General features: G+C 35.4%; 3 protein-coding genes across 9 annotated transcripts; all 3 read left to right on the top strand.

Annotated features, from left to right (window-relative positions):
• Nucleotides 1-10,016: 10,016 nt before the first annotated feature.
• LOC18443498 (serine/threonine-protein kinase Aurora-1) lies at nt 10,017-17,232 on the top strand. 2 transcript variants are annotated; one of them, XM_006853687.4, is made up of 9 exons: nt 10,017-10,179; nt 10,615-10,731; nt 12,022-12,168; nt 13,764-13,859; nt 14,023-14,118; nt 15,306-15,402; nt 15,916-16,033; nt 16,744-16,816; nt 16,915-17,232. In XM_006853687.4, the coding sequence occupies exons 1-9, from the start codon at nt 10,144-10,146 to the stop codon at nt 17,014-17,016; spliced, it is 882 nt and encodes a 293-aa protein (XP_006853749.1). In that variant the 5' UTR covers nt 10,017-10,143; the 3' UTR covers nt 17,017-17,232. The 2 variants fall into 2 exon arrangements, with proteins under 2 accessions (XP_006853749.1, XP_088723210.1); XM_088867084.1 differs by having other exon boundaries at nt 10,017-10,415.
• A 2,399-nt stretch (nt 17,233-19,631) lies between these two features.
• Nucleotides 19,632-25,569, top strand: LOC18443497 (pentatricopeptide repeat-containing protein At1g15510, chloroplastic). 2 transcript variants are annotated; one of them, XM_020673098.2, is made up of 4 exons: nt 19,632-23,850; nt 24,373-24,490; nt 25,047-25,120; nt 25,251-25,569. In XM_020673098.2, exon 1 carries the CDS (start codon nt 20,603-20,605, stop codon nt 23,261-23,263), a length of 2,661 nt encoding a protein of 886 aa, XP_020528757.1. In that variant the 5' UTR covers nt 19,632-20,602; the 3' UTR covers nt 23,264-23,850; nt 24,373-24,490; nt 25,047-25,120; nt 25,251-25,569. The 2 variants fall into 2 exon arrangements, with proteins under 2 accessions (XP_020528757.1, XP_020528758.1); XM_020673099.2 differs by lacking the exon at nt 25,047-25,120.
• A 2,931-nt stretch (nt 25,570-28,500) lies between these two features.
• Nucleotides 28,501-56,236, top strand: LOC18443496 (DNA repair protein RadA-like protein). Of its 5 annotated transcripts, none has more exons than XR_016055739.1 (15): nt 28,501-29,398; nt 30,076-30,131; nt 30,498-30,556; nt 30,982-31,053; nt 32,316-32,399; nt 32,708-32,815; nt 36,070-36,132; nt 41,837-41,917; nt 46,347-46,412; nt 50,533-50,579; nt 53,209-53,286; nt 53,764-53,802; nt 54,322-54,404; nt 54,544-54,616; nt 55,713-56,236. XR_016055739.1 is itself a non-coding variant. In XM_006853685.4 (15 exons), the coding sequence occupies exons 1-15, from the start codon at nt 28,848-28,850 to the stop codon at nt 55,881-55,883; spliced, it is 1,740 nt and encodes a 579-aa protein (XP_006853747.2). In that variant the 5' UTR covers nt 28,501-28,847; the 3' UTR covers nt 55,884-56,236. The 5 variants fall into 5 exon arrangements, 2 of the variants coding, with proteins under 2 accessions (XP_006853747.2, XP_088723209.1); XR_016055740.1 differs by having other exon boundaries at nt 46,334-46,412; XR_016055738.1 differs by having other exon boundaries at nt 46,334-46,412; nt 50,424-50,579.
• Nucleotides 56,237-61,138: the final 4,902 nt, after the last annotated feature.

Below are 61,138 nucleotides of genomic sequence, written 5' to 3'. Positions count from 1 at the left end.
AGCTCCACATCGAAGCTTTTATTAATTGGTTAAGTCCAGTTAAGAATTATTTTGAATGGAATGAATGGCCAGAGGAACGTAAGGTTAAGCTTGTTATTACCAATCTCCGCGGGTTCCGACTTCATAGTGGGAAGAAAAATTAATGATAGCCAAAAGAGAAAAATAAATTTAAAGAAAATTTTCTTCTTGTGGATCATGAACAAATTTTCTTTCAAGAACTCCAAATTCTTCGACAGAGTGAGAAAAAAAGTGAAAGATTATACTAGAGAGTTTTATCGATTAGTTGCTCAAAATAACGTCCAAGAAACGGAAGAACAAAAGGTTGCTCGACCTATAAATAGCCTTCAACCTACCATTAGAGATGGCGTTTTTCTACATCAACTATGGACTTTAATTGAAGCTTTTCAATTTGCTTTACAAGTAGAAATTAAATATCATTGAAACAAAAAATTTACACCTAGAAGGAGGTTTCACGCCAACCAAAGTTTAATGAAGAAAAAAAAAGATACAGCGAAGTTTACATGTTATCAATGCCACGAACCAGGACATCGTGCATATGAACATGCAAAAAGGAAGATAAAGATAGACTTGGTTAAGGAAGAGGATGAGGTTCTTCATGAATGTGCAAAAAAGAAGATAGAGGTACAATTGGCTAAGGAAGATGATGAGGTTCCATAAGAAGATCAAGTCCAAGAAATAGTCATAGATGGTGATGAAGGAGATCCACTTTGAATCAAGCTTAAGGCCAAACTTCTCCCAACCCCAGAAGAATGATACAAAAAACTTTAACAACTCAAATTTCTATTTTTTCTTTATTTTTATTGGTTATGAATTTTTATGGGCTACATAGTAGGGCGTAAAGCCTTTTTCTCATATTGGGTGAGAGGTGGGGAAGATTAGGGTTGACTAAGCCATTGGTCTTAGATAGGGTAAAAAGGATATAGATAAATTTTATTAGTGTGTTTATCTTTTAACAATGTAGTCAACGTTTGCGTTTGAGAGTTTTTTTATTAGCGAAAATCATGGTAAGAGATGGTATAGATATTTTCTAGATGATGGTTTTAGAGGGTGGTTTTAGAAGGTGGGAAGTTATTATGTTGGAACCCAAATCACTATCTTTTTGTAGTCCAAATCTTTTAAGACATGAGGAGGGAGAAAATAGGGGGATGAAGAGAGAGAATATAGGGAGAGAGGGCATGCAAATTAGAGAAAGATGTATTTTTTTAGTTATGGTTTATCTTTTTTTTTAGTCCATTTAAAGGGATATCTCCCTTTATTGTAAAATAGTAGATGAGAATTGAATAAAATTTGGTATAGAGATTGTTTTTGGAGTGGATTCCCTTGCAGACATTGAGATAATGTATATTATCTCAACAGTTTCTTTTTTTATTTTTATTGTTCCCATGTTATTTTTCTCCATGAATAATTAAGCCTTCAGGGTCCAAAGTTAGGACTTTGATTTGGACCCTGAAGGTCTAAAATCATAGTAAAAAAAATATTCTAGATGTAAAAAGTACCCACTTATGTATAAGGCATACAAGGCTCTTATTCCTAGCTTTAATTTCCTTTGAAAGGAAAGTTAGGAGAGCTTCAGGCGTAACATCACAACTTAGTTTTTTAAAAATTTGATCCAGATCAAATGACTTGGAGTTTTGGATTTTTATTTTTTCTTTAAAAGTTATTTTGTAGCGAAATTTGGGATTTGCTCACTTGTTATAGAGGCACACTTGATAAAAAGAAGAAAAAATATATTGGTGAAACAAAATGATCAAAATGCCCTAGAACTTGCTGGGTAATTTTGTCATTTTTTAGTTAGATTTTGTTTTTTTGCTAGGTGTGTGCCAATAAAGTCAGGGTACACTCCACAAATTTTAGGCAAAACTCATTTTTTTTAATATTGTTTTTTAAGCTATCATAGCTATCCAATCAGAACATATGATTGAGAATGGGTTCATATATATTTTTTTTATGTGGGTAGTGCAACATACAAAGGTTTTTGAAATGTTAAGAACTTCTCTATTTCCCATTATCAAAAGAAAGTTATATACTTTAAGAGCAATCTATAGCATACTCTCGACCATTGATGTTACTTATAATGTCTAAAAGTAATTGTGACCTTGTAATAAAAATTAATTATCTTAATTTATTCAATTTGATATTTATTAAATGTCTTTTTTTTAAGTGAAAACTTAAAAATAAGAGTTCTCCCATGTTTATTCTTATTTAGTTGTAGATTTTATGTTACATGACTGTTTACTTTTAGTACAAGAAAATCACAATCATTCTCAATTGTCATATGTCAAATCTAACAATTTGAGATATATTATGAAGTTCACGTTTGAATTTTGAGACTGGTCATTGTGACACCCCCTTATTGCCTAATACTAAATTTGATGGCCTTTGATAATTGTGAACTCCTTGTACTAGAGATAAATTATCTCATTTTTTGCTTTTTCTTACATTTAGGGACCTCTAGAGTGATTTTTTTTTAGTTTTTAGTAAAGTTTATATTACTTTTCCTTTTATGAAAAGTATTCATTAATTAATGTGAGGATAAATCACAAAGATAGTTTGTATTTCACTAGCGCATAAGATCTCATGTATTTAATAAGGAAAAAAGCTACCAATGTGTTTCACCTATAATGAATAACAAATGAGGTTATGTTCCCCATCATTAGATTTTGATTAGTTAGTTTAAAATATATGTTACTAGTTGAATTTTAATATTTTTGTACGTATCCGATTAAGATAAAATTTTGGTTGTGTACGACATATTATGTCCCACAAATCATCATTATCATCCAAGCCTTATCCCATTTTTTTGGAGTCGGCTACATGGATCTTGTTATGCTATTATGTTCTACCAAGGGTTGTAGCATCAGTCAGACCATAAGTCACTACATCTTTTCTCACATTTTCATCCATGTCTTTTCGTCATTCCCCTTGTCCTTTTAGAACTTTCTACTTGAATCAAATTACCCCTCCTACTCGGTGTTGTATTAGATCAATATTATATATGATCGACCCACTTAGGTCTATTTTTCATTATCTTATTGTTTATTGGAGCCATCCCTAAGTTTTCTCATAAGCATTCATTTCGAGTTCAATACATTTATGTCTTTCCATTCGTCCTTCTCAATATCATCATCTTAGCTATATGCATCTTATATTTGCTCGATCACTCGCTGTCACAACTTCATAGTGCGGCACGTAATTTTGTTCCATCAATAGTTAGTACATAGAATTGATAATTAGTACAATTCTATATGTCTCATTTGTTCTTGTAAATAGGTATAACAATACTTTTTCTCCATTTGTCTAATATTTTCTTTTTTTCTTATCTTGTTGAACAGATTCGTATATTCTCCCATGCACTTCCAAACTTCTATTGAAGTACGATGTAGTCCTAAATCCTTTCCTATGCTCATTCTTTTCAAAGCTTCTTTCACTTAAAAGATCCTAATCCCGCGAATGTATCTGACCTCCAACATCATTTATGTTAAAAGTTTCTCCTAACATTATGCTTCCAAAGTGTTTGTCATTTAACAATTTTAAAAACTGAATTCGTCACCTTTTGTTGACCTTTTCACTAAACTAGAAAAAAGTCTATCCTGAGATAATAGATCTTGACCTAAAATGCATAGTAATTTAGGTGATACTCACAATCATTAGATCTTGATGCGATCGCTAAAAATATATGTTACCACTAGAATTTTAATCTTTTTACACACATTGATTTAATATGAAACTTTAGGTGTATATACTTGAGAGCATCACATACAATATAAAACTATTAAAATATATAAAAAATTTAAGATAACCAAATTGCCAGCATCATTTTTCAAAAGTTGTCATTCTAAATTTTGTAAATTATGTTTTATATTTTTTCTATGTACCCTATTATTTAACACGTATGTACAAAGTTTCATCTTGATTTGTTGTAGATGAAAGATTAAAATTCAAATAGTAAAATATATTTTTAACAATATGATCAAGATCTAATGATTGGAAGCATGACGTAAACTACTATTCAATTAGGTCAAGATCTATTGTTAGCTTTATTCATATATTATGGTGCAGCCCGAATCAAAGTTTTGGGCCCACACCAGACCTAAATTGAGCCCAACCTAATTGCAGCCCTATGGGTTAATACTATAATGCTCCCAAAGAAGAGTATCCTAAGATACACTTTATATTTTGATAAGGATACTATCCAAATTTTAGATAGTAACTCGATCAACCTTAACCACCATGGAAGCCACTAACTCCATATTTGGCTTTCCGATAAATATGATGAAAGCTAACCACAATGGAAGCCACTAACTCCATCAACCTTAACCAAAAGGATCTAAGTTGCCAAGGATGCATAGAGATTTTTGAACACCAATTAAGATCACTTGAAAAATATTTCCAAAAATAGTTTCTAATGAGCTTGCTCATTTTTGCTTTTTGGATCTTAAATTCGGCTGTTTACTATTTTGAGCTCAAAACATAGAGGACGCGGTTAGCATGCGACCAAGCCCGCACATGTACAAATGCAGACTTGGCAATAAATATATTTTTAAATATAATTTGATCATAATTTTTAGATAATATATAATCTTTAACATGGAGATCATGAATATGAAGCAATAAATAAATTTTGAAAACTAGAAATAATAATCATATTAAAAAACATTCGAAGCATTAATTACAATTGTTTTTAGATAGACCACCTATTTGCATCCCTCTTTAAGATCGATGATTTATACTTCTGCTGTCCAGCCTGCATAAAACAATTGTTCAAATAGAGAAATTGTTTTTTCTCCCTACAAGCTAAAAGATCAATTTCCCTGTAGGATTTTTTTATAAAGACAAACCAAAACAAAGAAAAGATGTGTGTATAGCAAGTTGGGGCCAAATAGAAAAGTGAAACCTCTTCCCATCTCTCGCCTTCACTCTCTCTCTCCTCTCCCCTAACCCAACTCTCTTTCTCTTTATATATATATATATATATATATATATATATATATATATATATATAATTTTTATATCTTTTTTTTTCTACGCTCTCTTTTTCTCTATGCTCCTAGAAATCTCTTTCTACTTCCATCTTGCTCTATCCATTTCCTTCTTTCGCTATCTGTAGTATGTTTTCCTCTTCGGAGATTCATTGTATTTAACCCCTTTTCATTGTAAATGTATCTTCCACGATGCATCTAGATGCCATCCAAACAATACAAATCTATTTTATCTGAAATATTTCTTGCAATAAATATACTTCACAGGAAATAGTTTGTTCAAACAAAATTTTTTCATAGATCCAAATGTTGAAAAGATCTCTATAGAATAAGGTAAATCAATCAAGGGATTGTACAATATGAGATAAATTAGTCAAGGGATTATCTTTGTTACAAAGAGGTCACATGTACTCATAGTCTTTAAATGTCAAATTAGATGGCTTTGGATGCATCATGAAGTTTAGGATATTTTTTTGAATTTTGAGTCATCTCAATGACACTCTTATGACCACCCGATTTGAAATTTAATGGACAAGAATGTTTATGATCTCCTTGTACCAAAAATAAATAGTTTATTTATATGTGTTTTCACTAATTAAAGGGACTGTATACTATGAGACTATTTATCTTTGTTACAAGGGTGTCACAATTACGTCTAGTCCTTAGATAGCTCGAGATGTGTTTGAAGTTCAAGAATTTTTTTTTTTAATTTTAAATCATGTCAATGACACTCTTACAACTAGCCAGATTTAAAATATGACAAACCATAACACATGCGACCTCCTTGTACAAAAAGTAGATTGTCTCTCTGTATAGTTTTCTTTTATTAAATAAAAGTTTAATCTTTTCTTAAAAAATTGGCAATCCAAAATGGGAATAGCTAATCTGGATTGATAATCGGTACATGTCGAAACTGGGAATAGGTCCAATTCATTTGGAATCTTCAAGTTTCATCAATAAATTGGGTGATTTTGTTATGGAACCAAGTGATCTGGACCCATTGGAATGACTGGTTCCCACGTATTTTATTTTTGTTTTGTATATCTTTTTTAACCGATTCTCTCACACGGGATAATCGTTTTGATACGCCGATTGAGATCAACAATTTATCAATCCATACTTGAGTTTCTAGATGGCCAATTCACTTCGATTATCTGAGCATTAAAACACAATCAAACAAATGCATGAAATAATCACTCTAACAATTAGGAAAAGTGATATGTTAGTTTGGGGATGAGACCATCGCATGTCCATACGTTAAAAACTAGGCACTCAGATAGACAAAAGTAAAAAATTTAAAGGGTTATGCTAGGGTACTCACACTATGGCGTAATTTATCATTGTCCTCAACAAATTTTAGACTCTTCTATACCATTATTTTGTACATTGAGTTTTTTTTTAGTAAGGGTATTTTTAGTTATTAGGAGGGATATAACATCTACATAGGATGTGACATCATCTATATGGAGCATTAAATGTCACTGGTGTGCTCCATGCAGGTGATGTCACATTATATATGAATGATATCACATCCCTCCTAATGACAAAAAATACGCTTATTAAAAATTGTCTCATATACAAAACCAGGGTATAAAGGTCGAAAATGCCTCATATAAAAAAAGGTGCAGACCATCAAATTAGAGCCTACCTTCAAATAGTGTCGAGAAATGTGATTTCAACAATTGAAATCTTTGTGATAGCCTTTAAATATATTTTCATCTTTATTTATAAAGTTTAAAGCTTCAAACATAGTGTAGATCAATAGATCTATAAAAACTTGAAAATCATGAAAATTGACAGTTACAAAATGCGATACAAAATTCCCTATTTCCAAAGCTTGAAATCCATTTTTTTTTCATGCCTATGCATTTTGATGTCTAAATAATCAATTTGAGGATATTTGGGCATCAAAACAACCTCTTCTAGTGAAATGTTTGAGGTAGGCTCAAATTTGATTGTTTAGAGCCTCGGCTTGTCACACCCCAAGAATTTACAATACTGATATTCTTGAGATGTGACAGTCAAAACATATATATATTTCTTGATAGGACAAATTTACTGTGGCGAATTCTTACAAGGTAACAAAAAAAAGTTAGCACAACAACAATATCTTCCAAGGTTGATCTTAGCTAGCACTCAAAATGAATCCGCATTTATCCTGAAAAAAATGTTTACCATAATCCAGATAGGTCAACTTAATCCCTGGAGGTCCACTTATAGCTCACCGGCGTACTGGATGAGTCCACTTAATCCCTATCGGCGTCCCGGATAGGTCCACTTATACCTCACCGGCGAATCGGATGAGTCCACTTGCATACTTAAAGTATTTCTAAATCTCTTTAAACATTCGAAAGCAGCAATATCATGTACTCAACATATCACTGAAATCATTAATATGAATCTCACTGAAACCATTAATAACATTCACTTTTAATAACATTTCAAAAATAACCAATCAAATATTTTGGGCTCAAATTTAGAAAGGTAGCAGTTCGTAAAGACATTCTAGCATAATTGCCAATTTAATATATATAGAAAAACTCTTATAGAAATTCAAGAATACAGAATTATCACAATTTATGGGATATCAATTGACAGATGAACATTTCACAGACAATGCTATAATCAAATGCAAAAATATCAGTTTTCAAATAATAAGGCAGTCATTTGCACATGAAATTTACAATGTCTAAATATTCAAAAACAGTAGAAAGAATTCTCACAATTTTACTAACAGCAGAAATATCACATTTATTTTTAATAATTTTACAGTATCTAAAATTTTCTAACAATAGACAAGAAAAATAAATAAATTTATTTTTCTAAGAATTTACAGCATTTAAAATTTCTAACATAGATAAAATATCACAATTTTTATGAAAAATATTATTTTTCAAGATAATGAGGTCCCGTGGGCATAAAATTTATCGCGCCTAAAATTCATGATAATAAGTAGAAATAATTATTTCATTTTATTTTTAAAAAGAATAGATTATTTTTTGAGACAATGAGGTCACTTACACACAAAGCTTATAAAATAAAGATCCTGGACGGAAATATCACTATTTATTAAAAATAGACTATTTTTCAGGAAGATGATGTCACTTACTCACAAATATTTGAGAGGGAGCTTCCAATAAAAATTCGGCTCGAGAGAGGAGTTCACTGTGTTTCGACCACAGAGAGAGAGATCTCAAAATTTTTTATGGTGGGAGTCCTCACCTCCCCTATTTAAATTCTTATAACATATTATTATATTATTTTATTAGGCTCCACCTCATACCTTAGGTGTCGCGTTAAAAGTCCGTTTTTAACATATGAAAACCACGTCCACTAAAGGACGTGGCAAAGCAGCAAGCAACAGCTTAAATCAGGTAAAAACTTTTGAAAATAGTGATGGTCCCTAAGGACCATCATGCTCATACGAACCATCACCTATTTAAAAGTATCTTTTCTCCTTTTTTTTTTTTTTTTTTTTTTTTTTTTTTTTTTTTTTTTTTTTTTTTTTTGAAATTTTAGGATTGTTACACGGCTCCATATAAACTTTTTCCTATAAAAAATGCCTCATAGGCAAAATTGTTGTGTACATTGATCAATTACTCCATAGTGTGAGCAACCTAATATAATCCAAATTTTTTAAAAAAGGTAATTTTGAACGGTAGAATTTATTATATATAGAGCTTAGGCTATAAACAATCAAATTAGAGCCTACCTCAAAACTTCTCACTAGAATATGTTATTTTGATGCGCAAATATCATCAAATTGATCATTTCCACATCAAAATGTATGGACATGATAAAAAAATGGATTTCGAGTTTTGAAAATAGTGCATCTTGTAATGCAATTTTTTACCGTGAATTTTCAAGATTTTCATAGATCTGCTCGATCTATACTATTTTTGAAGCTTTAAATTTTATAACAAAAGATGAAAATATAATTTAAGGGTATCACAAAACTTTTCAATTTGAAACCATATTTCTCAACACTACTTGAAGGTGGGCTCTAATTTGATTGTTTAGAGCCTCGGCTCTATACAAACTGCACCTTCTATTTTTTTATATTTAAGACCACTATGTTAGATCATGGATTACAAAAAAATTTGGATCACAAATCCATATTTAAGATGGACGCACAAGCACATATGAGTCGGCAGCCTCATAGAAACCCGACAAGCAATTAATTACTCTTCCAATTAAGGGGTGGTAATGGACCTGAACCCGACCCAGGACCCAACAACCAGACCTCGGTCAGGTTCGGGTATAATTAATTTAAATAAATATATTTAATTAATTTAAATAAAATATATTTATATATTTTTAATTATAATATTTAAATAATATATGTATATATTTAATATAATATTTAAATATATGATTTTTTTATTTTTGGATCGGGTCGAGTTCCATATATATATATTGAACATAATATTTAAATATAAAAAAAGTTTATATGGAGCCGATGCTCTAAAATCAAATTAGAGCCTACCTAAAAAATTTCATTAGAAGAGGCTTTTTTTATGCCCAAATATCCTCAAATTGATCATGTCGGCATCAAAATACATGGACATGAGAAAAAAATAGATTTCAAGTTTTGAAAATAGTGTATTTTGTAACGTATTTTTGGACCGTCAATTTTCAAGATTTTCAAGTTTTCATAGATATGTCTATCTGCACTATTTTGAAGTTTTAAACTTTATAAATAAAGATGAAAATATATTTTAAGACCATCATTAAGATTTCTAGTATTGAAACAGCATTTTTCGATACTATTCGAAGGTAGGTTCTAGTTTGATTGTTTAGAGCCTAGGCTCTATACAAGCCTCACCCAAATAGGTTTGAGTTTGGTTTCGTCCATCTGGACCCGGCCCGACCCGTTGCCACCCTTGTGGCAATTGCACGGATGTAGCCGTTGCAGACGCTCCACTTGCGCTCCACTTGGGCTCCACAAAAATTCAAACTGTCTCTCAACCTTCTCTGGAAGAATCATTAAGCTTGCCTATTTAAATCTCACGTGGCAAGGACCGTTGGCCGAACCTTCAAGGTTCAAAACCTAGGGTTTCCATTTCCTCACTTCATCAGTATCTCTCTGAACGAGTATCTTTCTCTCTCTAAGATCCTCCATTGTTTTCTTGCGAGAGAAAATATGACCGTGGCTACGGATATTGAACCAGAAGGGAAGGTAAATAGTGATCATAGTAAACCCTAGCCCCAAATCCCATACTGATTTTTTAGATGGTAAAACCCTAGATTGTTTCGAAATCTGCGGTATATGTTGTATAGGAATGTCATTTGGAGGTCATTTGGGGCTTTGTGTGGCGATATTGGCTTTCATCAATTTGCGGTTTACGTTTGGAAGTTAGGGGTTCCGTGTTGGTGTTTCCTGGTGAAATTTGAGGGGTTTGGGCTTATTTCGAGGTGAATTGGATCTGTTTCAGTAAAACTCTCGGGTTTTGTTTAGCTTTGGGCAATGAAATGTGCTGGATTAGGTTTTCTGAGGAGGATTAGATTTCAAAGTTTAGGGTTACGGTCAGGGTTTTCTTTTCATTTTCCATTTTCTTTTGAACTTATGGACTAGAGATTGCCATGATCAGATTGTTTTATGTGTTTTTTGCAGGGCTCATCAGAGGTTAAGATGAAGGAGGAGAGGAGATGGACTCTCAGCGATTTTGACATCGGAAAGCCTTTGGGAAGAGGAAAATTTGGAAATGTGTACTTGGCTCGGGAAAAGAAGGTCACTCATTGTTTTACATTTATGATCTCCTTTTTTTTTCTCTCAGAAATTTACATTGGAATGTTTCTTGTTAGCATGCTGAATTGGATGTGTTTAATTGTTTTTTAACAATGCCATTTTCATAAGGAATGATGTTCCTTCTTTCTTTCTTTTTGTAATATAAATTTTTTTTTAAGTACTTCTTGGTGGGGAACGCCCGGTTTTCCCCTCAACCCACGTGGGATAGGAATCGAGCCTGGGAAATTAGGCTTGCAATGATGTTCCTTCTTTCTCGGCTCCCCTTTCATTTCATGCAAATCTTCCTGGTTAGATGCGGTCATGTTTGGCTCAGTTACGTTTAATCTGTGACAGAATTAGCTGCTCTTTTTCTAGGATAGATTTACCATGTGTTCCTTCTCATTTTCTTTTAGCATCTTTTTTGTTTATATCTTGAGCTTTATTTTTTCTTAGATGGTAAAAATAGCATCCACTTATCAAAGATTCTGGTGCTTGATCTGTTCCATTAGAATAACTTCCATCTTATCACCACCATTTACCCTCACAACTGAAGCTATCTTAAACTTTTTTATCATCAATTTATCAGGAAGATACAAACTTTGACAAAGGATAAAGCTATCCACAGATTGTCGGTGTCAATTGATATCACAATAAGAGTGAAAATGAGGGTGCTATGATAGAGACCAGGGAATTTATGAACTGACTCTTGTGTAGGGACAATTTTGGCACTATAGATGAGCCATGGACAGGGGTTATAAGGTGGTTGAAGCTGCTTCTCGGATTCAGTTTCTTGGAGTTTTCAGAATAGAGCACAGATCCTTATTAACTGGTCTTAGTATCTTATATAGCAATGAAATCTGTGAATGTTAGATTTGTCTCAAAGTTGAGATGGGGTTTGGCTTACTCAATTAAAAAGGTTCCTCTGTTGATCTTAACTTGACCTCAATTCAGTGATCTGAAAAATCTGGCCTGTTGTGGATGCATCTTGAATTTTTATTATACCGTTGCTTCAAACTTTTCCCGTAATTCCCATCTTCAGGGGTAAAAGGCCAAAAGAAATATTTTCTCATATGTTTGGAGTTTAGATTTGGTTACACCAGTAATAATATGGTTCTCATGTTTACAGTGTTGTGAGATATGTTATATGGTTCATTTTGCAACTGTACATGGTTTCATAATCTAATTTTTAAACGTTTGTTTTTTAAGAAAACCCATTCTGTGTATATAGAAATCCATTGCTGGTGTTTGGTTAGCAAATTCATTTCCTTTTTCTCCTTTCTTCTGGTTGAGCAGAGCAAACACATTGTTGCCTTGAAGGTGTTGTTTAAAAGTCAGCTCAAACAATCCCAGGTTGAGCACCAGCTACGAAGAGAAGTTGAGATTCAGAGTCATCTTCGACATGCCAACATTCTTCGTTTATATGGTTACTTCTATGACCAGGTTTATGCTCCATTGACCATGCATTGGTTCAATTTCTCTTTCTTTTTTCTTTCCTTTGGATGAAAAAGAATGAAGAGAACCTTTCTGAATCTAAGGGGTTTTGGTTAGTTTTGATGACTGCCTCTGGCATATACTTGATTACTTTTATAGTCCATTTTGCTTGCACCACCCAATCAAAATACATCAGCTATTGCAATAGCAAGGGGACATGACTAAAAGAAAGATTCTCAAAATCGTTAAAAAATATGGGAAAGTTACTGAAGGGAAAAGAAGAAACATGGGAGTGATCAAGTATCTAACCCAAAGAGGGAATGGTGAAATGGGAAGATGATATATTCATCCCTAGAATCTAGCCAATTTTTGAAATGAAGTAATAAAAATAATTTATATGAGCATAAATATATGAGACCTCTCTCCTTTTTTCTGAATGTTTGTCCAGCATCATCCATGCTCCATATCACTTGAAATAAAAAGCATTGATTCAAAAGTAACCAGTCTGTTGTCAAACTACTCAACATCATGTATTTCTGCATGTATACGTCAGTCATATCTACAAGTTTCTATCAATGAGTGCACCGTGAGTTAGGGAAATTAGCATTCATCTTTCATGCATATTCTAAAGAAAGGGCACGTAATTTTATTGTCTTTCAATTTCTTTTTGAATCTTATTTGATTCTATGTTCCACAGTATTTCCTTTTCCTTAAAGGACTTTCAAAACCATGTGGGCTGCAAATTGTTCATTTCTTTGAAGCGAGAACTCTTGAAATAAAAATACTTTTTGTATGTCAAGCCCATTTTTTTTAAAATAAAAATAAAAAGTAGGGAAAATTATGGATACCTCCCCAATTCAACTTTCTAGACATCATACCCACCAAAACTTTTTGTATCCCATCCTAAACCCCAATGTTGTTTTTATATTTAACCCCCTAAGTAAAAAGTCAATGGATTTGGGACAAAAATACCCTTAACTTTCTCGCTCTTCTCTTCTATTTTGGAGTCATGTGACTCTCTCTCTTTGCCCACACTGTCTCTCCCAATGTAAAAACCCATTCTCTCTCTCTCACATTCTGTCTTTCTCTTTCTCTCTCTACCTGCCCTCTCTCTTTCTCTCTCTAGCTATGGACTAAGATTTTTGCAGTCCGGCACCCAGTGTACCGGACTGGTTAGAATGTGAGTCAAGGCTGGTAATGCGATCCGGCACAAAGTGTGTGGGCAGAGAGAGAGAGTCACGTAATCCAAAGTAGAGAAGAGAGAGAGTAAGGGCATTTTTGTCTTAAATCCATTGATTTTTTTACTTGGAGGGTAAATATAAGGAAAAACAATATTGGGGTTTAGGTTGTAGGATGTCTAGAAAGTTAAGTTTGGGGGGGGGGGGGGTTATCTATAATTTTCCCTAAAAAGCAATATAATAATATATTATGATATATTATAATATAACATCGTAATGTATATAGTAATTTTCCCTAAAAAGCAATATAATAATATATTGATATATTATAATATAACATTGTAATGTATATAGTATAAGAATCGAATATGAATTTGCAGTTTGAATGGGTATAGTGTCTTTAACGTGTGTTTATTATAATTCCAGACACGGGTTTATTTGATCCTGGAATATGCTGCAAAAGGAGAGCTATATAAAGAGCTGCAGAGATGTAAATATTTCCCTGAGAAGCGTGCTGCCACAGTAAGTTTGCATTGTTCATATTTTTGTGTTGCTGTTGACTTCTTGTCAAAGATCTGTAAATTGAAGTATTTTTCTGAAACTGTGATCGATCATTTAAGCCTGTATTCTTTATATACGTAATTTAACAAGCAATTATATGTTTTGATTTTCAATGGTTCTGCAGTTTATTGCATCTCTTGCTCAAGCATTGATTTATTGCCATGGCAAGCACGTGATACACAGAGATATCAAACCAGAGAACCTGTTAGTTGGTGCACAGGTACTTTGTTCTCTTACATAGGGATTTTCTAGCTTCCACTATTATGAACCCCGATAACGTTATCAAAATCTTTGGATATGTTGAAGTGAAAGTATTCCATGTTTATATGCAGAATAATATGTTCATAGGTAGATGTAGGTCTCCACCTTCAGTCTCTCAGTCACTGAGAAAGAGTGCTTGGCATATACTAACAGAACAATGATCTACATATAGTATGCTGTATTTGTCCTTTCATAAACTAAACTCTGTACTCTGTTGGACTTGAGGGAAACAAACCTCGCTTAAAAAGAATTCCAATACAGGGACCCGTACATATCACTATATGGTCTCTGGTTAGAGTACCATCTCCCTGCTCTGCTGCGCTTGATGGAAATGAACCCAGCTTAAAAATGACTTGCAACAGTGGGCAGGTATATGAATTACAGTAGTATGCTACCTTCCCATGAAGTACTCTATATGTTCCTCCAAGTTTCATCTGCATCTGTTCACCCAAACATTGGGTTGAAATTTAGTTTAGTAGTTAATCTCCTATGGATCCCATTAAATTTGTTCTCCAACTATCCTTCAGTTGTGGAGTTCATATATATGATGCAAACACTGACGTCTCCTATAGTTAGCATCAGACCCATCTTTCACTTTCAACAGTGGATGACTGGATTTCCTCCACTTAAAAGTCATCTGTGGTTCCTCCATTCAATGTCCATGAAATTTTTCAAAGGAATTTGAACCTACAAAAAAAATACCTTAGCCGTCCCTTTTTGACATCTTAACAGCTCGAGGTAGTGCATACACTGATGTTTCCTAAAAAATTCAGCCCAACCTTTCAATTTATGGATGGTCTGGGGTCTTTAGTTCTTTCTCTCAAATTCTATCAAAATTTTTGGACATTGATCCTCGGAACAACTCAGACATCAGCTGTTCCTTGTTGACAACTCAACAGCTCGGGTGGTGTAGGTACTGTAGGAAGCTTCCGTTTGTGCATTGAATGCCCTCCTGCATTTGTAACTGGGTTTATACCTCCCATGAGAATCCTCCTCTTGGACTCTTTGAAGAGGGAAAATTCCTTTTTGTATTTTGTATTGAATAACTGGTCTATGTGAAGTTGTAAAATGTAGTTTTATGTAGTTGTATAATACCTTGATATGTAGTAAGATTGTTGCTTATGTACTCGGCTTTTTGAATGTCAGGGTGAATTGAAAATTGCAGACTTTGGGTGGTCTGTTCATACGTTTGATAGGAGACGCACCATGTGTGGAACACTGGACTACCTCCCACCTGAAATGGGTTAGTGAGAGGTTCAGTCTTTCTTTAAGTTATCAAGATTTTAATGCCCATTGCTTCATTTGCTTGTTTCATATGTGTGTACTCCATCTTGTGCTCCATGTTCTCATTCAATGTTTCTTGAGTGTATTTGTTTTCTTGGGCATTGGCAATTTTTCCTTCATAAGAGAACTGCTATAGATTCCTTCCGGTAAAGTTCATGATGCCAAAATCTCCTTTATTTCTTCTTTTTTCTGGTAAAGCTCATGATGCCAAAATGTCCTTTAGTTTTATTTTTTTGGGTATTTTTTGCATTTATCTTCTTATAAATGGGGGGGTTGTTTTGAAGTTCGGGTCTTCAATGAAAATTGTTTTATTTGTAATGATATTTTAGAGAAATTGTCTAGTTTTCGGTGTATTTTTGTCCAATATCAATTATGGTCAAGATTCTCAATGGCTCATATGTTTCGTTTGTGTGATTTGGTAGTTTCCAGAAAATTATTAAGACAATGTGGCTCATATGTGTTTTGGTTTCAGTGGAGAGCAAAGAGCATGATGCAAGTGTTGATATTTGGAGCCTTGGGGTATTGTGCTATGAGTTTCTTTATGGGGTACCTCCTTTTGAAGCAAAGGAGCACTCTGACACATACCGAAGGTAAGCTTCCATGAGTTGTCTGTGTGTACACATGTGCATGCGCATTTGTTAGAAAAATGTGGGCAGCGCCTAGGCAGCATGGGGGATCTGGGTGACCAAGGTGGGCTCAGCTTAGGTGTGAGGCACCCGTCTCGAGTGCCCGGGGGACATGGCGCCCAGGGAGCCCCCCACCAAGGTGGGCTGTTTCTTTTTGTGCATTGCACGCCCACCTCTGTGTGTGTGTGTGTGTGTTGTGTGTGTGTGAGAGAGAGAGAGAGAGAGAGAGAGAAAGAGAGAGAGGAGTACGAGTCATTATTTCAATTCTTTTTCAAGATCTATAGTTCAAAATAACATCTTAACATGACGAGCTTTTCTTGTCAGCATCTAAACCAATAACATCTAGTGTGTTATAAAGTAATGGAAATAGTATATAAAGAGACCATTTAATTTTTAGTACAAGGATGCCATAATCAATTTTGTTCATCAAATGTAGTATGCCATTGACTAGACTCAAAAGTTAAAAAAAAAATTCTCGTACTTTGTGACATGATTTGAGACATCCAACTTGACATCTAAGGGCTAATAGTGATTGTCACCTCCTTATGTTTCTCACTTGTATGTTTCATTCACTTGTTTCACTTGTGCGTGTATTCTGTCTTGTGCTCCAAGTTCTCATGCTTGTTTTGAGAAGAAATTATAATATAATATGATTATGTCACAAACGAATGCAGGATTGTTAGAGTGGACTTAAAGTTTCCTTCAAAGCCTGTTGTTTCGGCTGCTGCAAAAGATTTGATCAGTCAAGTAAGATTTGGTTTACTCACATTTACTCTCTCTCTCTCTCATTATTTATTTAGTCTTGAATGTTATCTTTCATCTCTGTTTTGTTTTGGGCTTTGCAGTTGCTTGTAAAAGATTCTTCGCAGCGTCTTCCTCTACATAAGCTTCTTGAGCACCCATGGATTGTTCAAAATGCAGATCCATCGGGAATCTATAGGACTTGACTTGGGGGGTGGACTCTCTCTCTCTCTCTCTCTCTCTCTCTCTCTCTCTTTCTCTCTCTCTCTTGTTTCGTTGAGTTGTTTGAAATGCCATCTCCTTTGTGTGTACAGGGCTCGATCCTGCTTTCCTTGATCCCCATTCTCTCACGCAATTGAACAATATACTACATCATGATTGTTTTCTTTAAATGCATTAAATATAAGGAATCAATTTTTTCATTGGAAGAACTGATGGAGTCCAATACTAGCGGACAATCTCTCTCTCTCTCTCACTCACCCGCGCGCACATTGTGTACATGTATCCATTCGAATTTCAGATCGAGGGTCTGAGATGCATTCCTAATTGATATATTCTTATGTCATTAGAAGGCATGATAATGCTCCATGACTTAGTGTTGCTTCTTCATACTGTAAATTTTTTTGTTAGACCATGTGGTCGGCTAAAAAACTTCATCTTTGAAAGAAGTCTGGAAGCTGCATCATTTTTTTTCTTTTTTTTTTTGTTTTCCAAAATAGCCAAGGTCTGAAACAAATAGTTTCAGACGATATTATTCCTTGGACCTTGCATTGAGCACAAAACTTTTAGTTCCAGGCAGCTTTGATTTCTAAGAATGAGTAGTTCTTAAGTATAGTTAGCGACCCTGGTAAGAAAAAGTTTAGAAACTGATAGTTCCAATCCACATTGGTTCCATATGATAAATTGTTCGAAACTGTTAGCTCTAAACTTATGCAGCATGGACACTTGCATTTGAATGTCTGATCACATGTATACTCAGAGTGACATCGACATGTGCGTCGAAACCTCTAGAAACCTATACAACACAGCCAATGAGTATTCAATACGTGTCTATGTCTTGAGACAAGTTTTGACTTGACAATGTGGTGATTCTCATTTGGAAATGTTATTTTTCATGAAAATTTTCTTAATTTCATTTTTCTTACCTAGAGTTTGATCCTTTTTTCCAATAAAAGTATCTTCTTTTTTAAAAAAATTTAGTAAACCTGCTAGTTTTTACTTTCTTTCTAAGTTGTGAATCTCCATCCCGGCTTTTCTTCAACTTGTCATTCTCACCTTCATCTCATCTTGCTATGTAAGGTTCATTCACATGTTTAACTCATATTATTACTCTTTGTATTATAATATAAATCTCATTATTTTAGGAAGATTAAGTAATCAATATCTTTTTTTGCAAGCCGGTGTAAATCCCTGCAACAATTCCAGCACCGATAATAAATTTTGAAACTAAAAAAATGTAGGGACTTGCAAATTTTGAAACTAAAAAATTGTAGGGACTTGCGGATAAGTGAACACTATTTTGATAATTTGTTATAATACACACTATTTTTATAGCTTGAAGTCTTAATTTGTTTTCACAACCAGTTCAAGCCGAGATGATCGATGAAAGGCTTTCCGACGCTTGAATTATAATTTTCGAAAAGTGGATTTACTAATTTTGTTAAGTCTGCAGCCCTATCAAACTATTTTCCCTGTTTTTATCGTATGATTGTAAAGAGTCACATTATAATCTTTGGTCTTTATTGTTTTATTATGTCATTCACAAAAGGTATAGGACTTCTTTTTACACAAATGGGACGCTAGAAACTTTATTATATGCCATTTATCCGCCAATAATTGGCATGGGCCTATAATTATTATATTTACTATATATTTTTTTTCTTTTGGAAAAAATTTATATAAGGTTGACTCCTTAAATTGTAGATGGTCCACCTCAAAACTCTATTAGAAAAAACTATTTTGACATTGAAAAACCATCTAATTGATTATCTTGATATCAATATGCATGAATATTGGAAAAAATAGTACATCTTGCAACGTATTATCTGTATCGTCTGTTTACAAGATTTTCATGTGTTCATATATTTGCTTGATTTAAACCATTTTTGGATATTAAAATTAGATGACTTCACATCCCTCCTAATGACCAAAAATACTCTTACTAAAAAAAACTCTATGTACAAAACAAGAATATACAAATATCCAAAATTTGTTGAGTACAATGTTAAATTATTCTATAATGTGAGCACCCTAACATAACCCATTTTTAAATACCGAAGGTAGGTTTACATAAGGAAAAAATTTATATAAGGGCGAAGCTCTAAACTATCAAATTAAGGCATTCCTTAAAATTCACAAGACGAGGTTGTTCCCACCCTCAATTCGATCATCTCAACTTCAAGATTTATAGACATCATAAGTAGATTTCAAGTCTTAGAAATAATGCATCTTATAATGTATTATCTAGACCGTCAATTTTCAAGTGTTCATAGAATTGCACGATCTACACTATTTTTAGATATTTAAATTTTATAATTAGAGATAAAAATAAATTTTTAGGTCATTTCAATATGGGTGCGGTTTGTATAGTGCTTAGGCTCTAAACAATCAAATTAGACCCTACCTTAAAATAGTATCGAGAAATGTGGTTTCAATATTAGAAATCTTTGTGATAGCCTTAAACTTGATTTTCATCTTCATTTATAAAGTTTAACGCTTAAAAAATAGTGTAGATCGAGCAAATCTATGAAAACCTTGAAAATTGACGGTCAAAAAATACATTATAAGATACACTATTTTCAAAACTTGAAATCTATTTTTTTCTTATGTCTATATCGATGTCGAAATGATCAATTTGAGGATATTTGGGCATCAAAACAAGCTTTTCTAGTGAAATTTTTGTGGTAGGCTCTAATTTAATTGTTTAGAGCCTCAGCTCTACATAAACTTTTCCTTTGAGGGTGCTTGAACAAAGCAGTTCCTTTACATATGAAAAATTGTTTCATGCGGGTTGGATCACATTTCTACATAAACAGTCTATAAAATGTAAAGCATCTATCCTAAAGATGGTTGCAAGTTGGCAATATCAATCCAAATATTTTCTTACTAGAATTATCATTTATAATTTATTAAATTTATTTATTCTTTCATATTCATGATCTCCGTGATAGAGATTACGTTTCCTTCAAAATCAAGTATTAAAATCCATCTCAAAAATAGATTTATTAAGAGGCCCACGTTTCTACGTATGTGGGTTGGCCGCATAGAACCCGGTCCTTTACATGAAGCATGCATTATGGTTTGTTGATTACATGTGGATGCATCTTTGCGTCCAACGCACCCGATGCATGCATCTAAGTCCAGAGAGATTGGGATCCCCATGAAATGATGCATCACACTCAGCGGCTGTCACTGTGCTTAGAGAGATAAAATTTTCTCTCTCCCCAACAAAATGGATTGAGACACCAAACCACCTTAAGCCCGAGAAAACTGAGAGAGAGAGATGTTCCTCTTTCTAGGATTGAGACACCAACCCATCTTAAGCCCGAGAAAACTTAGAGAGAGAGAGGTTCTTCTTTCTAGCAGAGAGAGAGAGTGGGGTTCCTGTTTCTAGCTCCTACACCATGACCCACCGAGAAAGATAGCGAGCTTTGATGGACACTGGTGGCTCCAGAGTATTTTCTCACTCTGAAGTTGTGTGAGTTTACGACTCTACAAAAGCTTATTCTCGCACTTCAAAAACTCACCTAAACCCTGCTTCATAGGATAAAAAAATGCGCTTCACCGTAAAAAATGGCAGCTTGTACTAGAGCTCCACCTCTTTCTTTCCCCTTGTTCTCTCTTCCTCTCACCATTCCTCCCAATTCATGGAGAACCCACAAACCATCCTCTCTGTACAAATACCACAAGACCCATCTCACATATTCATCTCCAGAAAAAACCCAACAAACGAATTCGACAACAATCCCTTCCAATTCAATGGAACCTCACAATTTGAATTCAAACCTCTGTAACCTTTGCTTGCTAGGAAATTTGGACCAAGCTCTGCAGATTTTGGAAGGGATGAAAGACGAGAAATTCATTGTAGAAGAGGAGACATACATTCTTCTCCTCAAGCTCTGTGAAATCAAGAGAGAGGTTTTGAAAGGTGAGGTTGTTTGCTCCCATATCTCTTCGTCTTTGGGTCTCTCTCCTCTGAGTTTAAGGCTTGGGAACTGTATTCTTAGCTTTTATGTGCGGTTTGGGAAGCTCCTTGATGCCTGGTTTGTATTTGGAAAAATGGAGGACAGGGACATTTTTTCATGGAATGTGATGCTTGGTGGTTATGCAAAAAATGGGTTTTTATCTGAGGCCATGACTCTCTATCATCAAATGTATTGGACTGGTATTCGACCTGATGTATATACTTTTCCCTGTGTCTTGAGGACATGTGCAGCTATTCCAGACCATAACCATGGCCAAGAGGTCCATACCCATTTTCTAAGATTTGGATATGAATCAGATACCCAAATTCTCAATGCTCTGATAACAATGTATTCAAAATGTGGCTATCTCAGTTCTGCAAAACAAGTGTTTGATAAAATGGTCCAGAGAGATAGAATTTCATGGAATGCATTAATTGCTGGGTACTATGAGAATGAAGAATGTGAAGAAGCTCTGAAACTCTTTTGTGAAATGAGAATGATGGGTATGGTGGAGCCGAATGCCATGACCATGACTGCGGTAATCTCATCAGTCGCTATGATGGGGGTTGAAGAATTGGGGAAAGAGGTTCATGGCTATGTGATTGGATTCGGGCTAGAACCTGAAGTTTCCATCTCGAATGCTTTGATCCAGATGTATGTGGATATGGGTAAATTGCATCATGGGTTGGATGTGTTTAGGAGGATGAGGCATAGGGATGTGGTATCATGGACTGCAATTATATCAGGGTATGCAAAAAATGGGTTTTATCAGAAGGCTTTGAATGCCTTTGAAGAGATGAGATCAGAGGGTACAGAACCAGATGAGGTTACCATTGCAGTTGTTTTATCAGTTTATGCAGAACTAAAGCTTCTCGATAGGGGTTTCAAGCTCCATGATTATGCAAAGGAGAGAGGATTGCTTTCCTATGTTATAGTTGCCAATGCTCTGATTGATATGTATTCAAAGTGTGGGTGTATCGAGAGGGCTGTGCAAATATTTAAACGCATGTCTTGCCGAACTTTGGTTTCCTGGGGAGCCATGATTGCCGGATTCCGGCAAAACAATAGGAGCTTCGAGGCCTTGTTTCATTTTCGACATATGCAAAATGAATTTAAACCCAATTCAGTTACAGTAATGGCTGCCCTTTCGGCTTGTTCAAAAATTGGGGCATTACAGTGTGGAGAAGAGATCCATGCTCATATGTTAAGGAACAATGTGGGGGCTTCTTTTGAGGAATCCAACAACTTTGTATGGAATGCATTGCTTGACATGTATTTGAAGTGCGGGAGAATTAAAGAGGCCAATGTATTGTTTCAAGTGATGGGAGGAAAAGATGTGACCTCTTGGAACATAATGTTGGGTGGGTGTGTTAGTCCCGGAGAGGGGGCTCGAGCCCTCTCATTGTTTAGAGAGATGGAGGAGGCAGGATTTATTCCTGATGAGGTGACCTTTGTTGCCTTGCTTTGCGCTTGTAGTCGGTCAGGCATGGTTGAAGAAGGCATGGAGCTCTTCAAGAGCATGAGAGAGAAACACTCTGTGTCTCGAAATCTTAAACACTATGCTTGTGTTGTGGATTTGTTAGGGAGAGCTGGGCTTTTAGAAGAGGCTCGAAGGTTCATAGCTGAGTTGCCTATTGAACCAGACGCAGCTTTATGGGGGGCCTTATTAGGGGCTTGTAGAATTCATGGTTGGGTTCAGTTAGGTGAAGAAGCGGCCATGAAAATCTTTGAATTAGAGCCTGAAAATGTAGGATATTATAGCCTTTTTTGTGAGATGTATGCTGCAGCAGAGAGATGGGATGGAGTTTCTAGAGTAAGAAAGTTGATGCACTCTAAAGGCTTAACCGTTGATCCAGGGTGTAGTTGGGTTGAGGTTAAGGGCACAGTTCATGCATTTCTCAGTGGTGACAAAACCCACCCTGAGTTTCGAAAGATAGAAGGAGTTTTGGTGAATTTCTCTGAGAAAATGAAGAGAGAAGGTCAAGAAGTAACCATTGGAGATGAGTTGGAAGCGTCAAAAGCTGAGGTATTTTGTGGGCACAGTGAGAGAATGGCAGTGGCTTTCTCTCTCTTAAATACAGTGCCTGGAACCCCAATTTGGGTCACGAAAAACCTACACATGTGTGTTAGCTGCCATACCCTTGTTAAGTTCATCACTAGTGTAGTCAAGAGAGAGATTACAGTGAGAGATGCCAATGACTTCCACCATTTTAGAGATGGGTTCTGTTCTTGTGGAGATCAAGGATACTTAGAAGGTCTCAATAGTTAACATGTTCATTTCTTCTTTGAAAATTTATAGACAACAAGTTGATATACTTCGTTCTTGTACAGAATATGAATCACTGGAGCTCGTAAAGACAAAGGAAATTTGACTTAGAGGGTTCAGGAATGAGTGAGTTGATTTAGGCTGTGAAAGATGAATTGATGGCAAACAGAGAAGATATTGATTATTAATGGAAGTTTTATGATGATATTTGCAAGGACACTTGAGCTCGAGGGAATTTCATGATGAAGTGCATGCTCTTGAGTTTAATCTCTTGAATATGAATTTGACTTCTCGAGGAATGGTGTTTGAGAGTGAGTTTAATCTCATGGATATGAATTTGACTACTCCAGCGATCTTGTTTGAGAAAGAGAGAGAGAGAGAGCAGTTTACACGCTCTCAACTCTTAAGATCGCACAAAGCATGGGAGCGAGTTTTAGTTGCCCATGGTCGAAATTAGGTGCAAGTTTAACTGCAATAAAACGTGCTCTGTTTTGGCTGTGATAAGGAGTATGGAAGAGTGGATTCTGGTCATGAGCTTGAAAAGAAGATGATGACTACGATGCATGAAATGCATAGGACTGTGTTAAAGGGTAAAAATCACAAACTTTCATACTGCTGGTTATGATTCATGACTAGGAATGGGTGTTGTATGTGTAATTCTGCATCTTACTTTAAAAATAGAGAAATTCACTTATAGACCAGGTTAAATTTATTGAATTATCCTTTGTTCTATATTTTCTGAAATTTTATGGCAAGGTCCTTTTCTTCTTTTTCCTGTTTTTATTTTTTCTCCAATTTTGGGCTTGACATTTTATTTTTAATTTTTTATTTTTCTTTTCAATTTTATTTTTAATTTTTAATTTTCTGGCATTGGGCCAACGTGATGATAGCCTACAACTCCATTCTAGGTGGTTCGATAATAGCAACTGCCCTACAATCTAACCAATTCTTTTGTGTGGGGCAGTCCAATGTCGTATTCATTCTAAGACAACATCATGCATAACTGGTTGTCCAAGAGATGAGACAGCGACTGACGAAAAGTGTTCTTTTGTGTGATTGGGTAGTTTCCATAAATTTATTAAGACAATGGCTCATATGTGTTTTGGTTTCAGTGGAGAGCAAAGAGCATGATGCAAGTGTCGATATTTGGAGCCTTGGGGTATCGTGCTGTGAGTTTCTTTATGGGGTTCCTCCGTTTGAAGCAAAGGAGCACTCTGACACATACCGAAGGTAAGCTTCCATGAGTTGAGTGTACGTACACATGTATAATTTTAAAAAATGTTGGGCAGCGACCAAGCAGCCTGGGGAATCTTGGTGACCAAGGTGGGCACCTTCGCACTAAGAGTGAGATGCCCGTTTTGAGTGGCTGGTCAGCTGTCCAGGGACATGGCGCCCAGGGAGTCCCACCAAGGCACTAGGTGGGCTCTCTTTCTTTTTGAGCACTGCATGCACACCTGTGTGTGAGTGAGTGTATGTTTGAGAGAGAGAGAGAGAGTGAGAGATTGTTTACCAAGATCTACAGTTCAAAAGTAGCATCTCTACATGATGAGACTTCTAGTGTGGTTTGAGAGAGAGAGAGAGAGTGAGAGATTGTTTACCAAGATCTACAGTTCAAAAGTAGCATCTCTACATGATGAGACTTCTAGTGTGTTATAAAGTAACATCTTGTGTTTCTCACTTGTAAGTTTCGTTCAACTTCTATGTACTCCAGCTTGTGCTCCAGGTTCTCATGCTTGGTTTGAAAACTAATTAAAATATTATATGATTATGTCACAAATGAATGCAGGATTGTTAGAGTTGACTTGAAGTTTCCTCCATTTGCCTATTGTTTTAGCAACTGCAAAGGATTGGATCAGTCAAGTTCGTTCTGTTTTACTCACATTTACTCTCTCTCTCTCTCTCTCTCTTATTATTTATTTATTTTTAATATTGTTTCTCCCTCTCCCTTATTTTGTCTCTCTCATCTCTGTTTTGTTTTTTTGCTTTGCAGTTGCCTATAAAAGATTCTTCGCAATGCCTTCCTCTACATAAGCTTCTTGAGCATCCATGGATTCTTCAAAATGCAGATCCGTTGGGAATCTGTAGGGCTTGATTTTGGGGGTGGACCCTCTCCCTCTCTCACTCTTTATCTGTCTCTCTTGTCTCATTAAACACACCATGGGTTGTTTAAAATGCAGATCCTTTTGGGTATGTACAGGACTTGATCCTGCTTTCTTTGATTTCCATTCTGTTGCTCAGTTGAAGAATACTGCATCGTGATTGTTTTCTTTGAATATGGTAATTATAAGAAATAAATTTTTTTTCATGAACTGGTGGGCTCCAATACTGGTAGTTCTCTCTTTCTCTCACACGCACACACACATTACGGGCATGTATCTTTTCAAATTTCAGATCCAGGGTCTTAGGTAAGTTCCATCCCTAGGTGATATATTCTCATGTCATTATTCAAGCATCGAAGGCATGATAATGCTCCATGACTTAGTGTTGTTTCTTCAAATCTAAATTTGTTTTGCAGCAGGCTCTAGTAGCACCTTGAAAGTTTGTTTTAGGCCTACATTCAGCTGTGATGGCAGCTTTGAAGTGGTTTAACACGGCATCTACCATCCCATCCTGATCATCTTGACTAACCCCTTGAATTTGAAGCCCAACTAAGCTGTTAGATGTTTTCCTTGCACTCACAATAGAGTGGAAATGTTTAGTATCCCTCTTTTAACCATTTAACGCTCGAGCTTTGTCTCAATCTCATCCAACCACAAATGCTCGAATCTATGTTGAGAATAATTCTTTCCATTCTCTGTGTATCTAAAATATGGAGAGAAAATAGAAAAGAAGAAAAATAAGAGAGAAGAGAAGACGTGAAAGGAGAAAATAACATGAGGTTCAACTTACCCTCATGCTCAACTTATATTTTATATTAAAAAATATGATATGGACAAAACCGCCTATACAAATATAATTATGAAACTTAGGTCAAAAACTTATATAACAAAAGATTTTAACAATGTGAATCCTCCAAACCAAGATTAATTTATTCCAAACCGTCGAGCTGCTGTAACCTATTCAAAATATCTGATAACCTATTTTTCAAATTGAAGTTATTAGTTTTTCTTTTTCCACAAAATGCTGTTTTAGTTGCTTGAGCTTCTTGAACATTTCATGCCCAGATCAAACATGCAACGCTACATTGGATCACATGTTTTTTATAACCCCAGGAGTTTCTTTAATCTCACAACCAGCCAATTTCAAAACAAAGAGGTCTAGGGCCACAACAATCTCAGTTTTCATGAAGATAGGGACATGATCTAATGACAGCTCGGTAAGCACTTTGGAAGAAACCAGAAGAAACTTGGGTTCCCAAAAGTTAGCAACAAAATTCTGTCCAATTAAGACATAACCAAGTTCTGTGTCATATTATTTTTATAATTAAACCTTCTTTTCTATCCTTTATCGTTTTCCAGTGAGAGAATTTAAAGAAAAACCAAATCCTCTAGCACCATGCATTCTCCTTCCCCTTGCTCTTCAAGCACGAATAGGGTGAAGAGAGATTGTTTTCAAATCAAGATTAAAAGCTTTCGGAGCAATTTGGCAGGAAATGGTTAGAAATTCATACTGGTTTTGGAGAGAGAAATTCAAATGCCACCTTTTGAAGTAGCTGAGAATCCATATCATAATTTTGCTCTACTGTACTAACTATTCCTCATGACATCTGGAAAAATTTCTTCATTACTTGGCTTTAATATTAACAGTTGACTATGTTGAGAAAGTTTCAGCAGAATGTACTTTCACTCACAAAGGTGTCAAGAGAAATAGTATAGCAATAAAAGCTAGAGAATATGGTGAAGTTTTGGAGATGAGTCAATGGGAGATGTCTTGACCATTACAATTAGACAGTATATTGTACATACAAATATTCTACAATCACTATCTTGTACCAAAGATAAATTGTCTCCCTTGAGGGAAAATTTGAAAATTCTCTTCACTATAGGTTATTTATTTGATGATTTGAAAGGCCATTTAAGTTTACCTTTGAGGATTCAACTTAAATAAAGAGATCTCAGCAGGCAAAATGATTTCTAGCCTTTTTTAGTTTGATCACCAATGTCTTTGTTAGTCCAGTCGAAATCGGCATTCAAAAATATGTATAGCCTATAATTCCTAAAAAAAGGAAGAAGACGTACTTTGAAGTATTTATTCTATCTTAAAATTTGAGATCAACTTGATAACATTAGAAGAGTGTTTACCAAAGAAAACAATTGGATTATGAGTTTAAAACATTAAATAAAGACTGTCTAAAAATTGAATGCTCTATTTTTAAGCTTAGACCATTGCTTTTATGAGACACATGTAGAATGAATATAATTTATGAAATGCATAGTGATTTTTACGCAACAGTGCCTATACTATGCTCTTGCATGAGCCTATTGTACACTTATTCCCTTAGGTAGAGGCCTATTTGGGATTTTTTTTTGTCCAAGAATTTTGGGATCTATAAAGGAAAAATATTGGACACTTTCGTGTTCAATTTTGGAGCATTATTTGTTTCGAGGCATATAAAGACTTCTTTTTTTCTTCCTAAGTGTTTTTTGTTAGGTTCTTGAGGTTAAATCCCCAAATTTTAGGTCCAAAAAATTATGTCAATTAAGAGTTTTAACAGGGGGAGCAACAAATCTTTTCACTTTACATAGTACATGTTATTTCTCATTTATACCTGCAAAATGAATGTAGCATAGATGAGGATGTTGAAATGGATGAGTGGCAATACACATAGAGATAAAATTCTAAATGAATCTATTCGAGAAGATTTAGGTGTAACACTAATAGGCGATAAAATGAGAGAAAATAGACTTAGTGGAAGGACTGGCCATGTGTGGTGCTAATAAAGTACAACACCTGTTAGAAGATGCGAATTAGTTTAAGTGGAAGGACTAAAAATGATAAGAGGTATACCAAAAAAGATGTGGTTAAAAGTAGTCCAAAAAGATATAGGGACTCGTAACTACATTGAAGATATGACTTTTAATAGAGCAGAATAAAAAACTAATATTCATGTAGCAAATCTCAATTAATTAAAAAAAAACTAAAATGATGATGATAATGTTATTACACATTTCTTTTTTAGATCGGTGGTTACGTCGAGGAGGCTGCATCCGGATCCCTAAAAGTAGTCACGGGGCTTTTACTGAAGGGAGCATGCATGAGCATATTATTATTATATTACTGATGATTAAGTGAAGTATCATAGCTCTAGATTTTTTTGCTTGCTCTTAGTAATTCTTGAAGTGGGAATTTTGCTCCCGCGGGAGCATACTAAACCCGCTGCTTCAAAAGATGTTTTCGAGCGTCAATTAGGGTTCATTCTTTAGTCCATGAAACTGAAATTAACCGCGACAAAAACCAGTCACCATTTAAACTTTTGTCAAATATATTCATCCTCGCCACTTCTCCATTTTAGCGGGAATCTCTCCCTCCCTCTCTCTCTCTTCTTCTTCTTCTTCATCCATGAAGCTCTCCTGGAAAGCCCCTCTCTCTCTCTCTCTTCTTCTTCCATGAAGCTCTCCTCGAAAGCCCTAATTCTCACTGGTCTCTGATGCATACTGTCTCTCATCTCTATTCTCTCTCAAACATGTTCGCTTTTCGTCGAATTTTCCTTAAAAATCACCAAGCCCTAACGCTAAACAAAATTCCCTTCCGAAACCCCAGATTTCTATGCTCTAATTTTCCCCAAGAGTTGCAGAGATGCTATTCTCGAACCTCCTTTTCCATTGAAAAAGCTTCCTCTAGCTCAAATGATGAACGGTCAGATGAAGAGACCGAAAACCCTACGGTTTTAGACAAATCGACAACGAGGAATGCGTGTTTCTCCCTGAAAAAGAAAGTGGGCAAGAATGCTAGTCAATATATTTGTGAGGAATGTGGAGATACATATGGTCAATGGTGGGGGACGTGTCAATCATGCAAGAAAGTTGGCACGATCAAGCATTTATCGGAGTTGGATCATAATTCTGCTAAAACATTTGGGCTCGAAGCTTCAGGAAATGCTCTTAGATCGTGGTTTAGCAGTGGGACTGTTAATTTAGTGCCCCAGAAATTGGTGGATGTTAAGAAAGGGCTTAGCAGGCGGCGATGGCGGATTCCTCTGTATGTCGATCAAGTTTATAAATTTTCACATTTTGCTTGTGTATTGCTGTTGGAATTTCTTTGTTTAGTTTTAAATTGTTGATTTTGTAGCTTCTAATTCAATAAATATTTTTTGTGCAATCATTTTGAGTAAATCTTCTATTATTGTAGTTTACTGTTTTTATTATCCAATTCATCCTGTCTTGGTCTTTTGAGTGTTCTTCATTTAATTTGGGTCTTTAGGATTGTAAAATTTTTTCAAGGCTTTATCTCTGCTTTTTTTCTCCTTTCTTTTTTGAAAATTGATTTATACTGAAAGCCTTCATTAGTTGATGGGCTTATTTTTTGGGAAGTTGGGTGTAATTGATAAAGCGTAGGGATTCTGGTTTCTCTTTTTCATATTCAATAAATGAGAGGAGAAAAATAATTCGGTAGAACCATTACATCTGTAAACCATGCTATTAAAATTTATTAAAGTGCTGTACGTTGTGAAGTTTTAAGGTTCATGCTCGTGATTTATGCTGAACTTTTCCAACAAAAATATAGCTTTTTGAGAGGTGACCAGGCTATTTGAATACTGACTTTGAAAGGATATGCTTATCAGTGATTCCTTATTTATTGGTACATTCCTATTAATAATCTAGATTCCAGTTTTTGTGGTTGTATTGAGTTTTGATCCAATAATGTTTGATACTCAGGCCTGGACTTTTTGGAATGGAGGTAGCACGGGTGTTAGGAGGGGGTCTTGTTCCGGGTATGTAATTATTAGAGTCATTTGGGGTTGCCTATCTTCCATACCACGTATTGGGCCCTTATACCTTCTTGAAAGTTTTTCATCTTCTCAGTTCTTCATAGTAGTCAAAGTTGTCGTGGAAATTTACTTTTTCCAGACTTCCGAACTTCTAAGGATATCGAAACTTATGCAGAAATTTTTTTTTTCTTATAAACTATTGACAAATTGGAAATCTTTTGTAATAACAGTAAAATAATAAAATGTTATGTAGGAAGTCTGCATTTTATAGAATCTGAGTTTTTTATTTGTTCTTCAGGGAATTTCATGCGATGGGTTGCTGATGGAATATTTTTTTTTGTCATTATTTTGAATCATTTGGTCCTATAGGCTCCTTGGTTTTGATTGGTGGTGATCCTGGAATTGGCAAAAGTACACTTCTGTTACAGGTAAACTACAGGTTGCACGATTGAACAACCTGGTTTAATTATATATAATGACACGGTATGCAGCACTTGGTACTTGAACCACTCTATAAAACCTTGTATTTGTTCATGCATGTGGGGAAAGCTTAACAAGGGCCGAGGGGATCACAGTAGTCTCAAAAATTATATGTTTGTTTTTCCATAGACACTGGTAGATTATCTGCTTTTTTATTGAACATATGTACGATATGTTGTTTATGTAATGATTTTATGTGTGATATCCATGATGTTTGTGCATTACATACTTGAGCTTCTTCCAGTATCTATTCTCAATTTAATACCGTAGTATTTTTCATGTTTAGATGGCTGCAATGATTGTACATTACATACTTGAGCTTCTTCGTTCGTATCTGTTCTCAATTTAGCAGCATAGTGTTTTTCACGTTTAGATGGCTGCGATGATTGCGGAAGGAGGCGGTATAAATGACCCAGCTCCGGTTCTCTATGTTTCTGGTGAAGAGGTTAGTTTTGTTTTAATTCCATTTTTCTTTTTGAAGTACCTGATGAGTTTAAATTTCTCCAAAGTTCTGGTTAGGTTTATGTTCCTTTCTTTCCTGCATTCAATTGGTTCTCTATCGACTTTGCCCACTTATGTTTTATGGTTTCAATTATTTTGATAATTTATGAGAATATCTATTTTTCTTGTTTAAATATTAATGTAGAACTGATTACGTTTGCTTGTGCGCTTGACTAAGTTGCTTGCTTCTAGAACTTTTGGGTTGGCAAAGGATGATAGTCATTGCTTTTGTTGAAAAATAAAAATTATTTCTCTCACCCTAAGCTATTCCTATATTTTTGGCAATTCATCAGTTATATACATCACATACTATATGTATTCAATAAACTTATTCACAATGCGGATTCTCCCCAACTTATTCATCATTTTTAGTTGGCCTGTGGCCTTTTTTTTCATAAGATTTTTGAACACGATCAAAGGGGAAGTGGTTGATGAAATTGGCTGTGAACTAGCTATTGCTAATAAAGGCTACTCAAATAAGGTTGTGATAGGTCTCAAAGAATTTGGTGAATGTTTTTGTGAAGTTCAACCATTATCCAGCTATCTCCAAATTGTGTATGTTCTGGACTTTGTATCGACCTTAAAATCCTCGTTTTTCTGGCCCTTAGTTATCTGCATCCTCTAGTGAATTGGCATTCATGCGCTGATCCATGCACTTATCTGCGTGCAAGGGACTCTCACTCCCATTTCAGCAACCCTAAAACCTGGTTAAATCTCTCTCTCTCTCTCTTTTAATTTATTTGAAAATGTGCTACTTCATTTTGGTCTCTTCTGTAATGTTTCTTATAATGTTCTGTGTTTCAGTTTTCGATATTCTTCCTGAAAAGTGGGGCTCTTTTGAGTTTGGCCTTCTAGGAATTGTATCTGTGTTATGTGCCTTTGAGTTTGTCATAGAATATATATTTCTATATTGATCATGAAGAACCACTGATTTAGGCATCTGTAGTTCTTTGTATTTGCTGAAGATATCTGTTAGTACTGTACAGCAAAGATCTCCATTGGTGCTGTGCTGACGACCTTCATATTGCTTGTTGTAAACTGATTTAATGAGGAAACTCATCAAGTCTTGGTACTGTTTTTCTATTGAGAAAAATTATCTACCAATGCAATGTGAACAAGGATGTCTAGGGTGGCCGTCTTTAAGGACCTAATCGTAGGTTCTCTTTGCCCTTTATTGAACAATATATTCTGTATTTTGTGTCACAGAGTGTTGACCAAATTGGGAGCAGAGCTGATCGATTGAGGATCAACACGGAGGACCTCTTCCTATACTCAAGTACAGATGTTGAGGTGTGATTGTCACTTTCCAAGTTTATTGATGTGGGCAGTGTAACTTTTGGTTCATTACTTTTTCGTTTTCTAAATGTGGATATTTTGAGGGTATTAAAAGTTGCTAATTATAGGTCAATGTAGTTTGTTTGTGGTGCACTGCTGCTTGTATGGGTACTAGAAGCTGGCTGCATTAAAATTATTTTTATGAAGAAGTTTAAGCAGCCATTGCATTATGGGATCAACATTAATGTTCTTATGGATAGTTTTTTGAACATTGTAAGAGGTAATATTTCTATCTCACAGTCATCTGTTGTTCTGTATTTCAGGATATTCTCAACACAGTCCAAGCTCTTTCTCCTCGTGCTTTGATTGTAGACTCTATACAAACCATGTATTTGAGGGAAGTTACTGGTAGTGCAGGGAACATAAGCCAGGTTACATACTCTACATTCTTCCTAATCTTTGAGGTTGAAGTATTGCTTAGTTGGACTAGAGATGTGGTTATGTCAGTCATTGTGCCTGGATGGAATAATTTCATTCTCATTGGGGTATTCGGTCTTTTTGGACCATTATATTTTTTCAGTGCATGCTGAGAGATGAATGGGAAAACATGTTCAATTTCATACAATCACGCTGTATCTGAATAAGTGATTTGAGTTACTTAATTTCCGCGACAGTTTTGGCTGAAATTGCCAGTTCACGATTTGTTTTGAACAGTATATTGAAGTCTTGTTAGCCTTGGGTGCCTAGGCGGCGCCTTAAGGCACTGAAGGGCCTCAGTGGCCCATCTAGGTCTGGGCAGACTGCCCTACGCAGTTCCCTAGAAGGCTGGCGCCCTGGCCAAGGAGCCAGCCTTGCTTGCTTCGTGTTTGTGCTAGCGCACGCATGTGCATGTGCATTGTGGTCTCTCTGTGTGTCTCGGTTTGAGTGTTTGCTGTGTTGTTTTTGTGTGTGTGCGCGTGTTGTTCCTTCTCTCCCTTTCTCTCTCTCTCCCTTCAAATGTTTTCTCTATTGAATCAGTCGTTTCTTGTTCTCCTTCAAATATTTTCTGTTTGTATGTGTTTTGTTCCTCTCTCTCTCTCTTGCTAAATAACTCCCCTGGCCAAAAAAAAAAAGATTTATGTTGTGTATGTGTGTTTGCTTTGATGTGTGTGGGCATGTATTATTCTTCTAACTCTCTCTCCATCTCTTTCTATTGAAGCAGTCCTCTCTCTCTCTTGAAAATGGGGGGGGGGGGGATTGTGGGTGTGTTTGTGTTCTCTCTCTCTTTGACCAATTCTCCTTCTCTGTTTAACCAGTCTGTCTCTCATTAAATAATCCTCTCTTTCTCAATGAGGGGTTCAGGTATGTAGTATCCTACCAGGGGGTGCCTTACTCCTTTTAAAAGCCTCGGCTTTGAAATGTTGTAAAGAACAAGAAAACAATGCTTGTCTGGTTTTAAGTAAGCACAATATCCAGCCGGTCCCAGTGCTAGAATTTCACTCTTATGGGGATGAATTGTACTGGATGGTTCAGAGTGAAACATGTTAATTCAACAATAGAGGGGATGAATATGATAGATGGTATTTTGGCTATACCATCCTTTAATTGCAACATTAAGATAAGATAATCTAATAGGTCACATTTTGTCTACAAGCGGAATTGTTACTAGAAGAACATTGGTCTCTAGTCTCCATTTGGTGTCAATACCATCCTTTAATTGCAACATTAAGATAATATAATCTGATAGGTCACATTTTGTCTACAAGCGGAATTGTTACTCTGTGCTGGGTTTTGACCTTTTATTTGCTCTTGTGGGGCAGTTTTGAGTCTTGTTGACAAAGTAGCTCAAATTGGTCTCTTTGCTCGTTTTTTAGTTTCTACTTGAAGCCCAATGACTTCTCATCTCTAATTCATACATGACACCCTCTTTTGTCATGCTGATCGGTTTCAAGTGGATAAGTGGTGTTTGATTGTAATTGTTTTTATGGGGGTTAATGAATGAGAAGGGCTTTGTAAGTTACAGTTTTTATTCTCTTCTGCAGTTGGCATTGTGCTTATTGCCCTCGAAAACAAAGGCTTTTTGTTCTTGCGAAGCTAGGCGTGCACAGTTACCTGCCATGATAGGCCCACTCTTAGCTGCATCTCTATTTATTTCAAGTCCCTCTTTTAGATTCCAACTGTGGTCACTGAGACGCTAGAAAACAAAAACTCAAGCGTTTTCCTTCATAAGGACTTATGACTGGTGAAATGAACAATGGTTTGGAAGCACAAGGTTCTCTTGGAGGGTTGAGAATGAGAATGTTACACTTTCTCAGCAAGCTCTTTTGGGTTGGTGGTGGTGGTGCTGCTTCACTTTGGTGGGAGATGGCCATTTGTTTTAGGTCATAAGAAGTTAGTGTGGGAGGGACAGGGATGACTGAGGAGTACGGGGTTAGAGGATTGGGTTGGTCTTCTAGGGTCTCTATGGTATATAGAGGTATGGCAGTATGAGTTATCCCTATCAGGAATTAGGCGTAAGGTGCTTCATGGGGACGGTGAGGTTTGCTTTGCTTTGAGATCCATCTCATGGAGGCCCCTTTGCAAGTGTACAGCATTTGTTTGGTGCACAATGTTTTTTATCATATCTAGAAGAGCGTTTGCTAGATGTATGAAATTTGTTGATCTTTTTTCCTCTTTTTGGCTTTCTTGACAAATTTTCCTTACTGTGATGCCTAAGGAGTTGTTTGAAAGGAAGCTTGGGATGCCTATGAGCTTTCTCTTCTTGTTGGGGGTTTCGTGGTAAAAGAGTTTTGTATCTTATTGTTATTATATTTTTATCTTTGTTTTAAGGATACCCTTTGAAGTTCTCGTGCTTTGTTTAGAGGTAGTGGGATCTACATCATTGTCGATTGTAGATAGGGCTGTTAATGGGCCTGGGCTGGCACTTGGGCTTTCGTTTGGAGTTTGAGCCAGAGGTTAAGGCCCACAGGGTGGGTCGCCAGGCTTGGGAGGCCTGAAATATTTCAGGGCCGGACTGGGCTGCCAGAGCTTGGCCCAAAACCTTTTGGGTATATGACATATAGGAAATAAATTTTTTCCATATTTATATTGGGTCGGGCCCAACTTGGACCCTTTTTTGTGGTCCTGGACTGGGCTCGGGCCTAGTTATCATGAATTTGGGTGGGTCCGGAACAAAATTTTCGAGCCTGGGCCTACCATGCACTTCTTTGTGTGGGGCTTGGGCCAGGGCTGGTCCAGTCCAAACCCAACCCCGTTAACAGCCCTAATTATAGATGAACAGTTCATATATATCTATTGTTGTAGCTATTCCCAGTTAATGATGAACTGATATTCTTCATGTCTAGCAAATTTATGAAGGAGGGTTTCTCATCTTTTATTTATTGAATATTCGAAATACAAATAAATCATTCTGTAACGTGTGTAAATGAAATTTCTTTTGAATTGGTATAGGGGCCTTTTGGCTTAATGATAGTTTTTACTGATCAAGTGGTCATCGGAAAAAATGGACAATTCGCCCAAGTTCACTTCCCTCTTTTTGCTTTCATTTGTGTGATTAGAATATTTCCCCTAGAGGTTGTGGTCTCCTCTATTCTATTTTGGGTAGAAATGCCATTTTTTTGTGAGAAACAATTTCTTTTTTTTCTTCTTTCATGAAATTCAATCTTTTCGACTGTGTTTCATTCTCTTATATGTTGTTATCTGACAGGTGAAGGAGTGTACATCAGCTTTATTGCGCTTTGCTAAACAAACAAGTATTCCAGTTCTTTTGGTGAGGGTTAATGCTTATTCTTCACTACAGTAGTTAGTGAAGTGCATTGTTCTTGAAAAGCTTGTTACTCCTATTCCTTCAGATAATAGTATATTAAAAAGTATATCATAACTGTATGTGGTGGTTTAAGTTTATTGCACTTCCAAGATGTGCATTACTCATTCTGATGGTTGGTGTTCCTTTGGAATGTTTAGGATACTTTTACTGGTCCTATATACGGGTACATAATAAGCATTATGAGAATCACTTATGCAATGTTTTATTTGTGCATTATTACCCCACTTCTTGCCTGCAGTATCATTAAAATGGTTGTGATTTTCTATCTTCACAACATGTACTGACATTTTTCCACTTTAAATAATTCTTCTGGATGGTATATGACAGGAATAAATGGGCAGATTTTCTTCCCTTTCATTATGTTTTTCTTTGTTGTGCAATACATGATGAATGAGTTGTCATAATGTTTTTTTTTGAGTTTATATTGCTTCTTTCCTGTGTTTCATTTCTGGCTTGTGGTTGACTTCTTTATGTTTTGGAAATATCATAAATTGTTGTTAAACATAAATTGCCGAATGGTTCGTAGTTGTAGTCACAAAAGTTTGAAGCTTCTATATGGCATGATTTATACAACTAAATGATGGTTTTCATCGTGGGAAGGCATGCTTCTGCGAAATCCTTCTGAGAATGTTTTTTAATTACAGTAGAGGCAATGAATGTCTGCGCTTTGCTTTTTCCTTTCGATTAAATATCTTTGCGTCAAAATGTCAGTGCGTCAGAGCTCTACCATCAAGACTATAGGACTGGATGGTATCATAGAAGTTGGGTTGCACACAAGGACTTCTGTTTGTTAACCAGGTCTTAGAGTTTGGATATGTTTTTAACATAACCTAAACTCTCGTCATAAAATATTCTTGAGAAAACTCATTTCTTGCTTAGGTCAATCACGACAAGTGCTAGATTCGGACAAAGTGTTGAGGGTACATAAACAAAGTTCAATATTTTGGCGCTATTAAAGGATAACGTCTAAAAAGATGACGCCCTAGTTTGCATCATTGACATTTGATTTACCCTTTACAAATATTTCCGGTGAATCCACACTTCTTTATACTGCGCTTTGACGCATGCTCATACAACACTTATCCAAAAATTTATTCATCTCAAGGTTTATTATTGACAAAAAATCCCTTTTGTCATTTTCCTAAATCATGAGGACCGGTGCGATGGGAACACATTCCGGATTAAATAACTTTATACTTGCTGGAGGGGCAAAATAGAAATATAAGCCCTTTCCCTCAAGTCACTCCTGATGGAAACATTATATCCTTCTAGAATGTCGTACTAGATAAGGTATGATGTGGTATACATTCGAAATGGGATGGACATTCCAGAACCAGGAATGTGACGATCGTGCAGGGCCTACGTGTCACATAGTAAACTTAACACGTCGACCACTACCACCACTACTCCCGAAACTACCAACCGTGCTCAATAGCCTGTAAAAGAGCATGAACACCTGGGGGAAAGGGGAGAGATATGCATAGGCATACAAACAAACTGAGATTCATACCTAGACGGTAGTACGAAAGCATAGCAGATACTTCATATGCAAAGGATGTATTTTGTATTAAATCCATATGTGATCGATTAAACAAAGGTTTTTCACTTCTCCGTTGTATGAGATAGTGAATGTAATTAACAAGGTCACTATAGGTACCTAGAAACTTCTGATTAAGAAATGAATAAAGCTCTGTACAAGGACGTACCGTGTCAGAGTGTTTTTTGAAGTTGTCTTGAGTTCTTTTATGCATCCATTCTCGCATTCATCTTAAGATCACCCCAAGCACTTAGTTGCGATCAATGTTACCAGGATTGGATGGGCATTGAACTCGTCGTGCTGGTCTTGGTGGATTAGTGGAACAAGATTTGTTCATTAGTCAGATTGGAAAAAAAAAAAGGGAAAATATATATATATTGAAAAAATAGAGATAAGTTGAAGTTTGTATTAAAATTAGAAAGCCCTATCTTTATTTATAGAAATTTACACGATAGAACATTAAAATTGCAAACTTATCCAGAAAATTACTGATTATTCAAATGAAGTATTTTAAATATTGAACAACAAACAAATTGATTATTCATATCAAATATCAATATAAAGGAAAACTGAAAATGCTAAAAGACACACAAGATATTAACTATGGAACAATTTCCATAGTTCAATTTTGCATAGATGCATCTAAGGATTAAACAACCAAAAAATATTGGGAAAATTACATACATATTCGTTATAGTTTCCGTTATTATGACTCTACCAAATAGTTTATGTTATTACCACTGTGTCCGTTTTTTTCATGTCAAAACGGAAATTTTAAAAAAGACGACGTTACCCTTTTTCGGTTGTTGAACAACCGAATTCAAAATATTTTTGGTTGTTCAACAACTGAAAATACACCAATTTTGGTTCTTGAATAACCGAAAATTTTAAATTTTTGGTTCTTCAATAACCAAATTTTTTTTTATCTCTTGTGGGTCTACGTATCCTCTCTTTACCTCTCTCTCTACATTACATGGGTAAAAATGATTTTTTTTTTTAACTCTCTCTACCCTTCAGCGAGCATCTTTTTTTTCTTTTGGGTAAGTTTATAATCCTTGAGATTTCTCTTAAATTTAGAGGCTCAAACTAGCTGTTCCCCCTGGTTTTATCGGATAAAGAGGTAAAGAGAGAATACGCCGCAAGATTTCTCCTAATCTTCTAATCTTATAATCCCTAAGATTTCTCCTACATTTAGGGGCTCAAACTAGTTGTTCCCCTTTGATTTTATCGGATAATTATGACTTGAGAGAGGTAGAGAAAATACGTCACAAGAGAGAGAAAACATTTTTCGGTTATTCAAGAACCGGAATTGGTGTAACAACCGAAAATACTTTGAATTCGGTTGTTTAACAACCGAAAAAGGGAAAAGCCGTCTTCTTTTAAAATTTCGTTTTGAAATGAAAAAAGGACACGGTGGTAATAACGGAAACTGTTCGGTAGAGTCGTAATAACGGAAACTATAACGGATATGTATGTAATTTTCCCAAAAATCTTTGTAAAAAAAGAGATTTTTCCATGTCAAAAAGAAGGAACAACCGAAAATGAACAAAATCCTATTATATATATATATATATATATATATATATATATATATATATATATATATATATATATATATATAAGGTGCACCTAAAAAATCCTCTAGAAGTAAGTGTTCCAATGTTGGAACAGCCTTAAATGATCATCTCGACCTTGAGATGTATGAATATGAAAAAAAACAGAATTTTGTCTTAAAAATAGTACATCTTGTAACAAGTTATATGGACTATCTATTTCAAGATTTTCAAGTGTTTATAGATTTGTATCATTTTTTTAGAGAGAGAGAGAGCTCTCCCTTAAAAACCTATTCTTTAAACCCCAAACATCTGAGCAATATTACACACATCTCTTACAATATTTGAAAGGATAAAAACATCCCAAAAGGGGTTTAAAATGTTCAAAAAATAATAATAATCAAGAAGTAAGTCGCTCACTTGTAGTACTGTAGCACCATCAGAATCGGCTGGTTTTGCATCGAATTGGATATTCTCTAGCTCCATTTTGGTTCATTGGTCCCCTACGGTTTGGGACCCTTGGTTTGATCGGTGAGACCATCAGTTCTTGGTCCGTCTAATCGGTCCAGTCCTGTCTTCATTTCACTGGTTGCAATACGTATCTAACTGAGCACTAGTCCTTAGAGTTTGCTTTCTGCATTTATGATTTAAGGAAAGATTTTACTCGTTTCATGCAATACTATCATTTGGGTGCCTATTTAACTATATAGTTGATATATTTAAAGTCGCCATATAATTTCTCATTATTTTCAACCATGTCCTTTTGGGCTTACCCATTGCCCTTTTTGAACCCTCCACTTGAACCAACTCGCACCTCCTAACATGTATTGTACTAGGTCTACGCGGCACATGGCCAGCCTACCTAAGGCTACTTGCTCTCATCTTATCTCCTATTGGAGCCACACCTAAGTTCTTCCGAATGTACTCATTTCGCACTGGAACTTGTAAGGATGATGGGCATTGTTAACTAGGTACTATGTTGTCTGCTAATGGAGTCTGTCGAGGTGAGAGATGCTTTGGGTAATGGTATTCGAATGCTCGTATTTGATTTTATGCCAGTGTCTACATCATATGAGACAAACTTGATAGTCCTAGGATACTTGTGAGTAGAAATGACAAAATTATAAAAAAACTTAAATTTAAGAGAATCTAGAATTTTGATTATAAAATCGATTACATAGTCCAATGTGACCAAAATGTACACATGTTTGGTAGATAACAAGACATAATGTTAAGGGGATTGTTTTAACCCTAAAGTCATTGTTTTGTTCGTAGAGGGATCAACTTTAAATAAAATGATATGGAGCTTAAAAAATGCTCCAATTCTACTATGTTCCTAGATTGACTTTGAGTTGTCCATTTGATGGACGGTCAAATCTAGGAAATCACTTTTTTCTTTGAAATTGTCCATATGATGCATCACAGATGATTTGAAAATTTAAGGTTAAAAGAAAAATAAATAATCTCCTACCATGGTTTTTTTGCATGAAACACACATATTTTGGTGGTGCAGGACTATGCTAGTACCTGCCTGTACATATTATATATGCTATGTGTGTGTGTATCAATATGTCAGATAAGGGTTATCGTATTTGTGGTCTCGGATTTTGAAAATACTAATTTGAATCCCTAATCCCCATATTTGTTTCCATATCTGTATCCATATCTGGGCATCTTGAGCTTTGGGGATTGGATGAAGGATATGAACTCTGAATAAATTGAACCATTTAAGAAGAAAGATTGCCTCCATTGTGCTAGAGAAGTCTTTTGATTTTCCTTGATTTCTTTTCTAGGATAAATGACCATGTTTTGTTTTACAAGGAAATATACATCATATTGTATCGCATCATGAGACATAGACATTTATTTGCAACACTTTGATGTACACGTCTATAAGATTTAGAAGGGAAACCTTGAGCTACTTTTGCATCCGATAAATCTTGTTTGTGGACTTCTTGTAAAGAGACGAAAGGTTTGGTCTCATATGCATGTAAATTACGCAACTTTGACGAGCTTAAATCTGACGCATGTTGTATCACGAGCTCTTAATGGATCGTAGTAGCTGTGAATGTTTTCGTGTTTCCCATTTCAAGTGATCCCAGCATGGTTGACTGGTTTACTCACGTTATGGTCCCATCCACAGTTCCATCATCCATGGTGGATGAGTTGGTCTTTCCATTTATTGTGTTTGATTACCACTTGAACTTGATGGTTAGTGTCTTGATTTGTTGGACTGGATGCCCTTTTCATGCATAGTGATAATGGGAGGCTCGTGAGTGATTTTAATTTCTTTTTGCCTTTTTGAACTTTTGTTATGTATGGTTAGTAGTTTGATTGTTCTCTTGAACCTTGCTTTCTTTTTTGTGGATATGCTTTGTACTTGGTTTAGGGATCATTTGGAATCAAGACTTTAGTTAAATTTGCATATGATATTTAATATATTTGGTTGCCTTTTAAGCAACCCTTTTCTATGAGATGCAGGTGTCATTTAATGAGTGTCACATTTTTGAACTTAGATGATATATATGATGCCTTATGACTTTTATCTACTTTTCAGATTGGGCATGTGACAAAAACTGGAGATATAGCTGGACCTCGCGTTTTGGAGCATATTGTAGACACTGTTTTGTATATGGAAGTTAGTATCTTGTGTTTTGATAGACTTGTTCATCTTTAATCCTTCGATGATTGTATATTATTCATTTCATAAAATTGAGTAGATGGTTGTGTTAAATTTAAATATGCCGAGATGTAAAACATTTTGTTTTCAAATGCCATAAAGAAAATTAGATTGTTTTATTGAGTCTATCGTGTTCTGTATGAGAGTATATAGAAACCAATACTCTTATACTTGGAGTACAATATGAACAAAATACATGACAATACACCAGTGATTCAAAAAGCGGACTGCCCAGCACTTAGGCAGTTCAAAGTGCCTGGGTGCATCACCCAGGCCTAGGCGGCCTATCTGGGAGGTCAACCCTGGGCGGTCACCTAGGCGGTACGGAACGCCCAAGGCTTGTGCCCAGCCCAAAGGCAGAAATTTTTTTTCTTTTTTTTTTGTTTTGATTTTTTTTAAAGATATAAATGATCAGAAGAAGGGGTTTTAGGTTCATTTAAAACCTAAACCCACAAGAACCCCTTTTAGAGAGAAAGAAACCTTCATAAAACTACATTTCATTGGATCAAAGTGTTTCTCAAAGTTTGGAGTTTGAGCAATCAAAGTAAGTACAAAACTTTATTTTTTTGATTGCTTGTTTTATTTTGAGATGTCTTCTTCAAGAGTTAGTAGGAGTGGAGATCCGGGTTGGATGCAATTTTTGTGAAAGATACAAAAGGAGGCATAAACCGGTTTAAGAAACATTTTATCGGTATTAAGGGGAATATTGCCCTTTGTAAAAATGTTCCTGAAGCTATCAGAGAGGAGATTAAGCAATATATAAGTTATGTAAAACAAAAACAAGAACAAAATCCTTGTCATAGATCTATTTCTGCTACTTCTAGAAGAAGTGATCTGGGTTGGAAGTATGGGTACAACCCAAAACCAAATGATAAAAATTGTATAAGATGTAATTTTTGTGAAAAAGATACTAATGGGGGTATTAGCCGATTCAAAAAACACCTTGCTGGTGTTAGAGGTGATGTTGCTTCTTGTACAAAGGTTCCTAAAGGAGTTCCAGATGAGATTAGACATCTTCTGAATTTAGACGAACCAGAAAAGGATGAAAATGAGCTTTGTTCTATGGAAGTATCTTCTCCAGGTTCTTCTAGAAGTGGTGATCCGGGTTGGAAGTATGGTTATGACTTGAATCCAAATGATAAAAATCGTATTAAATATAATTATTGTGGCAATGATACTAATGGGGGCACTTACCGGTTTAAAAAACACCTTGCTTGTATTAAGGGGGATGTTGCCTTGTGTAAAAATATTCCTGAGGCTACTAGAGAGGAAATTATACAATATTTGAGTTCAGAAGCACAAAGAAAAGGGTAGAGCAGCCAAGACTCCTAGGGCCTCATCTGCACAGACTGTGCATACTAGTAAGAGGAAGGTAGAAGAAGAGGAGGAGAAAGAGCCAGATTCAGAAGAAACAGAGGAGGACAAGCGTTAATTTGAAGAGGGAGATGACTCTGATGATGATGGCCTCGACTCAGATGCATATGATGAGGCTTGCCCTATTGATATTCCTTCATATGATGATGATGATGATGACGACTGAAGACTCTTGCCGCTTGGTGCTGAGTGTTGAGTGTTGACTTTTGTATCCTAGACTGTATATTTTCTAAATTTCTGTGTATTTTTGTTGTGTTGAGTGTTGACTTTTGTATCCTAGACTGTATATTTTCTAAATTTCTGTGTATTTCTGTTGTGTTGAGTGTTGACTTTTGTATCCTACACTTGTATGGTTTTACAGTTTACTGTTTTAACAATATGGATTATCAAAATTCTCTTTTCGACTTTTATCTTCTTTTTTTTTTCCAACTTGGGATATGGTATGTTTTTTTCAATTGGGCAGCCGCCCAGGTTCTGGGCGCCCGCCTAGGCGTCGGGCGGCCTGGACCACCCAGGCCGCCTAGGACCCGCCGAGCGCTTTTTGATACACTGCAATACACCTTGAAATTTTCCAACACACTTGAAATACAACTTGCAAAATGAAATTACAGCAATGTCATTGTAACTATAGTGAATTACAACAATGTCATTGTAACTACAGTGAACAATTGACTTCAAAATACGTCAAACATGAGAGGATACAACTCAATTATGGTCCCTTGTACATTATCAAAACAAGCTATACAAGGAGATCATCAAACTGCACATGTATAGGGTGCTGTTGAAATTTTTGCACCACTCAAATTTACAAGCAAAATTATACATTAATAAACTCCCTAAAATTCAACACAACATGATCTCCATTATAACAACATACATATGCTCAAGTATGCATTGCACTATGCCCATGGGAAGCCAATCAGAGCTCTCGGGTGCCTGGTTTACGCCTTTTGGTCTTAGCTATGTACCAATGGGTGACATTCGGTGACATTGCAAAATCGGTGAAATTTATCATCTAATAAGTGGGAAGCCAAATATCCACTGATATACACTTAAAACATGGAATGATTTGTAAAGATCTAAATATCAAATCAAGTGAGAAATTCATGAGAAAAAATGGGGCTCTTAAAGCACTAAACCGGTTCAATCGAGTTCACAATTCGAGCCACAAAATTTTGGCATAGTCTCTTCTTATAAAAACAACTATTCAAGGGATCAAAATGAATATCTAAGTGATTGATATGATCATGAAAATCTCAATCAAAATTGCTCCAAATATCAAAGGGAAAATGCTCATGGAAATTAGATCAAAATATGCATGGATGATGCCTTCAACTTTATGGATCATGAGGGATCAAAATGGATTCAAATGATCAATGATCGAATCATCAAATGATGAAGATAGCTTGCTGTAATTGAAAATTGGCAGCAAGGAGAAACAATAACAATCAATGAAAATGGAAGAGATCTTACTCAATTGTTGAAGGTTTGAAGACTAGATTCCATGGCTTGAATTTTTTTTCACCATTAATGGAGTAGTGAAGAAGCTTCAATGGAACTTTCTCTTACCTTAACTTGAAGACAACTCTTTAGAGAGAGAAAGGAAGAGAAGTGGCTTGGACATGCCACTCTATGAGTGGAGAGAGAGAGAGCATGGCATGCCACTTTTCGAGAGAGAGGCTGAGTGTGAACTCATGTGAAATGAAGGCTTGAAGGGGCATTTATAAGCTTCTAATCCGTAAGTGTAGAGATGCTTCTAGATTGATGAATCTTGGCCCTCCATGTCATCATCCAATGACTACAAAAAGAAGCTTGATTCTAGCCCCACCATCCACCATCATGCCATCAAGATGTGTGGTATGGATTTAAACATCTTTATCCTCCTTTAATTCACTTCAATTTTCCTTGTTATCAAAATGCCCATGCTCTTTACATTTAATAAAATCAAAACCAAGATGGAGGGTATACCTTTATGATAATTTGACAATATTCCAACAAAAACCAGATCTTAAAAAGTTTTTTCCATTTTATAAGAGCACGTGGGGCTAATTAAAACATTGCCACATAAGCTAGGTAATTGATTGCACATTCCATATACTTTTAAGGCTAGGCTTGTAATTACAAACCCTATACCCCTTCTAAAAACCTCCACACATGTGCACAAACCCCTTACTTCAATATTAAACATGTGCTAACTAAAATAAATTTTCCAAAATCATGATATCTCACAAAAATCCAAATATCAATGCCCCTCACTAAATCAAACAAATAACAAAAGGACATGGAGGGGTCCCCTAAGGGGTTGGCATCACCCCCATGTCATCCTCCACGTGGGGTGATGTGGGGCCCCCTAGGCCTCCACATGGACACCCATTGGCCGTTTGGGTGTCCCATATGGGTCTCGGGGGACTGTCCTTGTCTTCTAAACAATTTCAGAAAATGAATTTTCTTTCTCATAAAATCCAAAAGTATTCTAAAAAATCGACAAAAATCATTTTAATGATATTGCATCAAAATAAATCGTTTTGACATTTGTTTAAAAACAAATACAAGGGAAATTAGGATCCTTAGAGTTGAAATACAAATCAGAGCACTCTACTCGGCTAGACCCGGAATCAAAAGCCACTTTTTTAGTATGACCCAACAGACTCATGACCCACAATGTATAATCAAGGGCTCATGATCTTAGCCTATCAAAGTCAAATCAATGAATGACCTTGAATCCCATGTATTAGTGTATTAGTGAATCCCATGTACTACATTGATCAACTCATGCTTCACTGAAAGGATCTGACTTAAAAAGAATAGATCTTGTTAGGTTGGTCCTGTTTGAAAACCATTGTGCCTTCTATGGGCATGTGAATCCCATGAAGTTTCTTACTATTGATCTTTTCTCTATTTCAGATGTATGTCACAACTAATTCTTAGTTGATTTTCCTTCTACACTGTTTATAAAATAAATTTCTGCCTAGGTTTGTCATCTTTCTAACTTACATATAGTGTCCTTTTCCAGGGGGAGAGATTATTGACTCATCGTTTGTTACGGTCTGTGAAGAACCGTTTTGGATCCACTGATGAGGTATTGTATACTTAGTTCCTTTCTCTGATATGGTCATATCTTATGTTTTGGTTGTCAGATGGATGTGTTATATACTGTATGTTGTGCATTATGCTATATTATGCATATGCAAGTTGCAATCTTTATATGGCTAAGCACGTGGACTGTTTCATTCTGAAGATCACCTGGCCTTGTCATCCTCTTGCAATTTTTAAGATAATGATTTGGAGCCAATATTGGGAGAAGTTATGAGACCTTTATATAAATGTTACAGTTTCCAATCTAGCACTGGTCATATTTGTACATTATTTCATTTGGAGTTCGCATATTCTATCAATACCATTTTATTGATGTATAGAGAATCTTTGGTGATACTAATGCAATGTGAAACTAGAAGTTTGCAACAAGATAATGAAATTGATTCCTATTTATTTAAAGCAGAAAATTATACGTATAGTCGTAGTAGAAAGAGAAAAAGAGTCCTTGCACATGTAGTACGTGATACTTGGTAATAAAAACCGATTGATACCTTGGAAACATTACATTACATGGAACAATGTGTATGTGTGGCCACACACATGTTCTTGCATGCATTTGGTTTGGACATCTATTTGGGGATGATAAATTATACATAAGATGTATAGAGGACATTTCAAAACTATTGCATGCTTTATATTGCTTATTCATTGATCGTCATCATCCGAGCCATATCCCAACTATTTGGGGTCGGCTACATGAATTTTGTTTCTCCATTCCGTTCTATAAAGGGCCAAACCTTCTGTCAAACCCTAGGTGACCATATCTCTTCTCAGTACGTCCATTCGTGTCCTTTTGGGCTTCTGGTTACTCTTTTAGAGCCTTCCACTTGAACCAAATTACCTCTCCTAACCGTTGTTTTAGGCCAACACTGCACATGGCTAGACCATTTAAGTCTACTTTTCCTTATCTTATCACCTAATGGAGCTATCCCTTAGTTCCCTCAGATGTGTTTATTCTAGATTCTATCCTTTCTTGTCTAGCCACTCATCCATCTCAACATCTTCATCTCAATTACACTCATTTGATGGATATGTTGGTTTCGACCGCCGAACGTTCCATCCCCTGAAGTATGGCTGGTCTTGTAGCTGTCCTATAGAACTTCCCCTTTTGTTTCATTGGTATGCGATGGTCAGATGAGACTCCAAAAGCACATCTTCACTTCATCTACCCAACTTTAATTATGTGTCCGATATCTTCCTTAATCTCTCCATTCTCATGGATTATTGGCCCAAGAGATCGAAAATAGTCTCTTTTAGGTACTTCTTGGCCATCAAGCTTAAGTCTTAACTGATTCTTTGTTTCTACTCCTATTATTACTTAACTCACATTCTATTTGTTTTATCCAAGTCCGGCTAATTTAGGCTATGTTTGACATTCAAATATCTGAATATTTCAGAATTTTAAGTGATTTCAGAGAGTTTGAATACTGAAAGAGAAAATACACGTTTGATAGGTCAAAATTTATCCTCAAATGTCAAGGTAAACCCCTCAAATCTATATTTTCCAAAATTCAACTTGTACTTGAATTTTGTGGGATACATCTCTCTCTCTCTTTCTCTCCAAAAGCTATATGTTCACGAGTTTTTCTTGGTCCTCCCTCTTCCATCCCTCTCGTTAATGGCTTTGAGCCTTTACTGGTTTTAAGCCTCTTTCCAACATAAGAATCCATGGATATCAACAGCCGTAGTTCATAGAGTATTTTGTGAAAGAAGGTAGAGAGTCTCACAAGGGATTCTCTAATTAATGTCATCGTGGAGGCCACTTCTCATCCATCACTCTTCGCCTACTCTGAAATATTTTCTATTCCCAACATTTCTGAGTATCAATATCTTCGTGGTTGATTGGGTTGAGAGAGAGAGAGAGAGAGAGAGAGAGAGAGAGCTTAGCTTGTACGGAGAGATGAATTGCAATGGTTAATGGGTTTTTTTATATATTAAGAAACAAATGAGCTTTTAGGTTTTTCCTATTCAATAAAATGAGGGAATAATGTTGAAGTTTTACTGATTAGTTTATCTTCATTGTCTTTCCACTCTAATTCTATTTTCATATCTACTTTTTAAATTTTTAAAATTTTTCTTTCATTTTTTTTTCATATTTTTTAGTTGGATACTTTATATCTAACGTGTTGTGTTTTGGGCTGTTGAACATTTTCATTCAAAACACTTGGATTTATTGGAGCGCTAGTCTGGTTTGTGTTGACATTGTGCCTGAAGAAATGATATAAAGAAGTCAAACATGCCCCAATATATATATATATATATTTATATATATATCAAAATAATATATAATTCAAATAAGTAAAAAGCCAGTAATGCCATTATTGAAAATTTTAAATATCTGAATATTGAAATTCTGTTTGCCAAATATAATCTTAAAAACCTTTAGATTCTATAGTATCCTTCCAAAGTTCCAACTGTATCTTGACACCATATCTAGTTTCATCAATAAAAGCTTTGGCATCCACAAACTACGTAAACCACAACACCTCATCCTGTAAATGCTTAGTTAACTCCTCTATAACCAAGGCAAAAGGATATAAGCTCAACACTGATTTGTGATGTAGATACTGTCGCTAAAAACTTACTTGTCTCTCCATTAGCACTAGTTAGCATTCCCTCGTACATATCACTCACCTAATTAACTCTCTAGGTACCCTATCATGTGCTTTCTCTAAACCAATAAAGACCATGTGGAGGTCTTTTATCTGTTCCTTAAACTTCTCAATGAATTGCCTATGTATGAAAATAGCCTCAATCGTTGACCTTCCCAGCGTAAGTCCAAACTGAGATGTGACAAAAGTTTTGCTGCCAACCTAACACAACCCTCCTTTCTCATTTAGGATTGGGATCGGCCATGGTGGAGTTTCTTATTCATTGATAACTTGGAAAATAATTTCTGATGGCAATCCACAATCCTTAAACTGGCATGGTGAAAATGTAATTTGTCTTGCTTTATGTTGGTTTTACATCTGTCAAACTTCCTCAATCATAGCTAAAATGATAATAAAGCTTTATATATGTAGTCTTCACAGGAAAAAGTAATTCTTTAGTTAAGATGCACGTTGTCATTGTCGTTCTTCCGGATACATTATCATTGGTCTGTATCTCTTGAACCAGATATATTTATTCGAAGAAAATGGTAATTTTGCTGTATATTTTTGTTCTTGTTTATGAGAACATAGATCATAGACACCATGACTAGCAATTTACTGCCAAATCGATGATTGTTAACAGGTTCGTTGGATGCGAAGTTCATGAGAGAGATCAATAAAGAAGGGTTATTTGATCGCTATTATGTACCCTGAAATTTTTATTTTCTGCTATTACTTTTATATACCCTTGGGCTGTGATTTTGTTGCTGAAATCACTATTTGTATCATATAGTTTCTCCCAACTCAATTCCTATCCATTCTGGTTGTTTTTGCATGAGGATATTAATTTTTACAGATGATATAATTGATATGGGACTTCAGATGAAATTTCTGAGTCTATTGTGGCAAAATATGTAGTTGTGATCAATGTTCCAATTGCGAATTGGTCCCGGATGAACAAGTTCCTAGTTGGAACTAGGAATTAGTCCAGACTCGCGGGCAGTCCTGTTAGAGAATGGGGCAATCTTCATTTGTTTTTTATTTATTTATTTATTTTTTATTGATTAATTCTCATGTCAGAGAACTGGTCGAATCGACCATCCGGATCGGTGATTTGCCGATCCATACCGCTTTCCAATATGTTCGATTCACCCGGCCGATCTGAGTTTTAAAATATTGGCTGTGATGTATTTCTCATAGTGGGCCATCAACCTTAGTACTCGGTTATGTTTCTTGTTCTTCCAAGTTTTTTAAAGTGGAAAAATGGTAATGAAAAGTGCAAACTTGCATGTTTCTGATATTCATGACCCCAAATATTATATATTACCATTGATGATGTCATTTCAGATTTTCATTCAATATTCTCTGGGATGTCCTGATTTACTCTGTTTACTTCTTATCAGCTTGGCATATTTGAAATGTTAGATTGTGGTCTTCGACCAGTCACCAATCCAAGTTTGTTCTTCTTAAGTGAGAATATTGGTGATTCTGATGTTTTAGCGGGGCTTGCAGTTACTGTGATTGTTGATGGTTCGCGGGCATTTCTCATTGAGATTCAGGTATCCCTTATTCCCATACCTATTGGATATATTTACTGAATATTTGGAACCCTGGTGTTTTTATGTGTGCATGGCAAATAATTAGGCATCTTTGTTGATAGTTTAAAGTGGCGCAAAGCCTGACAAATTTTAGGTAATTAGATACAGTTTGGTTTTGCAGTTGATATTCTGGGTATATCTAAATGCTTTTGTTTACGTAGAATAATAAAAGTGTTTATGTTACTTTGAAATATTTATGAAAGTTATTTGAATCCGTGAGAGTCAGTGAGTAGACATTTTAGATCTTGTTGAGTTGAATGGGGTCTTGCAAACTTTCCTTTTGTATGAAGGATTTTATGAATAGGTCTGAATCTATGTTTGGTAAAAGCTGCCTGAAGAGTTATGCTTTTCTACTGTAGGAGTTTGTTCATCCGGGACCAATGACACAATAACACACTTTGGTTTAGAGTCTTTTGCATTTAAACTACCGTAAAAGGGTATTCTGGTCTTCTTCGAAAAAGCAAGCCTTTTTCCAAGCCCACCCTCCTAAGAAATTTTAGACCACCATCCATTACTCCTCACCTCAACTGTCATAGGCATCTGGATTTGTTTAATCACTTAGCATCGATATTGGCCTAATGTTGCTGAAGGTTGGCTGCCACCTATTTATGTTGCTTCAATATACATAAAATCCAAACACTAAAAATCACGTGTTGAAAGAATCTTATTGCTGGACTTCCGATTTCAAATATCTTATAGTTTTCTATCCTGTTCAAGCCTAATAAGTTAGTGAATTACTTCATGGAGGTTTTCTGGGGTATATGCATTTTCCACTTACTGGCTGAGAAAATGACAAAAATGCCCCCAGCCTATTGTTCATGAGCAAGAAATCTTTTTGATTGGGGTTTTGTGCAGTGTGGTAAATGCCTCATGCATGAGGCAAGAAAGTGTGACCCCCAGGATCAGGCCTTGGTGCTTTGACTGAGTGCTTTTGAAAGTCAGTTTTTATCAAGTGGGAAGAGGGGTCCTTTTTTTTGTTGGGGAGGGGAGGGGGGGGCGTTTAAAAAATTACGAAGTTTCCAATTCATGGTGTTTTTGCAAACCTTGATGTGGAGAAGGTATGAGGGCTGCAGCATACCCATTTCCTATGATGTTGGCAATGTTCCAAAAAATGCCGGACGGTGTCTATGCAGCCGGGGGGGGCCGGGGGGTGGGTGGGGGGGGGGGGGAGGCTTGGGCGGCCTCCCGGATTAGATGGAATAACATGGGTGGGAGGTGTCCGAAAAACTAGTTCTAGGACAAAATTATGTATAAAAAATGCATATCGAGGCATTTTTAATACATTTTTTATGTTCAATCAATCCAAACTCCAAAGACAAACCAAAGTATTTGAGATTTGGACAATTAGTTAATAACACACTAAGAAAAATTGGAAAATATAATCCAACATTCCAATTCAGTACTGGATATGACGCATAGTCCATAGTCCATAACTCCATCTACACGCTCCATAGTCCATGCCATTATGGTGATTACCATCCCAGTCTATACTCCATAGTCCACACACATAAGAGGAAGATTAAAAAAAATTAAAGAATTAACCGATTGATCTAACTGAAATGCAAAAAATACATGTTTTTTCTTGTTTTTATCATTCTAAAATGCAAAAGAAGGGGGTTTAAATCACATAAAACCCAAAACCAATCCTCCCCCCCAAAAATCAAGAAGGGCGGGCCGCTTTTGGAATCTATGGATGTTGGATTTGCATTCTTTGCAATTAGTGGATGATTTTGACTTTGTCCATTTTCAAATACTAAATTTGAGCATTGACAACAACATTTTGAACGCTTCTTTTAGGCGTGGACCACAACATCATTTAGGTACACTTTTTATTCTTTCACTATTTATAGTTTTGATGAATTGTTTTAACATTTTATGCTAAATATATTTCCTCTGTAATCAAATCAGGCAACATGGTATTCAATTCAAGGAAACAAATAACATGTGTATGAATCTTGTTGGCTTCTCTATTCTAGGGTTTATATGTTGAAAACACTATTGGTGGCTTTTGGGTGAAAAAAATGGCAACAGCGAATTATATCATAATGTTAAACGGTTGTATACAGTTTTAAGTAGAACTTTAATATGTATTTGTACAAATGGTTCAATATGGCTAGCTAAAATCCAATTTATTTTGTTCCTTGTAAAGTTGGATTATTAATGCACTGCAATGGAAGATCAACTACTACTTGGGGAACTCATTTGCCTCAATACATGACATTATTGTGCTTCAGCGCACTTGAGAGATCCATTATTTGATATCAGTTTTAGAATTTGAAAGGGCGTATTTGTAACTTGGGCTTCATACATCAGCATTTGCGATTGTTTCTGAGTATTGTAGATGAAACCCTATCTTTGAGATTTAACATTTTATGTTGAATAATAATTATGGTATAGTGAACTTTGAAGGGCTCCACACATGAAATTTCTGTTTCTTCTTTGGAAAATAGGTTTCTCACCAACTTACAAGTATAATGTTTACTGCATGTTGCAAAGTAGATACTCATAAATATGTCTTCATAGTTTTGTTTCTAAATATTCATTGTTTACCATATAATTGGTTTTTAGAGGATTTGTTAATACTGTGCAGGCATTGTGCTGCCCTGGCTCCACAGCTGCAAAACAAATAAACGGGGTCTCGGCTTCTAGAGCTGAAATGATTATTTCTGTGAGTAATGCAATATTTATAATTATTATGTGGACTATTTTTCATGCAAATTTATTGGTATTATGGTATTCTACTGGACTATGATAGTCAAATTGGTCAAGATTCCCTCTCTATTAAAATAATGCAAAATTAAAGCACAAGTACTCCTCTCCTATCCATCAATTTTATTTTTTCTTATTTTCATGTTTTGTGAGTTTTGTCAAAACCTCATTGCTAGTGCATCATGTTCATCTGAAGTGATTTTAGCATTTAATTTTAATTGGGATTCTCTTCTGTTCATGAAGTTACTATAATGGAGGGTTGAAGATATCAAGAAGACGAAAAAATTTTGGGGATGGAACACTAAATACTTTAGCCTCCACTTTTACAAATGGATGTACATATGTTAATTTACCCACATGCTTAACCTGTATTCTTTTAGTTTTTGTCTTTGATCTTTGAATAACCTTTACTGAATTCAAGAAATGACTGTCTCAGGTTTTGACAAAGCAAGCAGGTTTGAAACTACAAGAAAATGTAAGTTTGTGTTATTTTGATTGTGTTTTTTGTTTAATGCTGCCAATGACTTGTATACTTGTCAATGACTTACTATTAATCATAAGGGATTGCATACAATGAGACCATTTATCTTAGTAGGTCACAATTACTTACAAATATCTGATGTGAAATCTGATAGCTTGGGTGTGTCACAAAGTTCGAGAAAATTTCTTTTGAACTTTGAGCTAAGTCAATGAAATAAATGCAGCCACCTAATTTTACATCCAATGGTCAAGATTAATTGTGACCACCTTATACCAAAGGTAAATAGTTTCATTATGTAGTTTCCCTAATCATAAATAGACAAGGCTTATTTAGTTATGATGCCCAGTTTTTCAGATTCGAGCACTCTCTCTCTCTCTCTCTGCCCCCATCACTGTCCAACCCATAGATAGGATGATGATAATCCTTATGAACACATATTTTTGTGGTCATTTGGGTTACGATAAACTTTCCCAATTAATTATGATGACATAAATTGTACTATTTTTTTGTTAGAGCATTTTTCTCAATGTAGTAAGTGGGTTGAAGTTGGAAGAGACAGCAGGAGATCTTGCGGTAGCAGCTGCAATTTGCAGCAGGTAAATCTCTTTTTAATGTACTGTTGTTGGAATACCTTATGAATGTAATGGTTTTTGCCTTGAAGTACTTGCATTAGCTCTGTATTCCTTTCCCAGACGCTCTTTAAGTGGCACTTTTGTCTTCATTGATTTCAAACAGCTTTTTGGAGTTTCCCCTTCAAAACGATATAGCATTTATTGGAGAGGTTGGCCTTGGTGGCGAGCTTCGCACGGTATGCAATTTTCCTTTGAGTCACTGGATATGTCATAACTTATTGTAACTAAAATTTTTGGCATTCTTTCTTCTTGTATATTCAATAATAGTTTGTATTTAATAAAGGGTGTAGTTTGTATAGAGCCTAGGGTCTAAACAATCAAATTAGACCCTACCTTCAAATAGTATCGAGAAATGTGGTTTCAATACTGGAAATATTTGTGATGGCCTTAAAATATATTTTCATCTTTGTTTATAAAGTTTAAAGCTTCAAAAATACTGTAGATCGATAGATCTATGGAAACTTGAAAATCTTGAAAATTGACAGTCCAAAAATGCGTTACAAAATACATTATTTTCAAAACATTTTTTTCTGATGTCCATGCATCTTGATGTCGAGATGATCAATTTGAGGATAATTGGGCGCATCAAAACAACCTCTTTTAGTGAAATTTTTTAGGTAGGCTCAAATTTGATTTTTCAGAACCTCGGCTCTATATAAACTTTTCCCTTTAATAAATGCTGCTTTAATCATGTCGTATGGATAAGATACGTATTAATCCATGGCATCCTTGTGGGCATCATGTTCTTACCCTTAGATAGTGGAGTCACTTGGTGTATGGAACCATTGTAGATTATTTTTCACCTTGAAACTTTAGTTTAGAAATCACCATTCTTGGAAGTGAAAGGAAGCTCGCCAGTATTTTCTACCAAATAATTGTAGTGACAAATTCGATGTCAGAGTCTTTCTGTTTTCCCAGTTAGCAAGTTGTTGGATTATCTAGGTCCCACTTTTGAATTTTTACATCATAAAAACAGGTTTTGTGCAAAGAGATTCTAAGATTCCATGTAGTTGGATACTATATTCCTAGTGACAATGTTTGGATAGTCCACTGTAGTGGATCAGCATCACAACAATATGAACCACCTAAAGTTTAATTCTCCATTTACAGTTATTGTTATTATCTATCACAAGAAAGAACGTCTCTAGCTCAATGTGCATAGTCCTAATTCAACACATTAAGAGCTCCTGCCTGTCTTGTTTTGGAACTCTCTCTCCACACTCTGGTGCAGCTGATAACTGAAAGAGCTTTCATATGTCCTGTTTTATTCAGGTGCCAAGGATAGAAAAGCGGGTAAATGAACTCTCCAAATTGGGGTATAAGAAATGTGTTATTCCTAAATCAGCTGAGAAATCTTTGGGTGGTCTGGATCTCGAAGGACTAACTATATTGAGTTGCAGAAACCTTAAGGAGTTCATCAATAAAGTCTTCCGTAACAGCTGAATGTTGCAGCTGTGTTCGCCCTGTTTGCTTCGTATTTATAAAGTTCTCTCTCTCTCTCTGCGCCATATGACAGCACAACACACATTCTTCTCTGCAATATACACGTGCATACAGCACAACACACTCTCTTTCACATGCGTGTCCGACACTTGTAGGGGTGTGAAAAATTGTTGTAGTAGTCAGTCCTTTGCCTTAATTTTGTCCTTCCTTTTATTTCCTTCATCTTGTGGGTATCGTTGTCTCTGTAACTTAGAGTTATCTAGAGTGCCTGTTGTAAATTTTGGGGACTGGGAATCTGTTTGTTATAGAAATTGCGAAAATATAATACAAAAAATAGATAAGATTGTTTTGGATGCCTTTTGTCCCTTACAGTTTCATTGAATTTTATTCTTTAAATTTTAAGGTGATAATGTCCAAACAAGCATTTATTGCCTATGGTTAAGGTATTTAATGCAGGAAAAGTGTATTATAATCCACTTGACCATGGTAACAATATGGGCGTAGCGGTCATCCTGGTCTAATCAACGGGTTTAGATGGTGATGGAGGGAAGCGAAAGGTACAGCAGAGGTAATGACTTATTTGGTAGGACCAAATCTCCACCGCCACCCAACCTAACCCATTTGTGGAACGGTGACGAATTTTGTGATCTCTGGGATACCAAGATCACATTGATCATCATATAGTTTTTCACTATTGAAACCCCTACTTTCTGAAGTTATCGGTATGGCACCCTGCTCTACATTCTAAAATTTTATCAATTTTATATACTTAGTGTTTCAAAGCCTAGACTGGTGGGATTGATCGTTCACTTACAGATCTGTGTAGGAACGTTGGATGGGCTTTATTTGGATTGGGTCAAAGATATTAAAAAAATAAATGAAATAAAATGAAAATTAAAATAAGCTTTAAAGGGTGGGGATATAGTGAGAATCTAAACAAATATTACATAAGCTTGAAAAGAGGAAAAAAAAATTCTATAAGTGGGGTTTTAAGGGGAATCAAGTTGGGGCTCATACCATTTGGGAATTGATTCGATTCTGATCGATTTCCATCCAAATTGACGATCAGGATAAAATATAGCTGGGTTTTAAAACATAGGTTCCTGTAGAGAGAGAGAAGCTGTATGTGCAATTATATTATATTTTGTGTTTTGAATCTATGGGTGCTTTGTCAAATTCAGGTTTTGTGATGGCATGTGCTCAAATGATATCTAAAAGTTAATGGAGTATGAAAGCATATAAAAATGAGGATACACCACTATGCCTAAAATAAACTGGAACTTTTCTTGGCTTTGTTAATATGGCTATAAAAATACAAGTGTGCAATCCGTTTAAGATAATAGTTAAGGTTTATAAAAAGGTGAGGCATCTAATCTAGAACAAAGGAGTTATCAAATCTAGTAAAAGGAATGCTCTTCCTTCTTTTTTCTTTCTATGTTCAATACAAAGGGAGGTATCTAATCTAGCACAAGGGATGTCTTTTGATGAATATATTGATTGCATAGTGTCATAATCCATCCCTCTTAGCAAAGTAAGGATCATAATCCATCCCTCTTAGAAATTTTTTTTGATAAGGGCGAAGCCCAAAACAATCAAATTTAGGCGCAACTAAAAAATTCACTACAATTTGTTTCGATGCCCAGAAATTTTCAAATCGATCATCTTGACATCAAGATGTATGGAAATGAGAAAAAATAGATTTCAAATATTGGAAATAGTGCATCTTGTAATGCATTTTTTGGACGGTCAATTTTCAAGATTTTATAGATTTGCTTGATCCGTACTATTTTTTAAGCTTTAAATCTAATAATTTGAGATGAAAACAATTTTTCAGGCCATCACAAGTACCGAAACATCTTTCGACACTATTGAAGGTGCGCCTTACTTTGATTGTTTAGAGCCTCAACCTTATACAAACCACACCCATAAATATTTAATCCACAATTTGTTTACTTTTGATGGATGATTCGTATTTGATCAGGTTTAGCATGCGTGACAATGAATATAAATATATTTGTTGCAAGGTATGACTCTACTCTTGTGTTATATAACTTGTTTTGATAAGGGAACTTTCCATTACTGACATAGGATAACTATAGTAACCATGCTTTACATTTTATATTAGTTGGTAAGAACTTGAAAGAAAGGACACTTCATTCATGACGTAAGACCCTTGTAGTTACAAAAATATAGGGCCTTTCCTTGGAGGGAAAAGTTTTAATGATGTATTATTCGGATGTGGACATGTCCAGAACTCCATCTTACTGATTGATTTTGGATCTAAAATTTCACAAATAGATTATCTCGACCACTACAATTATTGAATTTCAAAATATTAGAATTTAAATATTGAAAATATATTATTTTAAATAATTAAAAATGAAAGATAGAAAAGGTTTAAAAGCAAAGTTTAAAATAATCTGCTTTTAAGGTTTAAAATCTATTTTTCTTTCCAGATTCATGAAGGTGGTAGTTGATGTTATCATGTGTGGCAAGGGGGCCTTGTATTGGCACTCCTACTCTCATGGAAGAATTCAATGACAGATGTTATATGCTTATTTCTTAAATAAGTCTTCTCTCAATGTAATATTGTAGCAGTTATTAAAAAAAAAGAAAAAAAAGTTGAAAGTTGGTTCATAAGCACGAGGGAGAATTATTTCTCAAAAGCTAGTTGAGAATTAAAATGTTGAACCCCCCATCATTTCTCTATAAAAGGGAAGGTTAAAACCCCTTAAGTTTAGATCCAAAAATGTATTTTTGGAAGCACCAAAGCCCAATGCTCCATTGTAAGGTCTTTTCACTATTATTTTGTAAAGAAGTATTGTCACACCCCAAGAATTTACAATACTGTTATTCCTGAGATGTGACGGACAAAACATATATACATCTATTGATAGGACAAATTTACAGTGGCGAGGTCTTACAAAGTAAATAAAGAAAGCTAGCACAACAACAGTATCTTCCAAGGTTGATCTTGACTAGCACTCAAAATGAATCCGTAGTTATCCTGAAAAAATGTTTACCATAGTTTGATGAGTTTGGCTACTCAGTAAGTGATCATCATAATCTTAAAAATAATCATGATTGAAAGATATCAATATTTTCCAAAATGAGATCTATTAACAGAAATGCATCAACAGTTTCACTTTCAATAATTGCATAATTAAGTATAATCCGAGTAATTGAAATGCTTATAACACTTTTAACGGCAGTACATAATTCAAAGGATTTCACAAAATACCCTACTGGCGTCCCAACTAGGTCACCTATATACCCCATCAGCGTCCTGATGGGTCCACTTAATCCCTATCGGCGTCCCAAACAGGTTCACTTAATCCCTGCAGGTCCACTTATACCTCACCGGCGTACCGGATGATACCACTTAATCCCTACCGGCGTCCCAAATAGGTCCACTTATACCTCACCGGCGAACCGGATGAGTCCACTTGCATACTTAAATTATTTCTAAATCTCTTTAAACATTCGAAAGCAGCAATATCATGTACTCAACATATCACTGAAATCATTAATATGAATTTCACTTAAACCATTAATAACAGTCACTCTCTATAACATTTCAAAAATAACCAATCAAATATTTTGGGCTCAAATTTAGAAAGGTAGCAGTTTGTAAAGGCATTCTAGCATAATTGCCAATTTAATATGTATAGAAAAACTCTTATAGAAATTCAAGAATACGGAATTACCACAATTTATGGAATATCAATCCACAAATAAACATTTCACAACAATACTATAATCAATTGCAAAAATGTCAATTTTTAAATAATAAAGCAGTCATTTGCATATGAATTTTACATTGTCTAAATATTCAAAACAGTAGAAAGAAATATCACAATTTTACTAAAAGCAAAAATATCACATTTATTTCTAACAATAGATAAGAAAAATAAATAAATTTATTTTTCTAATTTACAGCATTCAAAATTTCTATCATAGATAAAATATCACAATTTTACTAAAAAGATTATTTTTCAAGATAATGAGGTCACGTGCGCATAAAATTTATCGCGCCTAAAATTCATGATAATAAGCAGAAATAATTATTTCATTTTATTTTTAAAAAGAATGGATTATTTTTCGAGACAATGAGGTCACTTACACACAAAACTGATAAAATAAAGATCCTAGACGGAAATATCATTATTTATTAAAAATAGACTATTTTTCAGAAAGACGATGTCACTTACCCACAATTATTTGAGAGGGAGCTTCCGATAAAAAAATTCGGTTCAAGAGAGAGATCTCAAAATTTTCTAGGGTAGGAGTGCTCACATCCCCTATTTAAATTCTTAAAACGTATTATTATAATATTTTATTACGCTCTATCTCATACCTGAGGTGTCGCGTTAAGCGTCTGCTTTTAACATACGAAAACCACGTCCGCTAAAGGACGTGGCCAGCTGCAAGCAGCAGGAGGCAAAAGCAGGCAAAAGAAAAAGTAAAGGCAAAGGCAAAGGTAAAACCTTTTGAAAATAGTGATGGTCCCCAAGGACCATCATACTCAAACAGAACATCACCTATTTAAAAGCATATTTTCTCCTTTTTTTTTTTTTTGAAATTTTATGATTGTTACATTCTTCTCCCCTTAAAGAAATTTAGTCCTCTAAATTTGTGTACCTGATTACTGAAAAAGATAGGGGTATTTTTCTCTGATTTCGTCTTCTCGTTCCCAAGTCGACTCTTCTCTTGAATGGTACTGCCATAATACACGGACTAAAGGAATCTCCTTGTTACGCAACACTTGCACCCTTCTATCCAGTATCAAAATTGGCTGCTCAATGAAGGATAGGTCCTTCCTGATTGGTAAAGGTTCATATTTTAAGATATGGGACGGGTCGGGCTGATATTTTCGTAGTGAAGATACATGAAAGACATTATGGACATTTGCCAATTCGGGTGGTAAGGCAAGTCTATAAGCGACACCTCCAATTCTTTCCAGGATTTCAAATGGTCCGATGTAACGTGGGCTCAACTTTCCTTTCTTGCTGAATCTCATAATGCCCTTTATTGGTGAGATTTTTAGGAAAACTCGATCACCTTCCTCAAATTCAAGATCTCTCCTTCGGTTATCGGCATAACTCTTTTACCGACACTGAGCTGTCCTAAGCCTTTCACGAATTAATGCTATTTTATCTGTGGTTATCTGGACAATTTCGGGCCCCAAAAGCTTTCTTTCACCAACCTCGTCCCAACATATGGGTGACCTGCATTTCCTTCCATACAGGGCTTTA

Source organism: Amborella trichopoda, chromosome 5, assembly GCF_054954075.1.
Source record: "Amborella trichopoda isolate Santa Cruz 75 chromosome 5, AtrichopodaSantaCruz75HAP2 v2.0, whole genome shotgun sequence".
NCBI classification, from domain to species: Eukaryota; Viridiplantae; Streptophyta; class Magnoliopsida; order Amborellales; family Amborellaceae; genus Amborella; species Amborella trichopoda.
Note: the sequence above shows the minus strand (reverse complement) of the source record. Positions and strands in the feature narration are given on the sequence as shown.

What these genes read in the sequence shown, in the direction of transcription:
- LOC18443497 (XM_020673099.2), top strand. Translation starts at nt 20,603, where the DNA reads ATGGCAGCTTGTACTAGAGCTCCACCTCTTTCTTTCCCCTTGTTCTCT.
- LOC18443498 (XM_006853687.4), top strand. Translation starts at nt 10,144, where the DNA reads ATGACCGTGGCTACGGATATTGAACCAGAAGGGAAG. An exon ending in ACTTGGCTCGGGAAAAGAAG is followed by an intron (nt 10,732 to 12,021) that starts GTCACTCATTGT and finishes CTGGTTGAGCAG; the next exon opens with AGCAAACACATTGTTGCCTT. An exon ending in CTACCTCCCACCTGAAATGG is followed by an intron (nt 15,403 to 15,915) that starts GTTAGTGAGAGG and finishes TTTTGGTTTCAG; the next exon opens with TGGAGAGCAAAGAGCATGAT.
- LOC18443496 (XM_006853685.4), top strand. Translation starts at nt 28,848, where the DNA reads ATGCATACTGTCTCTCATCTCTATTCTCTCTCAAACATGTTCGCTTTT. An exon ending in ACTCAAGTACAGATGTTGAG is followed by an intron (nt 32,400 to 32,707) that starts GTGTGATTGTCA and finishes TCTGTATTTCAG; the next exon opens with GATATTCTCAACACAGTCCA. An exon ending in GTGCAGGGAACATAAGCCAG is followed by an intron (nt 32,816 to 36,069) that starts GTTACATACTCT and finishes GTTATCTGACAG; the next exon opens with GTGAAGGAGTGTACATCAGC.